The sequence below is a fragment of the Mytilus edulis genome, chromosome 6 (genome assembly GCF_963676685.1).
Source record: "Mytilus edulis chromosome 6, xbMytEdul2.2, whole genome shotgun sequence".
NCBI lineage: Eukaryota > Metazoa > Mollusca > Bivalvia > Mytilida > Mytilidae > Mytilus > Mytilus edulis.
In genome coordinates, this window is record NC_092349.1 from 50,175,044 (window position 1) to 50,247,132 (window position 72,089).

At 32.5% G+C, this 72,089-nt stretch overlaps 1 protein-coding gene across 5 annotated transcripts; it reads right to left on the reverse strand.

Moving 5' to 3' along the window:
• Positions 1-19,019: 19,019 nt before the first annotated feature.
• LOC139527845 (uncharacterized) lies at positions 19,020-42,699 on the reverse strand. 5 transcript variants are annotated; one of them, XR_011665465.1, is made up of 7 exons: positions 42,603-42,699; positions 33,066-33,717; positions 30,571-30,668; positions 28,549-28,827; positions 23,964-24,445; positions 21,513-21,644; positions 19,020-20,442 (listed from the first exon to the last, which is right to left on the reverse strand). XR_011665465.1 is itself a non-coding variant. In XM_071323522.1 (5 exons), exons 2-5 carry the CDS (start codon positions 33,071-33,073, stop codon positions 24,105-24,107), a joined length of 726 nt encoding a protein of 241 aa, XP_071179623.1. In that variant the 5' UTR covers positions 33,074-33,717; positions 42,603-42,689; the 3' UTR covers positions 23,648-24,104. The 5 variants fall into 5 exon arrangements, 1 of the variants encoding a protein (XP_071179623.1); XR_011665463.1 differs by having other exon boundaries at positions 30,571-30,754; positions 42,603-42,689; XR_011665464.1 differs by lacking the exon at positions 42,603-42,699 and adding an exon at positions 38,131-38,280 and having other exon boundaries at positions 30,571-30,754.
• Positions 42,700-72,089: the final 29,390 nt, after the last annotated feature.

Here is a 72,089-nt window from a genome sequence, read left to right on the forward strand (position 1 = left end):
AAAACAAAATAGTTCCTACGCATAGCTGTATCTTAGCCAATTGCGGGTATATTTGGTTATTTGTGGTATCAAATGAAAGCTTTGGGACTTGTGATCACTGTAGAACCCTTGTTGAAAGATTTATTAAAATTATAAAGAAGTATATGGAATTTGGATAGAAGGGCACATTTGACCTGTTGTTCAGATCAGAAGTTCCTGTTTTTGTACTGTCAAACTTCAGGAAACCAGTACGCTCTAATATGCAATTAAAGATATGTTGATTTTTGCAGCACAAGTCAGGATGAGGTACAGTTTTGACATGAAATAACTCATTTTTCTGCCACTTTATTTGAACTTAAGACAAAGAAGCCATTAATGCTTGAAATTTCAGAATTTAACATAGAAAGCAATGGGGCTATGAATTAGTGGTTTTATACCTATTAAGAGCCAGTCTGTGATAAAACCATGCAAAATGGTCCAAATCCAAAATATTCCAATCAGACTGATATTTTGTATTTTAGATACCTTATATGTAATAACTATTTGTGCAAAATATTTTGAAAAAATATTCAGCCATTATTTGTGTATGCCGAACATTCGATAATTGTCTATTTCTGTACTGACAAATGGCCATTTCAAGCCTATTTTAGGGTATTTTGACCTGATTTTTTTTTGTTTTATAGAAAAAATACAGCTTAATGATAACAATTATCTTAACTAACAACTTAAAATGAAAGGAAATTATGATAATTCAAAAAGTTGCGAGATTTCTCAATACCCCTACTAACAGGTTAAAATTGCATGGTTTTGAAAAAGTGCCGATTCAGCAAAATTTGTATATTTTTAAAGTCTTGAATCTTGTAAGATCATGTTTTATTTTCAATAAAATGTAAGCTTAAATATTTATCTACAAAATGCAAGAAAATGGTGCTCGGCAAATGATACCTTCTTACGAGAAAATAATAATTAAAGATAGGCGTGATGGCCATTTTGCCGATTTTTTGATTTTTAAATATGTAATAGTCAAAATATAAGAAAAATAATGACTGAACTAATGTTCACTGGTTATATTAATTGAATAAACCAAGTTTAACTTAGTTTAAATTATAAAATATACTAAAGGAGTAAACCCGGGAATAACGCTTTTTTGCATTTTTTGCCCCTAAACTGAGCATTTTTACCATATGTTTGAAATCTTAACTTATTCAAAAGTAAATTACTTTAGTAACTTAAAATGGGCTGTTTTATTTACAATATTATGCACACTCATCAGGTAATATCATCATGAGTTCTTTGCAATTTTAGCATTTTATAATAGTCTAGTTTTTAGACGCTTTTTTGTCTAAATTCAAAGTGGCCACAATTGAGTTCAGTCTTAAATTTTTAAAACATGCTGTATTTGATAATGATTCATAAAACTGTTTAACATATAAGAGATAGAGACTCAACATGAATGCAACCCCTTGCAATTTAGACAACAATACTATCATAAAAGTACTAAAAATTCTAAGCACGTCTCCTTCAGATGAAATCGGGGTATTTTCTTTTCTAAAATAGTATGAAAATGTAGACAAAATTGTACAAACTGCGCAGCCTTGTACATCCATGTTATCTATTTCCAGAAAAGAGGAAGATTTAATAGTTTTGTGAATTTCATAGAATTGTGCCTCTTATCTAGAAAAGTGCTATATTTTGTATATTGTGATAAAGCTTTATTTCAAATATAAAGAGACTACTCCTAGTAGTTCCTGATAAAACTGGAACTGAAATTTTGTGACGCTGACATGAACCAGTTAGTTATCCCTATGTCAATTCTGGGAGAACAGTGGACATAACAGTAATGTTAAGTTTCCTCCTAGAATGTAATCTCTAGCAATTTGAGGCTTGGGAATAAGACATGTAAAATACAGATGGCCTATTTCTACCAGCTGAGACAAACACAAATATTTCAAATTGCAATAAAATTTATTTCATAACCACATGTAATAACCAGATACTCCGCAGGGTGCACCTTTATACGACCGCAGAGGTCGAACCCTGAACAGTTGGGGCAAGTATGGACACAACATTTAAGCTTGATATAGCTCGAATTTGGATTGTGATTAAATAGTTGACACAACAGAATGAGTGTGGTCTAAGAACTTAAACATAAAAACTTTAAAAAATTTAATTTGACATTTACATATTATGAAAATCTAAATACATGGTTAGATTCAGCATATCATAGAACCCTAAGAATTCAATTTTTGCTGCAATCAAATAATGTTCAATTTTAGACCACATTAGACTTCAATGTGGACCAATTTGATAACCGGGCCCAAATATTAAAAATCAAAATACATGGTTAGATTCAGCATATTGAAGAACCCCATTTATTTAATTTTGTTGAAATCAAACAAAGTTTAATTTTGGACCCCGATTTGGACCAACTTGAAAACTGGGCCCCTAATCAAAAATCTTAGTACATTTTTAGATTCAGCATATCAAAGAACCCCAAGAATTAAATTTTTGTTAAAATCAAAATAAGTTTAATTTTTGACCCTTTTGACCTTAATGTAAACCAATTTGAAAACAGGACCAAAAATTAAGAATCTAAATTCACTGTTAGATTTGGCATATCAAAGAACCCCAATAATTCATTTTTTGATGAAATCAAACAGTTTAATTTTGGACTTTTTTTGGCCCCTAATTCCTAAACTGTTAGAACCCAAACTCCCAAAATCAATCCCAACCTTTCTTTTATGGTCATAAACCTTGTGTTTAAATTTCATAGATTTCTATTTACTTATACTAAAGTTATATGCAGAAACCAAATATCTTTGGATGACGACGACGATGACAACGACAACGTCATACTGATATACGACCAAAATTTTTCATTTTTTGCGGTTGTATAAAAACAAATATACACAGATAAATGGTTAAACTGTTGAACAGACATACAATTACCCGGCCACGTCCACTTGTATTTTTGTCCATCTGATGAGTTAAGCCTTTTTCAACTGAGTTTTATAATTCGTTCTTATGTTTTACTGTTATACCACTGTCCTAGGTTAGGGGGATGGTTGAGATCCCCCGATAACATGTTTAACCCCGCTACATTATTTACGTATGTGCCTGTCCCAAGTCAGGAGCCTGTAATTCAGTGGTAGTCGTTTGTTTATGTGTAACATATTTGTTTTTCATTCATTTTTAATATACATAAGGCCTTTAGTTTTCTCATTTGAATTGTTTTCCATTGTCTTATCGGGGCCTATTATAGCTGACTATGCGGTATGGGCTTTGCTCATTGTTTAAGGCCATACGGTGACCTTTAGTTATTAATGTCTGTGTCATTTTGGTATTTTGTGGACAGTTGTCTCATTGGCAATCATACCACATCTTCTTTTTTATATTGTCATTAAAATGGTAAGATTTTACTGTTTATATACATGTAATATTATGGTGGTCTACCGTAAAGAAAAACGTGCAAAATGGTCTAAATACAAGTTTTTTGTCATGAATGAACATGATGAAGGTATTAGCAAAAAAAAAGTAAAAGTTTGATAGATCTGAAAAAATTTAACATAATAAAGTCATCAATATCTATTTTAACTAAATATTAAACAATTTTGCAGCATCAGAATTTTTTTGGATAAAAACAAGCATTCTATCTGTGAGTAATACATGGCAATACATAGTCGCCAACCCGTTACAAATTCATTGTAATGGAACAAAATTTTAACTTGATCTATAATTTGTCATGGTGTAAACTACATAAAAATATCAAGAGACAAAATCTTCAAGCAAAACAAAAAAAATTTGTTGAATTCTGACTATCTAAGTGAATTTCCTATGTCCAAAGACCACAACTCTGCACACAAATATCAGACTGGAACAAAACTGAATCACTAAATACCAAAGAAAAGGAAAAACATTCAAAATGCCATTTTGTCTTAAAAAAATGAGTTATTTCTGTTAAAACAGAAATTTTCTAATGAATAAGTATTTCATCAAAAATTTAATTCTGGAGAAAGGGCTTCAACTGAACAAAGAGAAAAGCTTAAAGCGTGAATAATGAATTTGACCTGTAACTTGTCATGATAAATCAATAAACCAAATATCAAATCAAAATCTACAAGCACAAAAAGTCTTGATTTGCCAAAATGACAGATAGACAGACTGACAGACAGACAAACGCAGTGCAAACCTAAGTCCACTTAGACGTTAGCCGTTAGGGGACTTAAAAATCAAAATCTCAAAGTATCAACAAACAGGAAAGAGATGTTCTTTGGAGAGGGAACATTCAAGATAATTTTGGAAAAGCTTTTGATTTTTGAAGAAATAGGGTCACCTCAAATGTCTTTCTTTTATCTTGATTTAATCTGAGATATAAATCAAACTTTCATATGGCACATTATATATGCACATATAAACTTTTTTCGTAGATGAAAAAAAATGGCCACATTTTTTACATACGCTCTAATAGACAGATTTCGAATCTAGACACTCAATGCGTGATTGCCCCTATAATTGGTTGCATTCCAATCAAAAGTTTCAAAGAGGAAGATTTTTTGAAGTACACGTATGTTCACAACTCTGTTTCATATAACAAGCTTTTTAAAAGACTGTCATTAATTGAAAGTATGTAAAAATCAGGTGCTCCGCTTTATACAACCGCAGTGGTTGGACCCTGAACAGTTGGGGCAAATTAAAGTTGGTCACAATGTTCAAGCTTGATGCTGTCTGAATTTGAATTGTGATTGCATTTTTGACAAAATAAAGGTTTTTGTTACAAAATAAATGTGAAATGCAATTGAAGATTTCTTCTTGAAAATTTTCAAAATTTGAAATTTGAAAAATTTTGAAAAAAAAAAGAAATTCCTTAAAAAATTGTTTACAAATCCCCCCATTTATTGAAACCCCCTTTAAGGAATAACCCTTAAACACAATCCTATCCTTTCCTTTTAAGTATAGAACCTTGTAGTACAATTACAGAGAGATTCATATACTTAAACCCAAGTTATTGTTTTGAAACTAGAAACATGCTTCTTCTTGGCCCTTTTTTGGCCCCTTATTCCTACATATTTTGGACAATTAATCCAAAACTAAATCCCAGCCTCCCCTTTGTTATATGGAGCATTGTGGTACAATTTGAGAGAGATCCATACAATTACACACAAGTTATTGTCTTGAAACTAGAAAAATGCTTGTTTTTTGGCCCCTTTTTGGCCCTTAATTCCTAACTTTGAACCCATGACCCATTTAAATGAATCCAAACCTTCTACGTGTGGTTTTAAACATTGTGATACAATATCAGAGCAATTGAAATACTTATACACAAGTTATTTTCCTTAAACTATAAAATGCTTGTTTTGGGCCCCTTTTGGGCCCTTAATTCCTAAACGGTTGGGACCATCATCCCCAAAATCGATCCAAACCTTTCTTTTGTGGTATTGAACCTTCTGAAAAAAACATCATAAAGATCTATACACTTAAACTAAAGTTATTGTCCGGAATATAAGTCTACTTTGATCAGTTTTAGTTAAAATATTAAGGGGCAAAAACTATTACAATTAGTGCATTTTATAGATATTTGGGAGCAATTTTTTTACCAATTTCCCAATATTTGCCAGGCTAAATTTTTTTACTTGTCTCAGAACTGATATGCACCTTTAAAAAAATCCTAAAAGCTGAAAAAAATAAATATGATCTTGAGAGAAAACACCTACTGAGTACATGTACTACATGCAAGTTATCTAATACATCTGTTGCACAAACCTCTCTGGCAACCTGCCAAAAGGTAAAAAAAATGTCAAAATGCATTTTTTCTTTTTTTTTTATAATGTTCTTTGCAAAATATAACAAGATAATGCTATATTTAAGAGGTATATCAATTATCCAGACCTTTAAAAAGTACCTAAATATGGTGATTTTTTTGGCATTTTTTTTTTAATAATTCACAAATATGCAAATAAGGCTGTTAAATGAAAAATAGTGTGAATTTACAAAAATTTTTTTTTTATCTTAAGGTAAGGTTTGCATGAAACCTGGATTTTTTTCTTAGTGATATTATACCAATATGATACATCATTTTGTTTAGGGAAGAGTACCCAATAATTTAATGAAGAAAAATCGAACATCGCCCGTCCCGTTTTTTCAGGTGAAAAGCTCAAAATTCCGATTTTTGACGTTTTTTAGGGAAAATTGTATTTGAATTTATCTGAAATAATAATGTATGCGAGTGACTATAAAAAAATAAAACTAAATAAAACATGCATAAATAATTGTGGTCCATTCATTAATAATAAATTTTAATTAAAAATATCCTAAAAAAATCCTAAAAACAAGATTTTTTTTATTTTTGGGTTAAAAAAAACGCGTTGCCATGGCAACAAAAAGCCCAAAATATCCCTTTTCCGGGTCCACCGTTTTTGTAAAAAACTGTGAACTTAAGGAATTAACTATTTGCATTATAATGAGCTTATAAAATTGGTATGTCCCCGAACTCGTTTTTACGGAAATGGCCGTTATATGTGTTCATCTTGTCATTTCTGTAAAACACAAAAATATTTTTTTTGTTGATCTGCATCTGCAAATAAGAAAGTCATCTTTAATAGCATCTTTTTACAAAGAATCATTTTGTCTTGTAACACTTTGGGATTGACCATAATCAATGAGAGAAAACAGTGATTAACTTAGGGATGACATCAAAAGATCAATGTAGGATGAAAAACTTAATTCAAATAGTTTGGGGTTGGGGGGATAAAAGTTGCTGCAAGTTTTGTTAATTTGACATCGATTTTACAAATATCCATATCGGTTAATCAATTTTCCCAAATTAAGTTAAGAGGGGGACGGGAGGGTCAGTGAACAAACTGTGCATAAAGTTTTTTTTATTTTTTATCCCACATTAAACTGTTGATGTCGTCCCTTAACTTGTATGCCCACAACTATCAGTCGGAAGGGGAGGTGTTTAACTTTGGACATACTTGTGTATTAATACATGTACAAGACTCTTATTTAGAAGGAAACACTTATATTCTTTCAGTGCTTCAAACTGTAATATTTTAAATCTTAGAAAAGCATTCAAATTGCCATTAAAAATAATGAAAATTGCTTCATTGCCACATGTTTGGTAAATTGTTTGTATGCAGCAATTGGATGAAAAGACATCAGTTTTGACGTTAGTAAAGTCATTTTCAGCAGCCGTGTTTATTCCATTCATTTAAATCTAGACATCAACAAATATTTAAGACTAAGCAGGGGAAAGCCTCGCAGGAGAAAGATAGATTATTGGTATGATTTGTCCAATTGTTATACATGATGTTCAGATTTGGGGTCTTTGACCAAACAAACAAACTACATGCTCCTATACATGATGAAAGATGAAACAGACGATGGCCTCGGAATACAAATGACCAGCCGCATATGTATTGTTGATATTTAAAATAAGAAATGCAGTTATAGACCTGTAATATGAAAATCTTCCACATTTCAATAAATTAAAATCAGTTCAATGAAGGTCACAGGAGTAACGGCACTGTAGTTGAGGAATTCCCATCGTCAATTGGCGATTTGATGTTCGCAAATGCAGTTTTACTGTCCATGCGTTGGGGAGACAGTAAAACGGAAATTTGCGACCGTCAAATCAAAATTGATTGTGGTTACTCTTCAACCACAGTTATGTAATTCCGATTATAATGCATTGCAAAAAGAAATAATACGTTAGAGCTTGGAATAAATGGGTAATGTGTCCATGGGACACTGATGATTCCCCCTCTTACATAAACATGAAACATTATATTTAGCATTACGTTTAAATTTTATAACATTTGGTAAAAGCAAACTAAAGTTGGAGAACAGAAACGAAAAATTCAGAAAACGACCTCATAAAAATACTCCGAGCGTCGTCACTACTTTATTATGATCTCTTATATAGGGAGAAAGACTAAAAAACTAACAATTTCCCGGATTTAAAAGTGAGTCCGTGCATGTGTAGAGACACATATTACTATCCTTGTTTTTAGATAAACTGATTCAAAGTTGACTGATATGCATAGGTTGTAAAATGTCCAGTGGCAAATACTTCAGGCATGTTCAGGACGACATAATACAAAAGTTGTGTCTTAGTGCATACATAAAAAATACTATTAGAACACTCCGTCAGTTGTAAAAGTGATTGATAAAATAAAATATATTTCGAATGATGTAAACGTGTGGGTTGTGTGTGCGTATTTGCAGACAAACCTTACAAACTATACATTTGAAAAGTTCAAGTTCAACATTCTGTCATTCGTAAAAATTGTGCAATAAAAATATCTGAGAATATATATATGCATCCTCTATAAGTAAAGCACATGGCGCATTATGTAAATTTTTAAACTAAATTGACTAAAAGTGTCACAAAAATGTGCCGTTTTTCATTCAATCCTGCGTTTCTATAATATGTATTTATACTGTATAAAAAAATGCGGAGACAGCGTGCATCAGACTTACAAATTCAATAAAAGAGACAGCTTAACAGTCAGTGAAAAAGTTACCGGGGTTCTTGAAGCCGAATAAACAACACTTCTATCTTGTGAAAGAACATGACGGGGACAAGCCATAGAAACACAAGATATTAGACCGATTTCTATTGAAATGAGCTTCCCATACATATGTTTTTTTTAGGTTTTATGGCGGGAGACAAGAGAAAGGGGACGGAAGAATGGAGAAAGGTGTCCCCTGTCCAACCCCTTATAAATCTGTAAAAGTGAAGACATCAAAATTCAAATCTTTTCTGTGTTTTTGTGGCAAAAAGCATTGTGCATAAGTTTTATATCAGTTGGTTGAGGAAAACTATAGTTAGATTATCGAAACCAATTTTGTAAAAACGGACGTACACTATGATACGTACATTCGGATCGACGTACAAACAGACAAGGATATAACTCAGTGCCCCCTTAGCTGCGGCGGGGGCATAAAAATGTACAATTTATGCAATAAAATAAAACTCGGCGAAACTTCATGAATGGTTTTTGCACAATGACGTTATGGCTAAACGTGACGTCATATAAGTGAAAACTAACAAACTGAAGGTCATAACGTTACTTGTACGATTCAAATTTTGATAAGATTACATCCAAACGGCTATTTTGAGGTAGGTGTTGTTTTATTTTCGATAATATTGTAGTTATTGAACATTGGTTAATCAAAGCAATTCAAAATGGCGATTCCCTCCTTTTTTCAATTATTTGAATTCGAGTTATCTCCCTGTGTACGCAAACCTTACCTTAACTCCTGAATACCCAAAGATTTTGGAAATATATATAATGTTGCCCAGTTATAACTACCAATTTGGACGAAATTTGAGATTTTGCATGGTTTTATGGCAGACTGGCTCTTAATGATAATTTCTACCTATTTTTTTTTTAGGAACAATATTTGCAGTCGGTCAAAATCTAGTCGGTATAATTGTAATTCATGGGTTTTGAACTATAACTGAAATTGATTTCACAACTTTGGTACTTTTTTGTCGAAATTTTGGTTATATATTACCATGTTTCCAAATCTGACAAACTTAGTGTGTGCTAGCTTTCTGAGACAAACCAATGTTCTTGTTGAAAACTGTTTCTACAAAACACGTACCGACACATGATAGCAATCTGAATAAAATATCAATTACAGTTATCGTCCTTTTATATGGATGTTTGCAATTTTCTCAATAATTTACTGAATAAAACATGTTTCGACAATTATATTTGAAAAGTACATAGAATGATGAAAAATCATCATCCAAATGATAGGAAAATATCATAAACATCCTTCTGTAAGATAAAACTGCAAAAAGTCAATTGTAAAAATACCAAAGCATACCACATTTTGGTTGAGATTTAAAGTTTCATGTCAAAAAACATATAAACTTGCTCCTCACCTAAAGAAGTTTAACTGAAGGTGAGGGTGCCACCCTTTCCCTGATACTGGTAGACAATGGTGTTCTCCTGGATATACTGTCTTTTTTCACAGCGGAGTAGAACATAAGCATTGCTTCTGCAAGTCATCATCATTGGGTTGTAAATTGCCTACGAGGATATCTAAGGATAGCTAATATTCAATGGTAAGTAAGCACGAGAGAGTGAGAAAATGAGCTAGAGAGAGTGAGAGATAGAGTGAGTGAATGAGCTAGATAGAGTGAGCGAATGAGCTAGATAGTGAGTGTATGAGCTAGATAGTGAGTGAATGAGTGAATGAGAGAGAGAGAGAGGCAGTGAATGAGTGAGCAAGAGAGAGAGAGAGAGGGGGAGAGACAGTCGGAGAGAGGAAACCAGTACGCTCTTATATGCAATTAATGATATGTTGATTTTTGCAGCACAAGTCAGGATAAGGTACAGTTTTGACATGAATTAACTGACTCTTTATTTGAACTTAAGACAAAGAAGCCATTAATGCTTGAAATTGCAGAAATTAGCATAGAAAGCAATGGGGCTATGAACTAGTGGTTTTATACCTATTAATGATAATTTCTACCTAGTTTTTAATATTTCCTGCCATTGCACAATACTTTATTTAATAATTTACACATAATATCCAGTGTGTATCTCCTGATATATCAGTTTTTTCATACGACCGCAAAAATTGAAAAAAATTTGGTCGTATATTTGTATCACGTTGGCGTCGTCGTCGTCGTCGTCCGACGACATTTAGTTTTCGCACTCTAACTTTAGTAAAAGTAAAAAGAAATCTATGAAATTTAAACACAAGTTTTATGGGAATAAAAGGAAAGTTAGGATTGATTTTGTGTGTTTTGGTCCCAACAGTTTAGGAATTAGAGGCCAAAAAGGGCCCAAATAAGCATTTTTTTTGTCTTTTAGCACAATAACTTTAGTATACGTAAACAGAAATCTATGAAATTTCGACATAAGGTCTATGACCCCAAACGGAAGCTTGGGATTGATTTAGGAACTGTTACTCCCAACAGTTTAGGAATTAGAGGCCAAAAACAGGTCCCAAATAAGCATTTTTCTTGGGTTTTGCACAATAACTTCAGTATTAGTTAATAGAAATCTATGAAATTTTAGCACAAGGTTTATGACCAAAAAAGAAAGGTTTGGATTGATTTTGGGAGTTTCGATACCAATGAATTAGGGACCAAAAATGTCCAAAAATTAAACATTGTTTGATTTCATCAAAAATTGAATTATATATACATGTATATATTTATATATATTTATTATCCTCCTTAAGGAGAGTATGGATATACATGAACATAAATACAATTGTGGTATAATACAGATATTGATATGCCAAATCTAACCGTGAATTCAGATTCTTAATTTTTGGTCCTGTTTTCAAATTGGTCTACATTAAGGTCCAAAGGGTCCAAAATTAAACTTAGCTTGATTTTAACAAAAATTGAATTCTTGTGGTTCTTTGATATGCTGAATCTCAACATGTACTTAGATTTTTTATTATGGGTCAAGTTTTCAAGTTGGTCCAAATCGGGGTCCAAAATTATTATATTAAGTATTGCGTAATAGCAAGAAATTTTCAATTGCACAGTATTCCGCAATAGCAAGAAATCTTCAATTGCACAGTATTGTGCAATAGCAAGAAATTTTCAATTGCACAGTATTGCGCAATAGCGAGAAATCTTCAATTGCACAGTATTGTGCAATAACAAGAAATCTTCAATTGCGCAGTATTGCGCAATAACAAGAAATATCTAATTGCACAATATTGCGCAATAGCAAGAAATCTTCAATTGCACAGTTTTGTGCAATAGTAAGAAATATTCAATTGCACAGTATTGTTCCGTTTTGCAGTTTACAGGTACCCCTCTTTTCGCCCATTTTCTAATTTTGATATCTTCATCAAAAATTTTCAAACTTTCCAAGAGCGTAATAATCAAAAACTGGACGTTAAGAGTACTTTAAAAGTTGATCAAATATCTAAACTATCAAATCTAAAAACGATGTTTAGAATTTTAATAATTTGGTGAAAATTTCAAAATTTCAAAACTTTTTCAAATTTTGAAATGATAATATTACATGGACCGTACTGTAACAGTGTAAAAAGAAAGTAGAATAATGTATTTTGAATATATTCTCTTTTTATATCATATAACTACTACGCATATGCGGCACTATTTCCAACATCAGTGGACCGTTTTTCCACCTTCGTGTCGTTTCATGTCAAAATAATGTTTGATTAGCCTATCGTGACATTTTAATGATATAACATTGTGTAATCCTAGCTCAACAACACGTACTTTCAACTGTACGTCGTGTAATTTCTAGTGAGCATATTGTATGGTTAGCTTATCGTGACATAATATTGATTTAACATGGTGCAATCCTAGCTCAACAACACGTACTTTCAACTGTACGTCGTTTAATTTCTAGTGAGCATATTGTGTGGTAAGCTTATCGTGACATAATAATGATTTAACATTGTGCAATCCTAACTCAACAACACGTACTTTCAACTGTACGTCGTGTAATTTCTAGTGAGCATATTGTATGGTTAGCTTATCGTGATATAATACTGATTTAACATTGTGCAATCCTAGCTCAACAACACGTATTTTCAACTGTACGTCGTGTAATTTCTAGTGAGCATATTGCAGTGGTAGCTTATCATGACATAATACTGATTTAACATTGTGCAATCCTAGCTCAACAACACGTACTTTCAACTGTACGTCGTGTAATTTCTAGTGAGCATATTGCATTGGTAGCTTATCATGACATAATACTGATTTAACATTGTGCAATCCTAGCTCAACAACACGTACTTTCAACTGTACGTCGTGTAATTTCTAGTGAGCATATTGCATTGGTAGCTTATCATGACATAATACTGATTTAACATTCTGCAATCCTAGCTCAGCAACACGTACTTTCAACTGTACGTCGTGTAATTTCTAGTGAGCATATTATATGGTTAGCTTATCGTGACATTGAAGTAATATAACATAGTTTTATAAATTGACCATAAACCCACTTATTCATGGTATGGTATCAATATTTCTGACCTGACACTACGTACGTTTTATTGCTTAATTCATTAGAATTTAATATGCAATGTTTCGGGTTCTTTCGGGAATAATCCCAGGTAAACCCTCATCAGAGGTCCACCTTTATATATTTATTTCGTATCTAGTATTATAGATAGATGTGTGTCTGTTTCATAACAGTTTTTTATCAAATTTACTACACGTGCATATCGGTCTACGTTGTAGCTAGTCTTTTTACAGACTAATGAAACTGACCAAGTAGATCAGCACTTTGGTTAATTATTCATATATATAATGAAAAGACTTATTGCCTTTATTCACGTGATCTAATCTATCATAAAACTACACGAGATCTAATAGAGATAGTAGTTATCAGTGCTATACTGTGGAATTCAACAGCAGACTGTCGTGTATGTTTTAACACCTATTTGATAATATACAAATGTCTCCATGCATGGTTAACAATTGAAGAGGTTTGTGTAGATATCATGTCGGGTCTATACATGAATGTAACAGGAACCATTCGGTTTTCCTTGTATGTGATCGCTTGAAAGTAGACGGCATCACGTCTTTTTACATCTGTTTCACAGATTGTATACTAAAGCCTCCCGTGGTGGGGTATTGTTAATCAATGTCTTTGGCTTAATGATTAATTATCATGTTGCCAATATTCTTAATGTTTTTTAAACCACTATCTGGTTTGGATTTAGATAGTTTTTTTTATTTATTTTTTTGGCAATCGGATCTTTCCGAATTATATACCAACATTTTGTTAATTATACCGTGTAAGGATATTCAAAAATATTTCAGTCATGTGTTTACTATTCTTTGCAAGTTGCTCTATGCATCTATGCTAACTTAGTCTAACTGTTTCGTAAGGGTGAAATGTGCAAGACATGTATACTTTAGACCGTATATATACGCCTTTTCTTATTAGTACATGTTGCTATTGTTTCTTAGAATTCTTGTACCTTCCGAAGGAATGAAAACAGTGAACTATTTCAAATAGTTGTTCACTTTGTTCACTTTCTTCATTAAATTTATTAAATCCATCAATTCTCATTCTTAAGTGGAATTTAATATTATTTTCATAGCATATTTCTCTGTTTTATGTCTATAATTATGGTCAAATATAGCAATATCAGATATTTCCAGGGAGGCAACTCTGCCCATTGAAACACCAACGATCTGTTGCTAGTATAATAGTATAACTTTCGTTGTTCATTGACAATCATATTTATTTGTTATTAGTTTCTATGTAACCTTAAACGGCTTGACATACTAACTAGTATCGATGTTAGTCGCTTAACGTCCTGTTGCCAATATTTCATGTATGTTTAGGACTATGATATATTAATGACAAGGTTGTTTGCTGGTATAATAGTATAACTTCCATAGTTCATTGACAATCATATTTGTTTTAGACAGTTTCCATGCTACCTTCTATGGTTTGACATGATACAGCGATGAATAATTGTTGTTGACTGCTTAACATCCAGTGGCAAATATTGCATGTATGTTTAGGACTATATAATATATAGTATAATGACATAAGGTTGTTTGCTAGTATAACAGTATAACTTCCATAGTTCATTGACAATCATATTTGTTTTAAATATTTTTATAAATTGACCATAAACCCACTTATTCATGGTATGGTATCAATATTTCTGACCTGACACTACGTACTTTTTATTGCTTAATTCATTAGAATTTAATATGCAATGTTTCGGGTTCTTTCGGGAATAATCCCAGGTAAACCCTCAACAGAGGTCGACCTTTATATATTTATTTCGTATCTAGTATTATAGATAGATGTGTGTCTGTTTCATAACAGTTTTTTATCAAATTTACTACACGTGCATATAGGTCTACGTTGTAGCTAGTCTTTTTACAGACTAAAGAAACTGACCAAGTAGATCAGCACTTTGGTTAATTATTCATATATATAATGAAAAGACTTATTGTCTTTATTCACGTGATCTAATTTATCATAAAACTACACGAGATCTAATAGAGATAGTAGTTATCAGTGCTATACTGTGGAATTCAACAGCAGACTGTCGTGTATGTTTTAACACCTATTTGATAATATACAAATGTCTCCATGTTTAACAATTGAAGAGGTTTGTGTAGATATCATGTCGGGTCTATACATGAATATAACAGGAACCATTCGGTTTTCCTTGTATGTGATCGTTTGAAAGTAAACGGCATCACGTCTTTTTACATCTGTTTCACAGATTATATACTAAAGCCTCCCGTGGTGGGGTATTGTGAATCAATGTCTTTGGCTTAATGATTAATTATCATGTTGGCAATATTCTTATTGTTTTTTAAACCACTATATGGTTTGGATTTAGATAGTTTTTTTTTTTGTTTTTTTGTTTTTTATCTATCTTTTGGCAATCGGATCTTTCCGGATTATATACCAAATTTTTTGTTAATACCGTGTTAAGATATTCAAAAATATTTCAGTCATTTGTTTTCTTATCTTTAGTTTCTTTGAAAGTTGCTATATGCATCTATGCTTACTTAGTCTAACTGTTTCGTTAGGGTGAAATGTGCAAGACATGTATACTTTAGAACGTATATATACGTTTTTCTCATTAGTACATGTTGCTATTGTTTCTAAGAATTCTGGTAACTTCCGAAGGAATGAAAACAGTGTACTATTTCACTTTGTTCACTTTCTTCATTAAATTTATTAAATCCATCAATTCTCATTCTTAAATGGAATTTAATATTATTTTTATAGCATATTTTTCTGTTTTATGTCTATAATTATGGTCAAATATAGCAATATCAGATATTTCCAGGGAGGCAACTCTGCCCATTGAAACGCCAACGATCTGTTGCTAGTATAATAGTATAACTTTCGTTGTTCATTGACAATCATATTTATTTGTAATTAGTTTCTATGTAACCTTAAACGGCTTGACATACTAATTAGTATCGATATTAGTTGCTTAACGTCCTGTTGCCAATATTTCATGTATGTTTAGGACTATGATATAGTAATGCCAAGGTTGTTCGCTAGTATAATAGTATAACTTCCATAGTTCATTGACAATCATATTTGTTTTAGTCAGTTTCCATGCTACCTTCTATGGTTTGACATGATACAGCGATGAAATATTGGCTGCTTGTTGATTAACATCCAGTGGCAAGTATTTCATGTATGTTTTGGACTATGATATAGTAATGACATAGGCTAGTATAATAGTATAACTTCTATAGTTCATTTGCAATCATATATGGTTTAGTCAGTTTCCATGCTACCTTGTAAGGTTTGACATGATACAGCGATGAATTATTGATTGTTGGTTGCTTACATCCAGTGGCAAATATTTCATGTATGTTTAGAACTATGATATAGTAGTGCCATAAGTTTGTTTGCTAGTATAATATTATAACTTCCATAGTTCATTGACAATCATATTTGTTTTAGTCAGTTTCCATGCTACCTTGTAAGGTTTGACATAATACAGCGATGAACTATTGATTGTTGGTTGCTAAACATCCAGTGGCAAATATTTCATATATGTTTAGGACTATGATATAGTAATGACATGAAGTTGTTTGCTAATATACTATAGTATAACTTCCATAGTTCATTGACAATCATATTTGTTTTAGTCAGTTTCCATGCTACCTTCTATGGTTTGACATGATACAGCGATGCATTATTAATAGTTGGCTGTTTAACATCCAGTGGCAAATATTTCATGTATGTTTAGGACTATGATATAGTAATGACATAAGGTTGTTTGCTAGTATAATAGTATAACTTCCATAGTTCATTGACAATCATATTTGTTTTAGTCAGTTTTCATACAACCTTCTTTTGTTTGACATGATACAGCGATAAATTTTTAATTGTTGGCTGCTGAACATCCAGTGGCAAATATTTCATGTATGTTTAGGACTATATAAGAGATAGTATAATGACATAAGGTTGTTTGCTAGTATAATAGTATAACTTCCATAGTTCATTGACAATCATATTTGTCTTGTCGTTGTTATCTTTGTTTATCATGGCATTAATTTCCAAATTGTTTTGACTTATAATAAACCCTTTGGTACCGTCAGCCTTTCGTAAAAAATTCTATAATTGCCAATCTATTAGGTAGACTTGACACCACGAATTATTGCAACTTAAAACAATATCAATCACGTATGTTCTGTAACAACACTTTTGTTCAGAAACTCAGGTAAAAGTCTGAGTCAACATTTTCACGCAATTAAAAAAAACATATTTATCGAAAGGGAGCTGCATAAACAGTCAGGGGTACTACTCAAACAAATGATTTCATTATCACCTATTTCAGTGATTTTTTCAGTGATTTTGGTGTTTCCTTTCATCTTCAAATGCTTATTTCATTGATTTTTCATATTTGCACAAACTTTTTTTTATAATTTTCCTACATAAATCAACTATCCCTTTATTTTTGGATATCAATCAAACAGTGCGCATTAGTGCGCTAAAGCGTACCCTAAGGAATTGTTCTGTAATAAAATAGTCATTAACTACTCTAACTATCAGACAAAGGTCAACAATATTAGGTGATCTGATTATATTTATAGTTACAATGATAAACTCGAAGGTTATGTCCTGATCTACAAATTATTCCAGTTTTTGCTTAATCAAATAAACTGTAATAAAAAAAACTGACAGGCTTATCAAGCAAAAGACAATTTCTGCATGTACCACCTGTAGAATATGCAGTTTCACAATAACTTTGAGACCGACTATATTTGTTGATAAAAGATGTTTTATGTGAATGATGTGAATGATGTGACCTACTGAATTCGACTTATTCCTGGGATTAAAACGTGAGTAATACGTCGGGTGCCACATGTGAAGCAGAATTTGCTTACCTTCTGGAGCACCTGCAGGTTTTGTTTGTATTCGCGCTTCTCATTATTTAGTTGTCAATGTTGTGTACTGATTCGTGTACTGTTGTTTGTCTGTTTGACATTTCTTTTTTTTTAGCAATGGTGTTATCAGCTTGTTTTCTAATAATGCATTTGAATTTACCTTTGAAAGTATCTTTCTTTAGTGACGTCGATGTTTGAAATCTTTAATGAGGTTTGTCTAGCCACAAACCAGGTTCAAACAACATTTATTTAAAAAGTCTTGTACCAAGTCAGAAAAAGGCCATTTGTTGTCTTCGTTTTTGTGTGTGTTTCATTGTAGTTTGATTTGTTGATACACTTATATAATAAGTGTTTCTGTTGTTTCGTTGTTTTCCTCCTATAGTTGATATATTTCCCTCGGTTTTTGTTTGTTACCCGGATTTGTTTTCTTACAATCGATTCATGACTTTCGAACAGTGGTATACTACTGTTGCCTTTATTTATGAAGTACAAAAATAGAAATTAGTGTCCAGAACATCGTGATTCCTAACGACAGAGTACATTCTTTGCCCTTTGATTGAGTAACTTCTTGCATTGTTTAGTGTGATTCAAATATTGTTGAATATTTGTTTGATTTTGTGATCTTATCGACTCTTGTGTCAGGGTTTAACACTTTTTCAATACTTATTTTTAATCTATTTTCTTTTTTGTATGTTTTGTTATGAAAATTAGAATTTTAGATTTCGAAACAGTTTAAGTTCGTCGCATATTTTTGTGCCTGACCCACGCCAAAGGATTTGTTGTACTTTTTACCTAATTGTTGTTTTTATTTTGAAGAATTTAGCTTAAATAATAAAATTAACGGTACCAATTTTCTTGCACCAGATGCGCATTTCGACAATACATGTCTCTTCAGTGATGCTCGTGGCCAAAACATTTGAAATCCAAAGCTTATATAAAAGATGAAGAGCTATTATCCAAAAGGTCCAAAAAGTATAGCCAAATCCGTGAAAGGAATCAGAGCTTTGCATGAGGGAGATACATTCCTTAATTTATAATCATTTCTAATATTTTGTAACAGCAAATTTTAATAACACAAAAAATCCGTATTTTCATGCCAGTACCGAAGTACTGGCTACTGGGCTGGTGATACCCTCGGGGACTAATAGTCCACCAGCAGAGGCATCGACATGTAGATCACAGATTTATTGTATCTGATTACTTTATTCATAACTATTAGACACTCGGGACATTTAGAGCTTGAAATTTGTATAGACATTTATTTTTTGTTGAAAATTGTATATAAAGTTCCCTATATATTTCATATCGTTAAAATGCCTTTCACTTTTAAAATTCCATCTGATTAACATGTGATGTATGCAACCCGTTTAATAAAAAACGTTGTGCAAACTTATCATCTCTTAATTGTTGACAGATCTTAATATTTCGATAAGTTCTGCGGGTAATAACAGACTCAACAATTCGTTAATAGGATCTACAAATGTCTCTCTGTTCATGTACACATCATCTTCATCACTATGATATGACGATGAGACACCACAACCAGCATCTTCATTATTATCATCATTCGACGTAATGCCAGGTTCCTTGCCTATCAATTGGAAGATATTTGTATAATCGTCCCTTTTTCCATATGCAATATTAGGTAGTGAAATGTTAATCAAGCGTGTGTTATTTTGCATTTGCAATGTATTCAACCCGCTTGTCGCCATTTGTAGAATACCGTCGAGAATCGGTTGAGAACCATCTTTGATGTTACAAACAACAATTGCAATACATTCAGTTCTCACTAAGTATGATGCAAAATCTATCGCTGAATGTCCCTCCATGTTTCTTATTTGCAACATAGAAAACTTATTCTCACAAAAGTGCTGAATATACAACTTGTATTTTTCTTTTACGGAATAAATTGCAACTATATGATGAAATAATGTATTTTGGTATATGTCAACTTTGCAGTAAAAGATGTCGTATAGTCTTGGTAGCTTACGGAAAACTTCAAAGTCAGTACCTATTTTTGTCAGACCATCTAGCAAAAGATCAATATGGTCAAATGTAATATCTTCACATTGCTGTACCATATCTACAAAAATATCCATTGTTTCATCATCTATCTCTTTTCCTAACTTTTCAATGTATTCTCCGATGTGAAAGGCATCACGCCTATCAAATTTCATTCGTTCAATAAATGCCCTTGCCATTGTAAAAGCATTTTCCTCATGTCGTACTTGGTCAATGATGTCGAAACTACAGATTTTCAAAAAACACTCTTTACACTCTTTTGCAAATGAATTTATGATTGATTTTTTTACAACTTGGTTTTTCGGCTCGTACGTTAATTTTTCCGTTTTTTTTAAGAAGTGTGGAACTAGCTTCATCTCTAAAAAAATTCTTTCTAATATAACTGAACCATCTTTATCAGGATTAATAGCCTTAACTATTTCACGCAAAATATTTGAATCTTCTTGTTCTAAGGGAAACGAACCTCGAAGTGCAGTGTAAACAAGGAGGGAATATAACAGTTCTGTCTTCCTGCACTTTTTTTTCACCAAGTCGCATGCCATCTATAACTCTGTAAGTTTCATCATAATCACTACCACTCCCTCCTAAATATATAAGAAAACAGTTTACAAAGATATAAATATGTGATTGAATAATTTACGTTATATGTGGCAGCCCAGCCATTTGCTTAAAAGACAATGTCTCCCCTGCATAAGAAAAAAATGGATTAAAGGATGTTTGCTACTCTGTTTTAAAATAAGTTTTGTAAAGGACTATTATGACTTGATAAAATATAAATAAAGAAACAATAAAAGCAGAAAAAAATAGAGGGTCCGTGTGCTTGTTTTCGAGATAATAGCCATATAAAAATTGGCGGGAAATAATTCTCTGTAGAATTTTCATACATTTAACATTGACACATTTTGTCTCAATAACTATGAAAAAATAACAAGTATTTTATAAAATTTTGAAATATGGCTTTTTGAACATTATGTAATGAAATCATGAAAAAAAAGTAGTAGTTGGCAAATGTTTTAAATACCAATACATTGATAAAACAAGGATTCCGAAAATCTGGCCAAAAAATCAAGAAATGGAGAAGCAAACATCCTTAATCAGTACTTCATGTTCAATCAAATCACTTCCGTTTTCAAATAGTAGCCTAATCAACAGTGAATTCCATTCCAAAACTTAATAGGTTAGATGTATATTTTCGTAAAAAGGGGGTTTAACACTTCTACTTCAGATGAACTAAACTAAAAGTCACTTCAGGTTATTTGTTAGAGGTAAATTTTCTCTGATTAACAAATATAAAGTTTCTTTGAACTTTTGATTGAATTTAGTGATTAATTGTAACTTCAGGTTAAGAAAAAATCATTTCTGGTTAATGTGATAGATAACCTCACACTGATTTTGTAAATGTATGGGTCTGTATGTGCAAAAAACTATTCTTCACCAACGATCTTATTAAATGTCATTTGTCTGTTAACTTATTTAAAAGACCCTTTGCCTTTATCATGCACCTCAACATGATCTTGTTGATCAAAAAACAATTACCACAGAACCTTCTTTTAAGGGGAACTAACTCTTATATGAGTTCCAAGATAACTTGGTTAAACATTATTTTAAGCACCGACAGGCTAGAAAAAGGTAAATACAGTAGTTTTATACTGACCAAACTTGAGAACTGAAGGCCGATTACAAGAGGCTGTTCCAAAATCATTCGATGCACAACTGACATATGAGCCCGCATCTGACAGCTGGAAATTGGTTACAGTCAGAGAAGGGTTTTGTGTAGAAGACAAATCTAAAAGATAAAATGTACTAGGTAGAGTATGTGCAGGAGGCAAAAATTCATCACGTGCACACTATTCATATTTGTGCAATTTTATAGGTTTAGATTATTGATTTAAAATAAGGAGATGCAACATCGTTGCCAACGAAATAACTATCCACCAGATACCGAAAGTTAAGGATATCGGCAACTTTAGGCCACCGTACGACCTTGGCGAATGAACAAACTATATACCGTATACCGAATTGTTAGCTATAGCAGGACCCGGCAAGATAAAATGTGAAACAACGCAAACGATAAGATTGTCAGATTTATAAAAACCACAAAAATCAATAATGAAAGACAACAACCAACAATCTCTGCTGAATTACATGTTCTTAACTTCGAGAATGTGCAATTGTAGACATGGGGTCGAACTGTTCGAGAAATGTTCGTTTTGTAGCTTGTAAAGCCCGAACTGATTAACTGTTTTTGTTAGTTTAACTTCCTGTGGCAAACATTACATACATATAACGAAAAGGGAAAAGGAAAAAATGAGGGGAAAAAAAAGCTTTTATTACAATATTGCAATGGATACCAACAGTTTTAGTCTGGAATTCCACAAAGGGGGATTGGGTGTGTGTGTGTGTGGGGGGGGGGTGTATACTGGGTCAAAAGAATTTTTGCATTGAAAAAGTTGAGAAAGAGGGACAAAAGATACCAGAGGGGCAGTCAAACTCATAAATCGAAAACAAACTGACAACACCATGGCTGAAAATGTAAAAAGACAAACAGGCAAACAATAGTAGACATGACACAACATAGAACACCAATAAGAATATGCAACACGAACCCCACCAAAAACTAGGGGTAATCGCAGGTGCTCCGGAAGGGTAAGCAGACGTGTGGCACCCGTCGTGCTGCTCAATAGTTATTAATTCATCAATTGAAAATGGTTATTAAGAAACAGTCACATTGCGTTTTAGACGCGAGGACAAGATGACACTCTCGAAAAAAATGTGATCGATTTTATAGTGCGTTTTTACAGCATACAAACACATTTTAAAAGCACTCGTCTTACTGTCAGACGTAGTACCACTATAAGATCAAACTAAATTATCCCGTAAAAGAGTTTCTATTCAATACCGTATTAAGGTCTATGAATTCTCTTTTTATAGGTACAGGCTATGAATGAATTAACCTAATTTGATTTCTATAATTGTGAACATAAACGGTGCCCACTCTGTGGATACTCATATATTGGAATTTCACATATTTCATGCCACCGGTTTTGACATCTTATCACTAAATCCATTGGATGTTCGCTGCTTTGTAAAATTTGTTTACATGATTATTTTATCACTAAAATGGGATCTTCCCGAGCTTTTAATCAAATGCGAGTACTCGTAATCCGGTACTTTAGGGGTTTTAAGTCTCTTTGTTATTTTATTTTCTGTATGATGTGTGATGAGCCTTACACAGCTAATGTTTATAGTTTGTTTCAATCTTTTGATGTTACAACATTGTCTGGGTAATTGGAAGTTATAGGTATTCGCAAGCATATATTTTCAGCCTTATTCTGCATGTTCTCTTTGTGGCTGTCCCAAGTAAAGTGCTTGTCATTTAGTTCTTGTCGTGTATTCAGATTTGTTTTTCGTTTTGTGCATAAATCAGGCCGTTGAACTTTTCGTTTAAATCATTTTACATTTGAAATGTCCGGCTCTTTTGTAGCTTGATATACGATATGGGTTTGTTGATTGCTGAAGACCGTATCATGATTTATATTATGGCTTCCTTTTGCGTCATTTGGTCAGTGATGGAAAGTTTTCTCATTGGCAATCATTCCACGTCTTTTAACTTTTATGTTTTTCAGAATTTCCAAATCAATGAAAGGCACATCTACCTGATGTTGTTTTACTGTTTTCTTCTTTTGACAAACACATTCTTAATCTAAATAAAACAGTTTTAGTTGAAGAAAATCATTTAAATTATGCTAATGTTGAAAAAGGTATAACTGAATTGTACTAATTTATGATTTTTTTTTTAACCAAAACAATCAGTAAATTTGTTATCATTATCATAAAGATAATTATGATTAAATCAATGATACTAAAATAAAAAAGCTCGAGGGCATGCACCACCAGGGATATCAATGAGTTTACAGTCTGACGGCGAATAAAGTCGAATAGGTGTTCCCGAGTCATGTGAGTTATTGTAAGTGTTCATCCCATGATGAATTCATCCCGTTATGTTTTGAAAATAGATCTGAACTTGTCATAGTCGATATGTCCAAATTTTCTGCTACAATTTATACAGCAGAGGTCTGACGTGTTAGCTGTTTCTACGCGCAACATATAACCTGCATTAACAGAATTGTGTGGCAACGATTTACCTGTACAGATGTATAATGGCAAAAGAAATCGTCCATTCAGTGACATAAAGCATATCGAACGTTTGTTAAATTTGAAGGATCATATGTCTTTAAGATATGCATTAAAACATCGATTTGCTTAAAAACATATACCAACCTCCATTTAATATCAAAGTTGCAGATTTACTAGTGCCTTTGCCAGAAGCATTTGTCGCATGACAAATGTATATTCCAGCATCATTTTTTGTAACATGATCAATTGTCAACGAGGGTGATGTAGTTGTAAATGTTCTGCCATGATATCCATTTTCATCACTTGTTATTTTCTCACTGCTATTATTAGAAAATTTCTCCCAGTAAACATCAGTTACACAGAACACCGATTCAATTCTACACTGTATTACCACCTGGTCGCCACATGGTTTCGTATAGTAACTTTGTAGCATCTGCACTTTAGGTACACCTGGAAATAGGTGAAATCACAAAAATACTTAACTCCCAAAATATAACTGATATAAGAGGGAAATCACTCGTACATAAAGTAATGAAGACGATTCAGTATTGTGCTCATTCCTCATAAACCCTGCTAAAATGTAAATAACCACTGATAATATTGCCGATACCAGTGCATATCATATAAAAGAAGAAAGATAGAAAAACTCTTCTGTGGTTAGGCTTAGCGTATTTTTGTCTTAGAAATCTATTAAATATAGGTCCTTTAATAAGCTTCAATTTTATCAAATTTTAAATACTACATATGGTATATATATATGTATAGTGTCTAAAAATAGCAACAATCAACATTCAATCTATCTAGGTGTGGATCAGGTTGTAGATAAACTGATGCAGTTACTAAATTAAATTATATAAGTGTCTAAGAATGTAACTTTAACACACTAATGAGTGTTATAAAATTAGTTGTTATATTTTATATATTATTCACGCAATATTTTGCTAAGTTGTTTAGCGAATTATTGCGTGAATAATATATAAAATATAACAACTAATTAAATAACACTCATTAGTGTGTTAAAGTTACATTCTTAGACACTGATATCTATATATATATAAAACTCGTCTAAACATCAACCCAACAATGTTGGTTGTAAATTTGCTTTCGCAAATTTTTGTTCTTCCCTCGCCTGGATTCGAACCCATGCTACTAAGATATCGTGACACCAAATCGCCTGCACTGTAGTCGTCCCGCTAGACCACACGACTACTTGGGCTTCACAAAAATAAAGCTTACGGTGGCCGTGTGTTACCTTTCCTCGTCAGTTTTAATCTAGCGGCGTACTACAGTACATGATATTAAAGGCATGGAGATGTTATTGTAACAGATCAGCTCAATTATCTATAGTAAAGGATCCTACAAATTAATGCAAGATACAGTCACAGAAAATAATTATATTAAGAAGTACGTCTGAGTGAGTGACAACTCTACAACAGATTTATCAATCGGATCACCAGAAATGATGGTGATACATGGCTGTGTACATTATGTATATACCACTCGTCTTAACATCAACCCAACAATGTTGGCTACAGTGCAGGCTCTTTGGTGTCACGATATCTTAGTAGCATGGGTTCGAATCCCGGCGAGGGAAGAACAAAAAATTTGCGAAAGCAAATTTACAGATCTAACATTGTTGGGTTGATGTTTACACAGCCATGTATCACCATCATGGATAAATATGTTGTAGAGTTGTCACTGACTCAGACGTACTTATATATATATCTCGTCTAAACATCAACCCAACAATGTTAGATCTGTAAATTTGCTTTCGCAAATTTTTAATTTTTTTTTTTAATTTTTTTTAATTTTTTGTTCCCTCGCCGGGATTCGAACCCATGCTACTGATATATCGTGACACCAAATCGCCTGCACTGTAGCCGTCCCGCTAGACCACACGACCACCTGGGCATCACTATATATATATATATATATAATATATATATAACAGTAATCACTGGACAGGTTTGATTTAAAAAGAAATTCAAGGCGTGGAAAATATATTTTGTTAAATACTTATGTACGTGAGAACTGAAGAAGCCTTACCGGAAGATATTTCAACAGCGTTTGACGAACAACAAACATTTGAATCTACATCTGCTGTTTGAGGGCTCGTTACAGTCTGAGAAGCAGTTTGTGTAGAACCACCACTTTCCTTTTCATCGAATTATTCTTTAGCGAATTATTGCGTGAATAATATATAAAATATAACAACTAATTAAATAACACTCATTAGTGTGTTAAAGTTACATTCTTAGACACTGATATCTATATATATATAAAACTCGTCTAAACATCAACCCAACAATGTTGGTTGTAAATTTGCTTTCGCAAATTTTTGTTCTTCCCTCGCCTGGATTCGAACCCATGCTACTAAGATATCGTGACACCAAATCGCCTGCACTGTAGTCGTCTCGCTAGACCACACGACTACTTGGGCTTCACAAAAATAAAGCTTACGGTGGCCGTGTGTTACCTTTCCTCGTCAGTTTTAATCTAGCGGCGTACTACAGTACATGATATTTAAGGCATGGAGATGTTATTGTAACAGATCAGCTCAATTATCTATAGTAAAGGATCCTACAAATTAATGCAAGATACAGTCACAGAAAATAATTATATTAAGAAGTACGTCTGAGTGAGTGACAACTCTACAACAGATTTATCAATCGGATCACCAGAAATGATGGTGATACATGGCTGTGTACATTATGTATATACCACTCGTCTTAACATCAACCCAACAATGTTGGCTACAGTGCAGGCTCTTTGGTGTCACGATATCTTAGTAGCATGGGTTCGAATCCCGGCGAGGGAAGAACAAAAAATTTGCGAAAGCAAATTTACAGATCTAACATTGTTGGGTTGATGTTTACACAGCCATGTATCACCATCATGGATAAATATGTTGTAGAGTTGTCACTGACTCAGACGTACTTATATATATATCTCGTCTAAACATCAACCCAACAATGTTAGATCTGTAAATTTGCTTTCGCAAATTTTTAATTTTTTTTTTTAATTTTTTGTTAATTTTTTGTTCCCTCGCCGGGATTCGAACCCATGCTACTGATATATCGTGACACCAAATCGCCTGCACTGTAGCCGTCCCGCTAGACCACACGACCACCTGGGCATCACTATATATATATATATAATATATATATAACAGTAATCACTGGACAGGTTTGATTTAAAAAGAAATTCAAGGCGTGGAAAATATATTTTGTTAAATACTTATGTACGTGAGAACTGAAGAAGCCTTACCGGAAGATATTTCAACAGCGTTTGACGAACAACAAACATTTGAATCTACATCTGCTGTTTGAGGGCTCGTTACAGTCTGAGAAGCAGTTTGTGTAGAACCACCACTTTCCTTTTCATCGAATTATTCTTTAGCGAATTATTGCGTGAATAATATATAAAATATAACAACTAATTAAATAACACTCATTAGTGTGTTAAAGTTACATTCTTAGACACTGATATCTATATATATATAAAACTCGTCTAAACATCAACCCAACAATGTTGGTTGTAAATTTGCTTTCGCAAATTTTTGTTCTTCCCTCGCCTGGATTCGAACCCATGCTACTAAGATATCGTGACACCAAATCGCCTGCACTGTAGTCGTCTCGCTAGACCACACGACTACTTGGGCTTCACAAAAATAAAGCTTACGGTGGCCGTGTGTTACCTTTCCTCGTCAGTTTTAATCTAGCGGCGTACTACAGTACATGATATTTAAGGCATGGAGATGTTATTGTAACAGATCAGCTCAATTATCTATAGTAAAGGATCCTACAAATTAATGCAAGATACAGTCACAGAAAATAATTATATTAAGAAGTACGTCTGAGTGAGTGACAACTCTACAACAGATTTATCAATCGGATCACCAGAAATGATGGTGATACATGGCTGTGTACATTATGTATATACCACTCGTCTTAACATCAACCCAACAATGTTGGCTACAGTGCAGGCTCTTTGGTGTCACGATATCTTAGTAGCATGGGTTCGAATCCCGGCGAGGGAAGAACAAAAAATTTGCGAAAGCAAATTTACAGATCTAACATTGTTGGGTTGATGTTTACACAGCCATGTATCACCATCATGGATAAATATGTTGTAGAGTTGTCACTGACTCAGACGTACTTATATATATATCTCGTCTAAACATCAACCCAACAATGTTAGATCTGTAAATTTGCTTTCGCAAATTTTTAATTTTTTTTTTTAATTTTTTTTAATTTTTTGTTCCCTCGCCGGGATTCGAACCCATGCTACTGATATATCGTGACACCAAATCGCCTGCACTGTAGCCGTCCCGCTAGACCACACGACCACCTGGGCATCACTATATATATATATATATATATATATATATATATATATATATATATATATATATATATATATATATATATATATATATATATAATATATATATAACAGTAATCACTGGACAGGTTTGATTTAAAAAGAAATTCAAGGCGTGGAAAATATATTTTGTTAAATACTTATGTACGTGAGAACTGAAGAAGCCTTACCGGAAGATATTTCAACAGCGTTTGACGAACAACAAACATTTGAATCTACATCTGCTGTTTGAGGGCTCGTTACAGTCTGAGAAGCAGTTTGTGTAGAACCACCACTTTCCTTTTCATCACCACCGCCTATATTACTAGATCTTTGAGTTCCACGATTTGGAGAGAACCGCTTGTTAGTTGATGCAGCAGAGGGATTTCCAGTGACGGTATACTCCCGGGTCAAATTATTTCCGTGGATGACATTTTGTTCAGCAGGACTAATAGTCACATCTGGAGAACCTAGGAAAAGGTTGATTACAAAATATTTTTTACATAATTATAGTCACATAGTCACACTAGTTGTATCCCATCCCATAAAGTTAGACATAAACACCTAGGCTCATCATGTTCAGATGCTTTTATTAAATCTTGTATTTCGATACTAGCAGTTTCTCTGCACTATAATATGAATTTATTCAATGAATATAAGTCATGCAGCTTCCAAACATCTTTAATCCTTGATATCATCTATTAGCTAACCACATCATTGGTGTTCACGAAGTAAGTTCACCTTTAACAAGTAAGATGTTTTATGTAAACCCTGATCGGATCAAATTTAAAAAAATAAACTCAGATAAGAAAGTGACATTATTGTTAATTAGCAAAGACTAATAAGCTCAAGGTAAAAATAATGTGTTTGATTATATATATTTGATGAGATTTTACAAGTTTGTTCAAAATACTACTTTGATATCGTCAGCCGGAAAAGCAGACAATCGTTAGCGATTCATCTTCGAATTAATTTTACGCTCTCCGATTGGTCAAAATTGCATGAGGCTCGTAACTTTGCCTTTGGGACGTCTCATAAAATTTGTGATTAATGAATGATAAATACTCTTCCTTTACCAATATTCTTAGTGTTTAATCTACTAAAAAGTCCTCAATCAAATTTAATTGGTTCCTCTTACTGCGTTATGTTGACGTTGTACACAAAATGTACTAAATCAGAACAATCTTATATGAAGGCGCCTATCATATCACCAGTGATTAATTAATTGTAACAATGATTTGGCATAGTTGTATAAGTGGGTTTAATCACATATTTCTCTAAAAATGATGCCCCCCTTTGATAATTTTATAGAATGAAAAAAGATCTTTCATGAAATAATAATGAATCAACAGAATTCTGAATGTGGTCATTCTAATACTTTTTTCTACTAAAACAGTTATTGGCATGACACGGGTAATGTTCTTCTCATATATTTTATGATAGTATTATACTAAACCCCTAACAGGAGGGATTGTGCCTGATATTCATATGATGACGACATACTCTTTCAATCAGTTTATTTGAGGTCTGGAGCTGGCATTTCAGTTAACTGCTAGTAGTCTGTTGTTATTTATGCATTATTGTCATTTTATTTATTTTCTTTTGTTACATCTTTTGACATCGGACTCGGACTTCTCTTGAACTGAATTTTAATGTGCGTATTGTTATGCGTTTACTTTTCTACGTTGGCTAGAGGTATAGGGGGAGGGTTGAGATCTCATGAACATGTTTAACCCCGCCGCAATTTTGCGCCTGTCCCAAGTCAGGAGCCTCTGGCTTTTGTTAGTCTTATATGATTTTTAATTTTAGTTTCTTGTGTATAATTCGGAGTTTAGTATGACGTCCATTATAACTGTACTAGTATACATATTTTTAGGGGCCAGCTGAAGGACACCTACGGGTGCGGGAATTCTCGCTACATTGAAAACCGATTGGTGGCCTTCGGCTGTTGTCTGCTCTATGGTCGGGTTGTTGTTGCTTTGACACATTCCCCATTTCCTTTCTCAATTTTACACTAAAAATCAAACATAAGTGCAAGAACTTTTTTCTTCAATTGCGGATCATTCAGACAAATCTCTTAGTTTAGGAATATATTTATTTTTGCTGTTTGGTTAATTAGTTATGAGGTGTTGAGATATATTAGTCAGTGTGCCAGGAGTATATAAATAAGTTATATATTTGTTTTGCACGAAATAATTTTAATATTAAAATACCTGTTGTACATTTGTTTTTTCCCATCGTTATTCTGTCTACAGTATCACAATTTTGAGTTGACTGTTGCCTTTCTACAGCATTTAAACGTCTTTTGATACTACAAAGCATACTTTCAATCCTTTTATCACGGCTTCCAATTTTTGATTTCATTCTTTTAATTCCTTTCATTATCTTTGTGGTATTCTAAAAAAATACGACACTATTCATATACCAATATATTTGTATATAATTGCTAGGATTTCATCGTATATCCCTTAAATACAACTCTTCTGATATCTCAACGATAGCTTTGCTTAATTTTATCGACTTAAAAAAATACATCACCACCTTTATTCGACTAACAATAAGTTATCATTCATATTATTTCAAATAAATATAAATGAAATTTATGACTTCTAATAATGCATGAAAGGTCAGTTATGCATAACACGGTACAATTACAAACCTAAGCCTAGATAGTAGTTGTTCTTTGGTCTCTAATAAGGGCAATAGGTTTGCCGTCAAAAGGCATCGGATGTTTTATATCCTTATGTCTGGTTGCTGTCTCTTTAATACAATCTTCGTTTCAGTTCTCAAATTGATCAATAACTAATTTTGAGAAGCATGATATGTAAAAAATTCTTTTACGCAAAAAATCTATGCAATAGTTTTCAAAGGTACCAGGATTATAATTTAGTACGCCAGACGCGCGTTTTGTCTACATAAGACTCATCAGTGACGCTCATATCAAAATATTTATAAAGCCAAACAAGTTAAAAGTTGAAGAGTATTGAAGGTCCAAAATTTCCAAAAAGTTGTGCCAAATACGGCTAAGGTAAATTGATCTTTTATTGTTAACTACAAAAAAAGTTGTGCCAAATACGGCTAAGGTAAATTGATCTTTTATTGTTAACTACAAAAAAAGTTGTGCCAAATACGGCTAAGGTAAATTGATCTTTTATTGTTAACTACAAAAAAAGTTGTGCCAAATACGGCTAAGGTAAATTGATCTTTTATTGTTAACTACAAAAAAAGTTGTGCCAAATACGGCTAAGGTAAATTGATCTTTTATTGTTAACTACAAAAAAAGTTGTGCCAAATACGGCTAAGGTAAATTGATCTTTTATTGTTAACTACAAAAAACATTTTCCTCATCTAATGTCACCTTTTGTCTCAGAACAAAATACTTTGACATTTTTATAATAAAACATCGTTAATTTTAGTATATTTTTAATTTGACTCTATTTAAAATAATATTTACAGTTAAACGACTTTTCGTACGCTTCATAATGCAATAAAATTTGACAAAAAGAAGTTTCTTGTTTTCAAAATTCAAATAGGGAACATTCTTTATATAATTAAATCAACAAACCAACATAAAGAAGACTGTCAGGTGAAAAATGTGAGTGTTTTGTTTATTATAGATGAAATCACATATGGCCGTTCCAATGGACGAATCATACCTCGTCGTAACCTCTTAAAAGTCAACTTACGAATAGCCGATGGAAATGCCGTTATTTGGGATAATGATGCCTGATAAGTCAATCAAGATTTTCGTATCACTTATTCGTATCACACATACGATAAATATCTATTCATGCACGAATGTTTGTTGATGGGGTTCATCAGTTTTTTCTCGTTTATCTTTTTTATATAGATTATACCGTCGGTTGTCCTGCTTGAATGGCTTTATACTAGTCATTTTTGGGGACCTTTATACCTTGCTCTTTGGCGTGAGTCAAGATTCCGTGTTTGAGACCGTACCTTGACCTATAATTGTTTACTTTCACAAATTGTGACTTAGATGGAGAGATGTCTCATTGTCATCTTAAAATAAAAGATAACCGGTCACAACCATTAGGGAAAAAGTAAAATTACAAAAATACTGAACTCAGAGGAAAATCAAATCGGAAAGTCTCTAATCACATTGCAAAATCAAATGACAAAATAGAGTTATCATTTATACAGAGTTCGTTCGTTTCGATTCTGATATCAATGAGCTATTGCATGGGAAAGTTTACTATTTTTGGCTTTCGAATTTTTTTTCATCAGAGCGCCACTGCTTAGTCTTGTGTGGACGAAGCGCGTTTGGCGTTTTTAATTTTAAACCTGGCAGCTTTGGTAGCTATTATTCGTGTTTCTCTTTCCTATATGTTCTCCCATTTATTTGTATGGTAGTCCTATCATGTAATGTTGTCATGTTAATGTTATATTTAACATTGCCATAAGAAAGGGAGGTTTGGCATGCCACAAAAAATTACATTTTTTTTTATCAAAATGTCCTGTACCAAGTCAGGAAAATGACCATTGTTATATTATAGTTCGTTTCTGTGTGTGTTACATTTTAATGTTGTGTTTCTGTTGTGTCGTAGTTCTCCTCTTATATTTGATGGGTTTCCCTCAGTTTTAGTTTGTAGCGTGGATTTGTTTTTTTTTCTCAATCGATTTATGAATTTTGAACAGCAGTATAATACTGTTGCATTTATTTACTACCATGTTCATTTTAAGAACTCACCTCATCATTGTTACCTTTCCATCGTAAAATTTCTAGTACTGCGTTGGTGTACTCAACTGGTAATAGTATCCTTTTCTTCAACTGCCTAATTTTATCAAGTATTTCTTTTGAATATTCTTCACTGATGCATTTAGCCAAATATTCAGTTGCGGTCGAAATATCTCCCCACATAGTAGAAAAACGGCAATCATCAAAGTCATTTTCGTGTGTACAGTGGGATATTTCATTCCTTGATTTTCGTATGACCGTCAAATATCGATTTTTTTGCGGATCCAGCGTTAAACAGTTGTTTAAAAGCGAAATTATCAATGTTAGATCGATGTCTTTCAGCTCAATATTCGGATTAGCCTTAAATTGACAATGGCAGCATTTTTTAGCAATTTTTTTTACAATTTTGCCCATTACTTACAAATAGCATCTTGAACTGCAAATCTCGAATGATTTGCTGTCTAGGAAGATCGAAACACATGCAGCATCCATCTCTCCGATTATGGTGTAGATGGTAGATCAAGGTTTTATTCTTTTCAATGAATGTCTCAAGGTCTTCGGGCTGAAATTCCTTCTGAAGAAATGTTCTTACCACATTTACCGCAATTTCAGTAAGTAGAAGGAAAATCCGCATAAAGTTCGGAAACATATTTAACCTGTTAAACTAATAAACGAAAGTTGATTAAATAATTTAGCTATACCAGTATCATAAAGGAAGTAAACAAACACCAAAGGTGAGTTAATAATTTTGTATTAAAGACGCGCTTCTACTCATCAGTAGTGCTCAAATCAAATTAGTTGTAAAGCCACCTCAAAAAAAAAGTTAGCGAGAATTAGAAACAAAGTTTTCGAAAAGTCTATATGTTCCTTGGGCATAGAAATATATTTGTTTCCATTAAGTATATACTTTTTTGACCTCTTAAAAGTTTTTAGGTATAATAGATTAATAGAGAACATGTGTGAACCATATTTTTAACAGTAGATCACTGGACGTGTTTAATTTTAAATTACACGGTCAATAGGCATGGCGTATTTAAAAACAATTAAAATAGTGAAGACAGGTTCTAAATATTAAACAAAAAGTAACCTGTAGTAGCCCCCCAGACACCAAATATTGCTTCTATGACTCATATTTCACATTATAACAACTGAAAAATACTCGTTATTAACCGACATTCGGTAAGAAAAAATTGTTAAACAGTATGTAACTGACATAAAACAATATAGAAGAGGCCAGTAAATTCCATATAGTGCTCAAACTTAGCTCGCTGTAGGTCCATATGGAATTATCTGGTCCCATTTACATCGTAGAGAGCTACCAAAAAACAGATTATCATTGGTCATCTCAACTCGGTTGCTTTTCGCGTTGAGATGGTCAATGATAATCTATAAAAATAGATGATTTAGTAATATATCTTTATGAACCTGGTAGTGACCATTTTCTGCACTGATTTTATGTTAAAGCGCCTATAACCATATACTCTAAGAATCAATGTGAAAAATCATATCAGATTACACTCTACCGAAAATGAGATTTTGTTAACGGAAATAACAATTTACCTTTATTTACAATCTCTGGGTCAATGCCAATACTGCAGGTGAAGTTTTTATTTCCAAAGGGTATCCCTAGCCAAGAAATCACTACTTCTGTGTCGACAATAAGTATCATTGATAAGGACTTATTTATAAAAACTTTGATTTTTTTAAAATACTTTAGCTTTTCCTCCTCAGGAATATATTACCTTAGATGTATTTGATACATATTTGAAAAAAAGATATGGTTTTCAAGGCTCTTCAAGCTCGATCTTTATGCGGCGTTTGAAACTGTTCTTTAATACGAGCGTCACTGATGAGTCAAAACTATCAAAATTTTAATCCTGGTATCTATAATGACGTGACCTGCCTTTTTTGAAACAAAAGTAACGAGAAACCATAAACCAGATTTAAATATTTTTCAAACATAATTAGAATTTAGTTCAAAGTTAACAGAACAAAACAAGTATTTTATACCCAATTTATTTCAACTAATATATCACGTAACAAATTTACAAGACATCGCAAGATCACCATTAAAGTCAATGGAAATGTTACAATAAATACTTCATGTTTGACATTGTAGAACTTTCAATACTCTAGCATTTTTGATAAATGATATATTTACATTGAATGTTATCTTAGGAGGTCGGCTCAACTGGAGGTTTTACTTTAGCCTTAATTGTAGAAGATTTTAACACCATTTTTTTTTATATGTCAAAACGGAAGGCCCTCAAACAAAGGTAACCAAACCAGAACACATGAAAAAACCATAAAAAAAGAAATATCAGGCTGACCAATAATTAGAACAGTAGGGACCCTCAACTGTATAAACAAAGAAACAAATTCTGTGCTAATTTTTTTTCCAACAGATTTTTTTTCAGGTCATATTCGACCAAAAAGGAATATTCATGATAAACATGAATAAAACATCGGAACCAATGAACAAAAGCATCTTATTTTACTTGCACGAGATACATTTAGTTACAATTAATACATTTCATTTGCTGTTCAAGTTTATGTGACGCTTTAACTCTCTTGTCAAGATCAATTTCAATTTTAGAAGAGAATATTCTACATAATACCGATGTTTGAATCAGGATATATAATTTCCCACAAGTTACATAATCTGTTTTACAAATGTAGGACATATTAGTACGTTTTCATGTATTAAATGGAAAGTAACATAAGTTAAAGAAAAGTCTCATTCGTAGCTATGTCGGGAACCAGTATCTGTTTGATGTTTCAAAATAAATCATTGAAAACAGGTATTTTGCCAACTGAGAAAAATTATGAAAAAACATTCTATTGGAAGGAGCTCGTCCACATTCTGATCCTATGGATAAATATGTGAATATAGTATAAATTTAAGGTCAACAATTATTAAGTATATTCACGTAAACCCTTAAAACGTATTAAATGTTCAGCTCGTTGAGGAAGAATAGAATATCAAAATATTTTTGGCGTACAAAGTTAAAATTAGATGGGAACTATAATTAAATTGATATACCCGTTAATTATTAATTCAGTGTTGTTCCAATTTATGACACTTTCTAGTTAATAGTTTTACACTGACATTACCGTTAAATGACTGCAAATGTTTAAATATATTCTTTTTTAGAGGTAACTGACATCTTTATACTTGTCTGATCAGCTGTCAAAATTTAAATCTAATTAAAAATCTGTATTTTTCTCCATAATCACACATGCAGATTTGTTTTAAAAAAGCTTCCCTTTAAATTCCTTTTTATATATATTTTAGAAGAAAAAAGGACTGTATCATTTATTTTACTGTCATTGTTATTTGACCAACTTTCCAGATATATTGTTTACTTTTGTTCACGTATTAATGCTTATTTCCAAAATATATCAATGGTTTTTAATTGTTTTGAAGTGTAAACAAAACTTCATCAAGAATTCCAGGCTATAATCCTTTACCATAAGTCACATTAGAGACACAGTTTGGCTTTATAAATATTTTGATATGAGCGTCACTGATGAGTCTTATGTAGACGAAACGCGCGTCTGGCGTACTAAATTATAATCCTGGTACCTTTGATAACTATTGACTGACCAAATCAAACACGAATTTGAAGAGCATTTACATATTAGCTTTATTATCATAATATACTGTAGACGTTTGCTACCTAATCGATATACAATAAGGGATTTAAAAGTTAAATATCACATTCATATGGGGAAGATTTAACCTATGTAAAAGTCTAGGGTAATTATTGAATAAAAATGAAATGTAAAATAAAAAATAAAAACGTTTTATTTCAACACTTTAGAAACATTATTTTCCGTTTGAAAAGTTCTTATCACTTCAAGTCTAACTTATCTTTGGCGCTTATTTAGTATTTTTCAATTTGGTGCATAGCTTATATACATTTATAATTTGTAAATAAGATGATACATAGTGTACTGTATATGTAAACCAATGATAATGATATAATTAGGATTAACACTGAGGTTGTGAGATTGAACCCCGCTAGTGCGGATGAACTCGACTCCAATCTTATTTCACTAGGATTGTCAGTTTTCCTATCGACGGACGGTGAATTTCTCGGGGCAGGCCGGCTCCCTCCACCAGTAAAAACTGACCGCCACGAATAGCCTTACTGTGGTTCTCAAGTTGCGTTAAAACACCAAAAATCAAAACTTATGCAGTAAGACCGCAGTTAAGAGTCCACATCCATAAACCGTGTTTGTTCCTTGGCCATCAACACCTTAGATTGTCGTTTAAAATTTAAAATGTGTGTCTTAAAATCAAAAGAATTAAGGTATGCTATAGTTTATGATTACAACAAAATCCAGATTATTTGGCGTGTGAATAAAATGAAAAAATCTTAATAAAGACAACTACATGTATTTATAATTCTCTTATTCTTACACAATTTATCTCTTTCGTGACATGTTGATAATATCATGTTATACCATGTAATACGATATGTCTTTTCTCTCGACAGTTAAATTTTAATTATTTAACTGTCTCGAGTGTTGAATATCGTATTACACCCAATATAGTGGTAAAATCTATAATTATGCAAGATTGTTTTTATGTTTTAAGTGTATCTGAAAAAAAAAACCCCAGATTTAACCAATTCCAAAATGCCAATATGTGAAACCATTGAAAAATTAATTAATAATAAGCTGATCAGAAAATATTTTTATGGGCTCTGCACGAGAACAATTAACAAATTTTATGATCTGACAGTTTGCAATATGTTAGGATAAGTAAGATGACTAACTACATTGAGCAATTTGAAAAAAAGTAATAATCGTTTAAAGTTTATGAAGAACAAAAAGAAAAGGAAAATCGACGTATAAAAACGGTAAAATTTACAAATCTTCTGAACAGGAAGTTAAAACTTTCGTATTATATTATGTTTACTTAACCAATATACAGATTCAATGACATCAATATTTTATTATGTGAAGCATTCTGATATGCTTCTGATATACATACACGAGAACTTAACACACTACTTACAAAATTATCGCAATAAATTACCATAATATGAATTAAGGTTAATATACATACATTTAAAACGATGTATTCTCTGTTAAGCCATACAATATGTCGTCAGACAAAATTCAGAACAAATACACAATAAATTACATGTAGTTCTAATATTTGTTAAATCAGTTCATTATTGACTTAACAATTATATAAAGTACATTCGTTAAATATACATTTAACTTACTTAGGTAAAGTTGTAATCAATACGTTGTGATTGACATGCATATCAATTATTACAATGGTAACAGATCTCTTTTGTATGGCATATTTTCTATAGTTCAGTCTATTGTATATTTTGTTTTAGTCAGGCGCGGATCCAGAGGGGGGGGGGTTCCGGGGGTTGGAACCCCCTTTTTTTGGGCCGATCAATGCATTTGAATGGGAGCATATAGCTGGAACCCCCCCCTTTACTCTGGGTTGGGAACCCCCCCTTTTTAAAATGGCTGGATCCGCCCCTGTTAGTCAATACCGGACGTTATTCTAGACTTAGATAATATATACCATTTAACACGTGTCCGACAATTTATGATTTTGAACATAAGATATTGCAATTTTTTACGTTATGTTTAAAACCTTTCATAAAAAAGTACAAAGATAACACATGACAGCATAATATGTAGCCAGTTATAACATAAAAAATTAACTATTATTTTAGAATCTTCTAACCAGGGACTAGTAACTAACCTGGAACTACCTGTTATACAAAAAAAATCCCAAAAAATAAACAGAAAACCATAAAAAAAAGTAGCAAACTAACAACAAAACTAAAACAAATGGATATCTTAAATACACCGTGTAGAACACCACATGCAGGGTGTCGGTTATGCTTGACACGGGGTGTCAATTTGAAAGCAAAGAAAATCTATCAAAGTAAGGTCAAGTATCAAAATTTATCTATTTAGAATTCTTAGTATCATATAATGAAATGCTTGAAAGGAACTGAAACACAATGTATTTCTTGCAAGCAAAATCGGTTGTTTTCAGTGCCCTGTTTTCTCAAACACCTCTCCCTACTTTTGCGTGTTGCAAATTTTGAGGCTTAATATGCAAATTTCTGAATAAAAAACTACTTTAGACGACTTCCCTCTGCAACATTTATATAGAATTGAATTCCTATTACGGAATTTAACCAAATACCAGCTTCATACTTGAACTTGATTGGTTATAAAACTAGTTTTTCATCAAAATATAAAGTGTCGCTCGGGGTGTCAGATTTTGCATCTCAAGGGGTAGAGGCTTCCAATAAAAAAACAAATTATGAATCATGTAAATCGGTCTTTTCCTGATACTTTTTAATTCAAACACATCTACTATATAATGAAAACAAAGAAAAACTGAAAGTACTTCAATTTGCCTGTTTTTAAAGTCATATAAGACATGTGCTTTTGATTTCATAAATAATAAAAAATGACTCAAAATATTTTTTTTTAAATTGTGTGAAGCTGGAAAATAATTTCTTTTCCTTTTAAGTCACTATCATGGTCAGATAAAAAGTCACTGATGTGACTCAACGCACCGAAACATGGAGAAAAATCATAGAGCAGACCTGCATATAAGATTTTGCCGAAGCCACCAACAGTCAAACTCTATCATTGGCATCAAAGTTCTTCATCAGTTTCCTCACAAAAGCGCTTGTGCATGCTGCAAAAAAAAAAAACCCACTCACTCCGAAACGAAATCGATAACTCTCTAAAATGGAACACTCACCTGCATCCTTATCATCAAATGACAATACAGCTTCAAGGAGACACGAAGACGATGACACTACTATTCTCAACAATTTCAAAAAGCGATTAAAAATCTTAAAAAAACTTTCTAAGTCTGTTATATCAATGTATATTTTATCCGAATAGTAAAAGCAAATAAATATTCGTTCGACAACATTTCACTTCGTCTTTTCTTTGGGAGTGTCAGATTTATGTCAAAAAGAATAACATCGGAAATATGGTATCGGGAAACAACTAAGAGGTTTTGGAAAACTTGCCACAAACTTTTTTACATCCTACTAGAAGAAAAAATAAATACAAAGCAAACAATTATTGGGTATAGACAAGTTTTAGAAACTTTTTCTTTGTAAAAGAGCAAATGAGGCTCTTAAAGATTTAGGTCTACGAATGAAAGGCCGTAAAGAGCTTGCGATCCGCCAACATTTTGGTCTTTAAAAGTTTGAAGGAATGACGGGTGACAACTGGCATCAATCGATATTTGTGTTTGTGATCAGTGGATTACGGGCGTCATTGTTTCATATAACGGAACTTGGGGGAAATTGCCTTTCTTGTATCAAATCGGTTCTTTCTAGTGCCAATGACATATTTGGAACACAATCACATTATGTTAATGAAAGCACAATAGACATCTTGTATCAAAGAAACCATGTCAGGAACATGATGAAATGCTTCAATGTTAAAACCAAGATATCTTATACAGAGGTCAGACTTTTGGATACTAAGTATCAATGTCCATTGCGATGAAGTCCAATAGTATCTTTTGACTTGGAACTGAAAAAACTTATTTCTGCGTCTTGGGGTCGGCCATTCTGTGCTCACATAAGCTTTCTGTAATATGTGACCCGCCATGACATTTGCAGGCTTATGGAGGTAGAACGTCATTGTTAGAAAAATTATAAATATGATAAATATCGAGATTCAATGAAATACGTATTTGTGAAGAAGAGATAAACACTTTCCTTGGCTTCGTTTTTGATGACGTCGAACTATACATCATATATAAGTTTTGAAGAAGTTTCACTTTATCGTTTGAAGTGACAAATATTTGAATCTACATTTTAAATTGATACAAATTTTTTTTTAAAATTTCTGCTCTATAAATGAAATCTGAAATATATCCCTAACAAATGCACCGTATAAAATGCATATAAGAGAACACCTTCCTTATAAACTGTTACGCGTCACATACTAAGTATAGAGACATGCATAATAAATCTAAATTAAAAAAAGGAATTATTAAAGCTTACTTTGACAAATTTTAAACTAACTTCATTTCAACAAGTTTAAATCACATGTTCTAAAATAGAGTTACAAAAAAAATGCTCTGCTTTATAAATTTTCTTTCATAAATGGAGTCTGAAATACATTGTATATCCAAAAAAAATGCACCGTATCAAATGCATGTATGAGAACACCTACTTATAAACTGTTACGCGTCGCATACTATGTTTAGAGACATGCATGATAAATCTAAATTAAAAGACGAATTTAAAACAAAAATTCTTAAAGCTTACTTTGACAAATTTTGAAACCAACTTCATTTCAACAAGTTTAAATAACATGTTCTAAAATAGAGCTAAAAATATTTTTTTTTTAGTAAATTTAAATCTTTGAAATTTTATTCAAATACGTTATTGAACATTACTAAGAGCCAATAAATACAATAATTTTGTATTTAATAAATTAGTGCCTTCAATAACTAAAGGCCGTCATAGAACAGTCTCATTTTCATACCGATATTCGAAATGACTCGTTTCATTGCTATTACAACAAATATGTCATAATAACATGGCAGAGAGTTCTGTTTCGGAATATTCTAGATAAATATACAAAAGCAAATTTTAGACAATGTATCCTTCAAAGCCTGGAAGTGGTTAGTCACATATAGTTAACGGCGTTTTTCTCACAATGACGTTCTACCTCCATCAGCCTGGATATGTCGTGGCTGTTCACATATGTTCAATACTTTTTGGTCCAGCTATTAAATTTACCATTTGGATAAAAGTAAGGAAATCAGAAGCCAAATTATTTTTTTCAAGATTTTGAATCGCTGTTTTGAAATAGTTAAAAATAGTAGTGTCATCCTTTTCATGTCTCCTTGAAGCTGTATTGTCATTTGATGTGAAAGATTTCGGTGGGAGTTCATTGACAAGAGTGACCGAATTCGTTTTGTGTGAGTTATTTTTGCGGTGTGCACGAGCGCTTTCGGGATGAGCCTGATGATGAACTTTGATGGAGTGTGACTGTTAGTGGCTTCGGCAAAATCTTATATTATAGAGGTCTGCTCTGTGATTTTGCTCCATGTTTCGGTGCATCGAACCACAGCCGTGACTTTTTTCTGACAATGATAGTATCTTAAAAGGAAATGAAATCACTGTCCAGCGATACCAAAATATATTTTGAGTAATTTTTTACTATTTATGAAATCAAAAGCACATGTCTCAAATATGTAACATTACTATCAACATTAACATTACGAAAAAAACATGATAACAGTTTACTGTTTATAAAGGAGAGAAAATAGTAGGAATATCGTCGCCAAAAACGGGCAAATGCGAGTAACTTAAGACAGTATCTTCTGAACAGGAAGATAATTTTATATTTATATTTTGCTTATCAAACCACAGACAGATTTTATTAATCGAATATTGATCATGGGTAGCATTTTGAATTTTTTCTGATATACACACACTAAAAATTAACTAGATTATGTATAAAAAGATCTCTATAAATTACCATGATATGATTAAAGGTTAACATACATACACTTAAAACGAATTAATTCTCTTTTAAGCCATCAAAAATGTCGGCTGACAAAACACATGCGCATTAACTTAGTTCTCAAATTTCTTTAGAATATTTCTATGTACCTTCCAATCAATAAGTACATTGCATAATCAGCAAGGACCACCTTAATTTAATTTATCTTCAATACGTCCTTGTTGACGTAGTGGAAATAAATTTAAAAACGAAAGATCATTTCGAGGTCAACGATTTATCTTATTAACATCAATGAATGTCGATAAAGGTCAAGGTCGTTTTTTTCTATAGACTTAACCACTATATAAATATTAGAAAAGTCACAAAAACTAGGACTTTAAATGCCTATATACACGTTACTCTAAAAGTATTTACACAAATAATTACCGGCCCAATACGTCAGGTTTTATGATATTTAACCTTAATAACTCTAATACTATAAGATCTGGTCATGAAAAACAAGCTAACAAAGTCCTCACTTTAAATTTTATAATATAAATCACACTATGATTGAGTCAGAATTTCACGTGTGTCTAGAGAACGAAACATCCGAAGAAAAATCCCAAACCTATTACTCAATTTATTTCACTTGACTGGGCGGGGTTTACCCGGTTCGCTCATAATAAATCAGTCTCCAAATAGATTGTTCTAATGCAATATAAAACGTAGGCTCCGCCCGATCAGTTGAAATAACATTGGCAATACCTCTCTCTAAAAAGCAGAACCAGAAACAACTGACTAACAACAAAAATGTTCTCAATACAAATAAATAAGATCTGACAAATGTGATTTGACAATATAGTATCTATATGTCATTTTGTTTTATTTGTTGACGTAGCTGTTAGTTTTTTAGTAATAAATACTATAAAAAAATATTAACTGCTGTTTTCTAATTGTTGACATTTTAACGTTCTACGTCCTTTGTTTTAGTCACACATTGTTGATGGAATTCTATGCAACTGTCATACAATTAAGAGGTTAATCTAGCTACTTAACCAGATGTTATCCACCATTTTTTACAAAAGGTAATGACTATACGTTACTTAGTCAGGAATATGAAAGTTATTTCCAATTCGTTTGGTGTATTGAGCTTTTGATTTTGCCATTTGAGACATTATGGGGTTCCTCCTCGTAGACATTTTCATGCATGTATTTCAGAATTAAGAATAGACAGACATAAGAAGTTTGACAGCTGTCGTTAATATGTTGACAGTTTTCAAAATTGTTATTTTAGAAGCTAAATTTCTATTCCTTCGGTTCATATTTCAGTTTAGACATAACGTTTTTGCTTCGGAAAATTACACCGTAGTTAAATGACAATTCATTTAGCTTGATAATACACTTTTTCTTACCTCCAATACATTTCTACGAATATGATTGGTTAAGAGTAACCACGTGGTGACCGTGTATATTCCATATTAGGTTAATAAGGATCTATATTAGGTTATTAGTGGAGTTGGATCTCTTTATACAAACAACACGGTTGTGAGAAAAAAATCTTATAGGTTTCAACAGACGATTAAATGGATAATAATTCCTTACAACACATTTAAAGCTAACAAGTTTTTATTGTTGGTATTTGATTTTGAATACACCTATGGAAGTTGGTTCATAAGACGTGATCACTTTTATACATTTGTAGGCCACTAGTCTAAATATCAAATGTTAAGAAAGTCGGTAAGATAAATTCGTTACATAGTGTGCTAGTCACCCCATATGGAATTTACTGACCCCATATATATCGTATTAGGTCACTAGCGCACTATGTAACTAATAATATCTATCTTCATTAACTTTGTCATTGTCAATATTAAACTTAAATATAACGAGGGTCTGGATGACCGGGATTACAGAATACAAAATACTTGGCGAAATGGGCGAGAAAATATGAGCCAAAATAGAATAGAGAATATTGGTGTTAAATTTGATTTATATAGAATTATGGACACACTAGATAAAGAATAGAAAAAATGGTATTCGACATAAAGAATAGAGAAATGAACAACCCCTTCCGAGACCCTCTTTGATTCGTTTATGTAATTAATATCTGACTTAATTTCAGAAATTCATGAAACGATAAATTAAAAGTCTAAATAAAAAACTTCTATATGGAAAAGAAACCTTGTGTCTCATTGTTTTTTAATATAAAAAAAGGTTTAAACTAATCAACATTTTAAAAAATATTCTGTGAATAATTTATTGTTACATTTGTATATTCTGTGTTGTGAGTTTTAAAAAGATATTTATTTTTTTGTGTGCATACACAATATTGATGTTAATAATCTGCTTCTTTGGGATAAAGCAAAAGGAAATATTGTTAACAAAACTGATAAGTAATGCGTCCTGGTGTATTGTTTAGATCAAGGTAAAAGCTATTGAAATTTCATATATCTGATATGGGAAAACTATTATCTCATTTGAATAAGATTCTTCTGTTTTATATTTCTGATGATTTTTTTTTTATCGATAAACATTTTTATTCAATGATGAATTAAATATAATTTGATAGCTCTAATGATATACTTTCATCAAATAAAAAATAAAGTGCGTGATTACATGACAAGTTTTTGTCTTGCTACAGCAAAAATTGTACCACCTAGAAGCACTTTTGACAGTTTTGTGTCATTAAAATGTTCATCTATCTCTTTATATCTCAATCATACTAATATTTAAAAGGAACTAAATTTAAACCTTGGAAACACAACTCTTTAATCTTAAGCAATGTATTGAATCTTCATTTATTTAAAAAAAAATCAAGTTATTTTTCTTTGTTTCTTTTATTGCATTCTGATTTAGAACTAGTGTGCTTCGTAATTAAGATCACAACAAAGGAAAATTGGCAAATTACAATCAAGTGCTTTATCTACTGACTCACTAAATAATTCTCATATATTAAAATTTGAGTTTGGAGGCCGGTATAAAATACCAACTAAATTTTTTTCATAACTGCAATTCCTCACGTCAACCCAAAGTAATTCAAGATTGCTTATAGATATGTCATTCCGTATAATAAAATGTAGACTTTTTTTCACATAAAGGTCACACCTACGCCATGTCTATTTCTATCTAACCTAATAGGTTTATGTAACCCATTTAATTTAATATTTATGTAAATGATCTGATTCCTTGAAATAAAGCAAAAGCAAATATTGTAAACGAAACTGATAAGTAATGCGTTGTGGTGTACCATTCAGATCAAGGTACAGGCTATTAAACATTTATATTTCTGATAAGGGAAAACTATTATCATTTGAATAAGATTCCTCTGGTTTATATATTTGATGATTTCTTTTGATTTTTTTAATGAATTAAATATAACAAGAATTAATATTTGTAACGATCTTCTGTTTTAAGCCCTTTTCAAATGGTATGTTATAGGTTTTTCACTAATGTAACACCCCTGTGACCTGAAAGGCATGTAAGGGGAGTGTTTGGTGTCAGCAAACCTGCCATATTCTGTATGCCCCAAATCAGGATCCTGACGTTCAGATGTTGTCGTTTGATTTTCTTTTATTGCATTCTGATTTAGAACTAGTGTGCTGCGTATTGTAACATCCATTGGATATAGTCGAGATGATTGACAAAGTGGTTCATTTGAAAGAAAACGTAAAATTATAATTGTGTACTGTAGTCTTGGCATTTCATTTTGAAGTTTTGAAATATTTCAGCAAAGATGATTTTATTGGTGACATGTGTGGCTTTATTGACATCTGTTGGACTAGGTAATGTAAATTTAATGATTTCATAAACATTTGATCATGGAATACATTTTATATACATCGAAGTTATTGAAACATTTTCAATTTTAAGATGTTTGTAAAGTATTTGTTTTTATAACATTGCATACTGTAAACTGAAAATAGTGAATCACAAATAATATTGGAATATTTCTGTCAATAAGTTGTGATGTCAGTTTGCACTTTTAATCCTCGTTTGCCTGTCTAACTAAACTGATAATTTCATTACGAATTTTTCTAAATTTTATCAAGTGATCTGGATTACTTGAAGTTTTCGCTTTTTGGTGGATTCTATTACGATGTTTTATCTTGTTTATGATCAAGTTATTCATAAATGGTTTATCATTTGGTCTTACTGTAATAGTTTTAGTAGGTATATATCTATTGACAGTACTTTAAAATGTTTTAGCAAAGTTCATATAAACATCATCTATATTATTTGAATTAAAAACAACATCATCCCAGTCAGAACACATTGGTTTTAAAGACCTTCATAATCTGCACGAGAAAAATCACGAATTTTCACGCCATGTCTATTTTTATCTAACCTAATAGGTTTATGTAACCCATTTAATTTAATATTTATGTAAATGATCCGATTCCTTGAAATAAAGCAAAAGAAAATATTGTAAACGAAACTGATAAGTAATGCGTTGTGTTGTACCGTTCAGATCAAGTTACAGGCTATTAAACATTTATATTTCTGATAAGGGAAAACTACTATCATTTGAATAAGATTCCTCTGGTTTATATATTTTATGATTTCTTTTGATTTTTTTTTAATGATAACAAATATTTTTATTCAATGATGATTTAAATATAACAGCACGAATCAATATTTGTAACTATCTGCTATTTTAAGCCCCTTTTAAATGATATGTTATAGTTTTTTTTTATTCGTGTAACACTCCTGTACCATGTAAGGCATGTAAGTGAAGTGTTTGGTGCCAACAAACCCGCCATATTCTGTATATGCATGTCCAAAATCAGGATCCTGAAGTTCAGATGTTGTCGTTTGTTGCAGTATTTCAGATATTTTTACATTTGTCATGCATGGCCTTTTATACATGCAATATAATATTTGATAAATGTTGACGTTTTAATTGTGACATAAAATCGTTAAAGTTATATGAAACCTCAAATCAAAAAAAAATAATGCTTATGTTTTTTATAACTAAATGGAAAGTTTTCCTTTAAAACTTATGTACATAAACTTTTTTTCTGAAGAAAATTCTTTAATTTGTTCATATTTAGAAGAAGTTTACTTTATTTGAATTGATTGCTTCCAGGAAGCAATTCGCCGATATATTTTCCGTATTCAAAGTGACCTCAGCGTGACCCTTTCGAAAAATCCGGTGATCGCAATACGTATGGATCTGTCCTTAAAATAAACTAGTATCTGATAGTTCATGTTTAGCACGTTCTCAATATCCACGTTTAATTGTTGATTGTTTACTACAAGGTGTCAATCGGTAAACTTCGGTTTCTAAACACGACATTTAAGTAGCTGCCATATTTTCACTTCAAAGAGACAGAGAGAGAAACAAAGTGACGATTATACGATATGGTTAGTTTATGATATATACATGCATTGGTTCAAGAATTGGATAAACATTATTTTTCACCGGTCACTCGTTTCATATGACTTTAACTTCTACGTCATTTGGTCTCTTGGTAGAGTTGTCTCATTTGCAATCAGACCACATTTTTTAAATTTTAACATTAACTACAATGTTAGTACTAAAATTGAGCCAATTCTAACAGATATAGGAAGATATGGTATGAGTGCCAATGAGACAACTCTCCATCCAAATAATAATTTATAAAAGTTAACCATTATAGGTCAATGAACGGCCGTAATTCGTTTAAATAACGATATGTTGTCAACTAAGAAAAGTAGGATTTTATTTATAATGTTGATCATGATTTGACATTAAAAAAAGGAAGGAATGCGATAAAACAGCAAAATGTCTTTTGATTGAAATTTGAAAGTAAAGTCTTCATTATAGACTATAAAAGATCTTTCATCAACACCGAATCGTAAAAAAAGCAAAAGCAAGCGGTAACGGATGGCACGATGGTCCGCCCGTTGCTACTTTCACGGGAGCCATTTTAATATCCCAAAGTCAAAATGCAGACCAACATGGTAGTTAAGAATCAAACAAAGAGGCATTAAATTTAGACCATATTGAAAGTCTTGAACTTTTGGCTCTCTCCATGATTATGACGAATATTTTCAAAATTCCAAAGACAGATAGTACGTTGGCTTATGAAATGTAATATATTCATATAGTCATATAGTTTTATCAGTTTTGGTGTACAGTACCATGTCCCAAATGAAAAATACACTTTAAACATTTTCCTATTGGGTGCAATGTTATACTGTTCAAAAGTTTCCATGACAATGACGGCCATGTTGATTCTATATACTGTCTTGTAATCAAGGCTAAGCAGGCAACATGTCCAAAAAGTTTCATTGGATTGGGTCTTGAAATAAAAGATTTAGAAGATTTAAAAATTTCACATTTTTGCTGTTTCCATGGACACGGTGGTTATGACGCTAATTCACAAGTCAGGGGCACAATAACACATGATGGTTCACATTATTGTATATATCAACATTGGTCCATGCATTTCCGAAAATTAGCCTGAACAAACGGCGTGGAAAAACATAGAAGTACGAAAATAAGAAATGAACAATAAGAGGATATCATCCAAATTTCGAATTATCTATACCAATATCGTTTTCATTCTTTTCCTTAAAACGAACATATGGTCATATTTTATGAGATGTTAATTTGATTATTCCTTTGATAACTCATTAGATAAAACGCAGTTAATAGTTATTTTTTATCAATATAAGTAATACAAAAATGATATTCCTCATTCAGAGAATCAGGATTCAATAGGTTTTTTTTTCAAAACAGTATTACTTCAGAAAAGAAATGTATGTTAATACATACAGTTAAACAACATGCGAAAAGTAGATGACCATATGTCCATGGTTTATGTGGAACGTAAATGAGAATATAACAAATTAAAATATGGACCAACCACTTATAAGTGATGTGTCCTTCAGCTGACAAGGAAAGATATTTTATCAAAATAGTTATCAAAGGTACCAGGATTATAGTTTAATACGCCAGACGCGCGTTGCGTCTACATCAGACTCATCAGTGACGGTAGCGTTACCAGCAGCTTTTAATCTACATCGAAAAACCAAAGGTGCCAAGATATTTTAATTCGATAATTCAAAATCTAAGAAAAAATGACAAGGTGTTAAATGGACCTTCCTTATCTTTCATACTTTACAAAATATAACCTAGATCTAGCTAAATCATACAAACCATCTAGAAGAAGAACCGTTATTTATACACATTGTTATTTATGCATGTAAAATACAACAAAACCAGCCCACCAAAAACAAATATTAAGGAACTTAATTCAAACCTTGGATTAACAACTCCCCTCTTAAAATCGTTAGGAATGTAATCACCATTTTTCTCAATAATCAATCATTTATATTTTTTTCGTTTCTTTTATTGCATTTTAATTTTAATTTAAAGGAATGAGCTGCGAACTTTAACATCCATTGGATAGAATCCACATTATCGACAGGGTGATTTATTCAAATGAAAACATATTTTTCTCATTAAGATTTGTTTTTTCGAAGTGGTTAAATTCTTCAGCAAAGATGATTTTAATATGGACGTTCGTGGCTATATTGACTTCAGTTGGACTAGGTAAGGTTTATTAAATGATTGTATAATTCCCATAAGGAAATACATTCTATATGTTTAAATATCAATTTGCACATGTTAAAAATTTCCATAAAAGTTGTTAATTTGCTTAATACTTTGTCTCGCCTACTATTGGGACTCTCAGAGTAAAAATGAAATGCTAACTGTCAAACATAGTCCGGATATCAGTAAAAATGAGATGCTATTTTTTTTTTAATCTTAAAAAGAAATTCTGTTTCATTACAGAAGATAAAACAAAGTGAGTTTATGTATAAAACAAGAAAGGAAGTTCTACGTAATTGAAAACTGCAATAACTAATAAGTTCTTCAGTAAAATACTGAAAAGTAAATATATTTATTTTCAAACTTTTCCTCTATCATCAATCATTTTTTAAAATAATAAAATATACTCTAATAAGGTTTTCCCAATGTTTCACACAACTCTAAGAAGGTTTTTTTTTAATGAAGTTATTGATGTCTCAAATATTTTAAACACAGAATAGAATAGAATAGAATAGATAAATTTAATAACCATATAGTCGTAAAATATCAGATCAATTACAAATCTCCATACTTATAGTATACATATTTATTTTTCACTTCATTTCAATCGCATTTCGTACAAATTCGTTGATGAGCTTCTAATTTGAAATATCTTCCAGTTGAAGTTTGAGACAAAATCCTGAATTTTGTAATAGATTGAATCAGATCAAAGTTGCTTAAGCCCCAGTCCCACTAGACCACCAATGCACCATGATCACCGCGATCTAAAAAGTAATTCTGATCGTGGTGAGCTCGCAGTATGAGCGGCATGAAAATGAAATGTTTTCGTTTCAATCACGTTGCTACCACGTTCCCATTACGCTTCTACAGCAATCCCGCTACGATTATACCATGTTCTCATCACGCTTCAATATGATTATCACGATCTTTCTATGCTCATCACGCCCTCACTACGCCCATACCACAACTTATCCGATTGCAACACGATCTTACAATGCTTACAAGAATTCAAAATTACATACAGACAATCAAACTCTTGATAGCTTTTATGAATTGTATATTACAACGACATTGAGCATGATGATCGTAGTCGGGTCGTTAGCATTCGGCAATCCTCGGTAGAATCCGCTACTCTCCTTCTATCCATGAGGGTACGGAATCGGCCGAGTTGAGACGAATGGGGTCGTTAGAACAGCGTGATGAGGACGCAATGAGCGTGCTAAAATCGTACTAGGAATTGAACAGCGTGGTATGAGCGTTGTATAAACGAGGTATAGTCGTATTTGAAGCATGTTCGGGTTGCGGTAATAACGTGATGGTCGTAGTGTGGTCGTGGTAAAGTCTCTGTTAGATCGTAGTGAAGCCTTCTTAACTAAATTCACGCTTTCGCTACGCTGGCTTTACGATGGTACAGCGACCTTTGCGATCTTACCAAGACATTACTACGCTCTCACTACGATTCTACTACGACCTGATATTGCAACGACCGCAACATGATTGTTTTGAACATGTTCAAAGTTGTCCACGCTCATCACGATCATGAATCAGAATCAGAATATTTTTTTAAGAAATTATCGAAACATGAACATTTGATTATTTTTTAAACAAAAAAACTACTTTTTAAAGAAATTCTAATAGTATTTATAATTTCTTAATTTCTTTAAAATACATACTTCTTCTGGCGTGTACACGATATCGATTTGGTACATTTATGAAAAATTTTGTTTATCACAAAATCTGAATCTGGTAATACATGAATACACAGGATGTTAAGGTCACCTGGCTTTTGGTTTGCATGTCTACCTGACAATATATTGTTATTTAACATTATAACCCAATTAAGTCAGAGTTCACCTGTTCTTAAAGGGACAATAGATTTTAAAGGTATAGAATATTTATCTATAATAATTGTTTGACATTGATTTTTTTCTCTTGGGACATTTCTTTTCCCTACATGAATATATAAATAAAGCCTCGGTCACACCTAACCCGATAGCTCGAACGGACGCCTAACGGATAACTTTTTTTCAATTCGTTCATGTCCGTTAGACGTCCGTTGTTATCCGTTAGACATCCGTCCATATCCGTTGCATGTCTGTTAAGCGTACGTTTTATCCGTCGACGTCCGTTTTGTCCGGTTGAAAATTTGGAGCATGTTCAAAACTTTGAACGGACGACCACGGATAAAATGTCCGTTGAACGTCCGTTAGGCGTCCGTTTTGTACGGTACTCGTCCGTTTCGTTTCCGTTTTGTATCCGTTACGTGTCCATTATACATTTGTTTGAGGTCTGGAAATTAAATTCACCAACGGACTTCTACCGGACGTTTAACGGATAAAACGGATGTTGAACGAATGAGAAACGGACCTCTACCGGACGTATAACGGATAAAACAGATGATGAACGGGTCTGAAACGGATAAATGCTTATTATTCACAGAGTAAGGGCGATTCTTCACAATCAAGCAGCTCTTATTCAGGTCAGACACGGACCTTTTGCGGTATTTTGAAGAATAAACCAAAACCAGTTACACCTCAACATTTTGAATATTGATGCGATGTACATGTTTTATTATTGTCGCCTTTAATTTTTCCGTATATATTGTTCATCCGTTTTATCCAGTACGCTTCCGTTAGGTGTCCGTTTTATGCGGTACTCGTCCGTTGGATGTACGTTCGACATCCGTTCTGTCCGGTACGTTTCCTTTTCTCGTACGTTGCATATCCGGTGTGTGTCCGTTAGGCATCTGTTACACGTCCGTTGTATTCGGTCAGTACATCAACGGACTCCCAACGGATAACAGTTTTGTCAACGGACAACTTTTATCTTCATCCGTTAGGCGTCCGTTCGTACTATCCGGTAAGGTGTGACCGAGGCTTTAAGAAAGATAGAAATATACATAAAACAGGAGAAAACATCTTTAAAAAAAAAGAGAAGCGCAAAATGTTATGATAAACCGTAGTGTTAACTATTTTTTGCGAACAATATATACTGGATATCTGTCAAAATAAAAGCTCCGTGTAATTTTTCTCACTTCAAACTTGACATAATTTATTTTTCACCAAGAAATCTTGAAATCAATCATATCGATATATCACCAAAGAAAAGAACAGAAACAGCACAGATTCTGCATGAATATGCACGATGATTAAAATTTGATTTAATCAATGATTTATATAGTAAGTCTTACAAAATTAAACTGTTTTAAGGAGAATACTTCGTCAGAAATATGCTTTAATATTTTGAATCGATTTGCAAAGTCTTACTTTTATCTACTGAATTTGTGAGTTTGAAGTACAAGTAGACATGGGGTTGAAGTCATAAAACTTTGCTCAATGCACTGAGCACAAAAATTATGCTCGAAACATGAAATCAAGCATTTTCATTGGTTGATTTTGGAGTATGAGTACAAAAAACTGACTCGAAAGTTTTATGACTTCAAGGCCTGGAATCTCTAGATTTTAACAATTAGTCAACGGGGAAATAACGAGAAAAAGTACGATTTATACGAATCTTCAGGAAGGAAATGTAAACAAAAATTAAACTATCTGAACCAACTTTTTTACACAGAATAATGTTCGAATACCAATGATTGATTTGCAAAAGTTAAAAAACGGGTCAAGTGAATGAGAAAATATAACTTTATTGAAGCACCCATGCAGTTAAACGGGAAAAAATAATTCAATATGACCGCTCACCATACGTCACAGAAGTCACGTGATTTCTTACTTAGTTGGATATGATTGAGACTGATTTTGTGCCATCACAATTCGACTAAGAACATATATTAATGGTGAAAATCCTCCGTATATTTCGATTTGGAAGATTCAAAAGCTTTTTAACTGCTAACCAAACACACGAGATGTACGGAAACGGTCCTATTTCACGTCAACAAAACGTCATCTTTTTAAAATAAGCAAATACAATATGTAACAAGTATTCATTTCTTCAAAATTGAAGAGTAAGCATCGACTACTATCAAATTAAACAAAAACTCTCTTATTCTACTTTTGACAATGCGAATTTAAGCATGGGTGCAATTTGGGTACTCCTCGTTACAGAATCATTGATGATTTGGAGGTCAGTTGAGACCATTTTTTTAAAATTCCATATGGATTCAAAATTGAATGGGTAAAACCAAATCGTAAATAATGATACATCTATAAAAATAAACACATAATAAACACTTTTGTCTGAAGCATAAATAAAAATAGGTTAAAACACTATCAAAACAGGTGCAATTTGGATACCCGCACGTAATATAGGAAATCAACCCATTCAGATAGCACAGCGAAATTAACATCCAAACTGAAAATAAATTTTCTTATTATTATGTGTTATATATCTAGTATTATACATATTTGCATTTTTTAAACTTGTCTCGTACCTGTGATTGTGTAAGCTGCAAAAGCAAAATAAAAAAAAAACAAAAAAAAAAACATAAAACGTTCATTCGGTAAAATACAAATAAAAATGTAACTTTTGTTTCAAACATTATGTCTAAACCATAAAAAAAAATCGGTCAATTTTTTTAAAATTCCATGGTGTTATGACATTTGTTTTTAATTATAAAAAAAAACCTTTAATTATTGACATTTTAAATGTTAATCCGGTAACGAAAGAGTGAAGTGGTCTAACATTAATATATTTAAGCATACATCATTCTGGTAGTAAACTTTATTATCGGTAATTCGTATATTTTCCCTTTGATCTTAATGCCTAATATTTTCGAGTATCAACGTACTGGCTGTATCACTGAAAATATTAGGCAATACATTGTATGACGTCATAATTACCGAGGGGGGGCAAGGGGTTTAACTGTTATGCTGTTATGGGGCAATTTAATTCTTTGTTATCTGTTATTCTGAAAATATATTTGCTGTTAGCTGTTATTGTCCTATTCTTTGTTAGCTGTTATTGGGCTTTTAGTTTTTTTGTTATCTGTTATTGTGATAATGTATTTGCTGTTAACTGTTATTGAAAATTGGAATGTTAGCATTTTTTACAGCAAATTTTCGGTAGAAATTGGAGATCATTGGACATTGGGGTCTACCACTACTGATAAGTTGGTCCCGTATTCGGAGAAGGATTCCATTAACATATACCCATCACAGAAGTGAGGTCCAGGACAATTCCAGTATATCTTAAGATTATCCTTTGTAATAAATTCCATTTTTTGGAACATGTATTTAGAATTTTCTTATTTTTTTGTATGAGAATAATGTTCCTTGATTCCCGTTTTAACATATTAAATCAGAGCAATTCTTAATATGACAAAAAGAAAAACATATGGCCAGGAATATCTGACAAGAATCTCAATTAAGGACTAGGTCCTTACAAACAGTTAACCTTTTATTTAATATGGTACATTGACTCAGCTCTGTGATTCTTTTCAAGCAGAACCAAACACAAATACAATGAAAGTTCCAACCATGTACTGGGTTCCGAAGCTGCACATAGCTCATTACAAAAAAAAAGATTTATTTTGTCTTCAAGCCATTGTTCCTGTACTAAACTATGTATTCTACTTACTAGTACACTTGGTGCAATCAAAAGCCTGATAAAAAATTGTTCAAATTGAGCCTATGAAAATAATGGAATAAATTACTTTTGGAGTGACAAAAATTGGTTCGAGGTACTTGATAAATTGCATGCTTATAATTGGTGCTTTTGATTTTTCTACCCTATATACCACTTTGCCTCATAGTCTTAATAAGAAAAATTCACACACCTCATTAAATGGGCATTTAAAAAAAGTCAGATGCGAATATATATTTTCAAACTCTTTTAGGCCATTTTTCAGTAGCAACAAACACAAGAACTATATGTCAATTGGACCTGCTTTGATACCATAACTGCCCTTTTTTACTAGCCATCATTTTTTTCTCCTTGACTTATTCCCAATTTCCATTCTCAATTTTATTACACAGTATTTAAGTTAACTATATATAGAGTTTCTATACCTGTTTAAAAATAAATGCTGAAAAAAAGTATTCTATAACAAATAAACAGCTACGCCATGAGCGCATGATACGCCCGTCACCCTTTTTGAAATATTCGATAACTTCCTTATGTCATATCAGGTATTTATAAAAATTTAAAGAGAACTTCAGTCAATATATATAAACAATACACCAAAGTTTCATGAGAACTGCTGAAAACATTGTTGAGTTATTGTCTGAAAACTGGAAAATATCCCCATTTTTAATGAATAGAACCCTTCAACTCAATAACATAAAATCTAAAATTAATGAAAATAGAAAGGGCGCTTACAACAATAGCTATAACGTAAAATCTAAAATTTACAAAAATTGGAAGGGAGCTCATGTCAATAGATATAAATAATTCACCAAAATTCCGTGCAAATTTGTGAAAGGATTTTTGAGATATTATCAGAAAACTGAAAAAAAAACCAACATTTTTATTAAATAAAACCCCATTACTCAAAAACTTTAAATCTGAAATTTATCAAAAAACTAAGGGGAGCTCACGTCAATAGATATAAACATTTTTCCAAAGTTTTATGCAAATTGGTTAAAGAGTGTTGGAGTTAATGTTTGACATGTTGACGACAGACGGACAACAGTATTCCATAATACGTCCTGTAAACGAGCATATAAAAATATACTGAGTAGTGAACACATTCTAGATACATGATTTTAAGAACATGTTCATAGAAAATGGAATTCATTACAAAGGATTATACCCGTAATAAGAAATACTGGATCTGTCAATGACCCGACTTATTTTAATATTTCATTTAATTACTGTTATCTGTTTTTGTCCATTTTAATTCCTTGTTATCTGTTATAAGCCAAATCAATTTGCTGTTTTGCTGTTATTGGGACCCCCCTTGCCCCCCCTCATTACCGATAAACAGAATAATAGGTAGTTTCGTTTTTGATACTGACTATATCATGTGGAATATCTAGACGACCCCGTTAGATCAACAGAATAATAGGTAGTTTCGTTTTTGATACTGACTATATCATGTGGAATATCTAACGGGCTCGTCTAGATATTCCACATGATATAGTCAGTATCAAAAACGAAACTACCTATTATTCTATATATATCATACAAAACTATATTGCTTGCTTCATTCTATAACTGGTCACTCTTTTTTTTGTATCAAACACATATATATACATATACTAAGGGAGCTACCATTTGATTTTTATGGGGGGTTAGGATGAAATTTGAAAAAAATAGGCAGGACAGGAGTTTAGAGTAAAAAAAAAAAGGCAGGATGAGACACTTGCAAAAAACAAAGTCAGGACGACAATTTAGGTAAAAAAAGTCAGGATAAACTAAAAAAAAAAAGGCAGGACCGAACAGAGTGAAAAATAAAAAGGCAGGACAGAGGTTACAGCTAAAAAAAAATGCAGGACAAAATTTTTCATCCTAGCCCCCCCCCCCCCCCCCCCCCCATAAAAATCAAATGGTAGCTCCCTAAGACTACTAAGAATATCAAGAATACCAATGTTGTTCTTGTAGGCAATTTGTTGGATAACATATGGATTAAAACTAAAAACAGTGGATCCACTGATTCCTTTGTTCCAAATTTTGTTGATTCTTATACCAGTTTGGCAAATTACCAGATATTTCCTGCAGACGACCGATTTATCAAATTCCACATTAAAGCATGCTCGGACGCTTTTGTTCTACTTTCTTCTGATATAAATCTTCATTCTACTGACTTTTATGAAATATGTATTGGTGGACATTATAATACAAAAGTATTTCGACGTGTAAAGCGAAAGGAGTCTCAAGCTCCAAAAAATTATGCGTATCTTGCACCTAGTTTACTGAGCTGTTCGGAACACAGGACATTTATAATTAAATGGGAAGAATCAGGAAGGATAACTCTAACGGCAGGAACTAGCATTGTTATGGATTGGACGGACCCAACACCAATATCTATACAAGGTGTAGGTCTAATGACCGCATGGGGATCTGATGGAATGTGGATTGTGGAGCATTCTTGTAAGTGACCCAAAAGAATAGGTTTGAATAAGATAAATTTGAAATATAAGTACAAAACAGATAGAATAAAAATGCTCATTTTAAAGCCGCATCATTCTAATAAAGTTATGCATTCCCTTTACTTATTGATACACTATATCTTAATATTGATGGTGACACTATATTGGCAAGTGTTTGCATTGTAACTGTGAAACTTTAAAGCAAGTGTCTTAGACACAATAAATTAAATTCAAGTAGATATTTCTGGTTAACAAATATATATTATTATCGTTATGTTATTTGATTTCATTTTTAGTGATCAGGAATTAGGGCAAGGAAAAGTCCTAAAAAAAAGATTCATTATATTTCGGTTTCACAACTTATGTCAGTTTTTTTTCTAATATGTGTCCTTCTCATTTAAAAGTATTCGCTATTGTTTGTGTTTGACTTTTGTCACATATACAGAACCCTCGACGGGATCCGTATACGGTACAGGAAATGCTTTCCCTTCCGGAGCACCTGATTTCACTCCCTGTTTATAGTGGAGTTCGTGTTGTTTCTTAATTATTATTTATTACTGTTGATTTAAATGTCCTTTGGTTTTGTGAGTATTTGTTTACTCCTGGGTTTCGATTGTTATTGTCCTTATACATGTAATGCCAAAAATATTCAGTTTTTGATAGAAAAAAATAAATAAAAATAAAGCTAAATGCAATAACAAATCTGTGAAATTCATATCCCTTCAATTGTTCAATTTGCGAAATCCCCAAAACAGTAACACAGACCTTTACTTTTTTTTTTTATGTTTTTTAAATTCAATTATTTGTATACCATCAATTTATAAAAGTTATTTCAAAATCTTGTTATGTTGACATATTTCAATGACGCCTTATCTTTATTACAGCGTTATTCACTGGCTATTACTGTGGTGTAACAGGATCCATTGGTAATATGACCTTACTATCTACCAGCCATGACATCAGTCGCATTCACTGTTCATCGGAATGTGCATTAAGTGATGACTGCCTTGGATTAAACTTTCAACTCAAAACGAAAGAATGTCAGTTCGTTGCCGCTAGCCAACCAGTCGTAAAGTATTTTGCGCATGACTGGAAGTTTTATACAAAATGCTTGAAAGAAAAGACGATGTGTTTAGGGTGCATTGTGTGAGTGATGTTAATGCGACCTGACTTATTTTTCTATACTGAAATGAAGAGATGTGGTAAAGTTGCCAATGTGACAACTTTCCATCAAATTTTAAATAAAGTACATGATTTTGGTAGATATTCGTACTCTGCATATTATTCTATTTCATGTCATCTCTAACAAAACATCAAACACATTATCAAACCTGAGAGAGCTATTCCCGTATTTCCCTGGAAAAAGTTATTATAAAACCTCAATGATAATAACAAGGACAGCTTACATAATTTTCGGAATCACTCGTTTTTTTTGGTCCTTTTTTTAATCTTAAATAAATGAACGAGCTGTATATAGCTATAGTACCATCATTTGTAATTTGAAATAAGGAAAGGGTAGAGTTTTAATTTCAAATGCTTATTAACAAAATCACTATCAATATTTCCTGGAAAACGCAGATCAAATTTATTCGTTCATAGTGTGTTAATTTACGTACTTTGATTGAGTTAAGCCTTCCAACTGATATTTTATCGTATGGTTTTCTAATTTGTGATGTTATGCTATTGTTTCAGAAGAAGGTAGACGGTTTGGTACCACTAAAACGTTTAATCTCGCTGCAAATGTTTGCACCTGTCCTAAGTCAGGAATCAGATTACAGTAGTTGTCGTTTGTTTATGTAATTTATACGTGTTTCTCGTTTCTCGTTTCTCGTTTTGTAAATAGATTAGACAGTTGGTTTTCCCGTTTGAATGGTTTTACACAAGTAATTTTGGGGCCCTTTATAGCTTTTTGTTCGGTGTGAGCCAAGGCTCCGTGTTGAAGGCCGTACATTGACCTATTATGGTTTACTTTTATAAATTGTGACTTGGATGGAGAGTTGTCTCATCACATCTTCCTATATCTAATTAGTCTAGTTCTCATTAAATATCATTGTAATATTTACACACAATAAAGATTATGTAGTTGACTTAATAGACAATTGACTTACATTGTATCAGTTCTATTCTAGGGTCGGTGACGTGCGGTATAAGTTATCTTGTTTTGCAATAGACCTTTTTAATATACAAACACAGGTTTACAGATAAATTGAAGCGATACACGTATAATTTTCTGATATGTTTCTTCTTTTTCGGACAGACTGTTAAATAACTGTTTTCTCTATTGTTCTCTTTGCACAAAATATACAAAGACATTTCTTTCAGAAGACTCAGGCAGTATCATTTGTAATTGCAAGTTAGCTATGATTAGCCTTAACATGCTTAAGGTAATTCTTCTGTGAATGAAAATATAAAATTGTATTGAACTCGCCACAAAACTATGAAAACCTCGGCTAGCCTCGCTAATAAACACTAGATTTTCCCCACATTGTATGAAATTGAATATATTTATGGTGATGAATATCCAATTAACATTGAGATTGATAGTTCGAACCTCGCTCCTAAATTCAAGTCAAACTCAAATCCTAATTGACTTTAGAAAAATGGATCCTCCCTTATAAAATGTAGTATTCAAAAGTATGCATTCTTCTTCTTCCTTATTTGCTATTACCTCACCAAATGTCTTATAATATACTTATGTATGTCTTTGTGTTTCTATTAAATTCAAGTCAACTCCAATCCTAATTGACTTTAGAAAAATGGATCCTTTCTGATCAAATGTCAACTCAAATACTAATTGACTTTAGAAAAATGGATTCTCTCTGATAAAATGTAAGCATTCAAAAGTATGCATTCTTCTTCTTCCCTCTTTGCTGTTACCTCACCAAATGTCTTATGATATTATAATGTATGTCTATGTGTTTCTGTATACCATTGTATTAACATAGGTTTTTCAGAATAAAATATATATATATTTATATATATATTGATAGATATAGGAAGAGGTGGTATGAGTGCCAATGCGACAACTCTCAATCCAAGTCTCATTTTGTAAAAGAAAGACCATCATTATAGGTCAAAGAACGGTCTTCAACAGGGATTCACGGCTCCAACAGAACAGCAAGCTATGAAGGAATTGGATTGATAGTTTTTCTGTCTACTATCGGCTAATCGTTTTGGTGTTTGTGTGGTGTTTCTTATTGAGGGGAGGGGGAGTGTAAAGGTTTTTTTTTTATGTTACTTCAACAGTGTAAAACAAATTAAATTACAAATTTTTAATGCAAAAAAAAAAAAAAAAAAAAAAAAAAAAGAAATGACAAAAACTAATGAATGTTCCAAACATAAAGATGTACTTGTATCTTAGAAATTAATTTCACGTTTAACGTCATCAAGAAATTAGTTTCAAATATTTTTGAAAGAAAATATTCTGAAATAATGTAATTCACTGCTGTTCTCTTTTATACCTCTTTACTGTCAATTCAACATGCAGGAGTGTTCATTTGGTTTGTGTTTTTACTGTGATTTTATTGACGTCCGTCTTCTCTAATATTTGTTTTCTTAGTGCATTTTGTCTATACATTTTTATAAACATCACAAACAAGGCAGACGGAATTTTATACTTACTCATTTAGCAACATTAGGCTGAGTGTACATCCAATAGTATTAGGCATTTCCTAGAGGAAGAGATGAAGATATATTCACCATTTTTATACTTCGATTGGTTTTTATTAACAAAATAGTTCTTGGAAAACAGTTCGTTATCATGATATATGAACTACCCACACATAGTGATAATGACTGAGCCGAAGGCGAGTTCATTATCGCTGTCACAGTCAATGCCAATGTCCTACGGATATTCCATGTATCACGATAATGACCAGTTCTTCAATAACTATTATGTGTATTTCATTGAGGAACCATGTTTTTGAAAACTTTCATGAATTCAAAATGTCCAAAGCAAACTCGAGTAGTTGTATGATTTCTATGGCAAAGAGTGAAGACCAGTCGAAGTAATACTGCCATTCATTTTGGTGCCATTTTTTAGTTTATGAATACTAGATAAATAAACTCATCATAGATACCAGGACTAAATTTAGTATATACGCCAGACGCACGTTTCGTCTTCAAAAGACTCATCAGTGATGCTCGAATCCAAAAAAGCTAAAAAGGCCCAATAAAGTACGAAGTTAAAGAGCATTGAAAGTTCTCTATAATTTTATGATTTATGAAAACATATGGTTAACAACTTAAATATCTATACTATTAAACGAGAAGACCTCATTTTGGGTGTCGCTTCTCTTCTTTCCACAATAAATTAATCATCATGCCTCTGTGTCCTATGGGTACAGTGCATAATCGTATTTGTCATCCATTCATATGATTATTCAGATTGAGTTATTTTGGGTGAAAAACGAGAAAAAAGACGTCCGGATATGTTTCCGTCATTGGGCGAAATTTAAGTCAGATTAGACTTCCGGTTTGCGTTTTTTTCTGTATACTTTGAACATACATTAATACTACGAATACAGTGTATTTTCTGTCTTATATCCGTCATTGGACGAAATTTAAGTCAGATTAGACCTCCGGTTTGCGTTTTTCTTTTTACTTTGAAGCAAATACATATACTACGAATAAAGTGTATTTTCTGTCTGATATCATTTTCAAGTTTACTATCCACGGCAGTCACAGGGTTTATTTAATAGAGAGGGTCTGAATAATATATCAATGACCGCTGTGGATCAATTATTAAACTGAGAATTGACTGTAAAAGAAAATACACTTTCGGGACGTCTGGAACGGGTGTTTTTAAGATCGAAATTTCAGGATTGACCATTTCGGGATCCGGGATTTCTTTTTCGAATTTCGGGATGTCGAGATATTTGATTTGTATAATAAATTCATAACCTCGGGATTTCATGTTTTCAAGCCCGGGATATTGGGATCAGGACCCCTACGCAGTGGCGGATCCAGAAATTTTCATACGGAGAGGCCCGTTGACTGCCTAAGAGGGGCCCGCTCCGGTCATGCTTCAGTGATTCCCTATATAAGCAACCAATTATTTTCCAGAAAAGGGGGGGGGGGCGCCCCTAAATCCGCCTCTGCCCCGACCCCCCTTGAATGAATGTTCATAATATACAGATAAGCGCTAAAATTATTCAGGTGTCATTAAAATTAATAGAGAACAAAAAAAAAAAAAAGGAGGAGCCGGGCTAGAAAAACAATTATCCTGTCCCAAATTACCTATGACTTTTGATACCTTTTCTGAAATACTCAAGTCACTAAATGTTTTACAAAAAAAAGAAGATGTGGTATGAATGCCAATGAGACAGCTCTCCACAAGAGACCAAAATGACACCGAAATTAACATTTAAAGGTCACCTAACGGCCTTCAACAATAAGCAAAAGCCGATACTGCATAGTCTGATATAAAAGGCCCCGAAATGACAATGTAAAACAATTCAAATGAGAAAACTAACAGCCTTATTTATGTACAAAAAATGAACGAAAAACAAATATCACTGAACCACTGAATTACAGGCTCCTGACTGGAATGTTCATAATACATGTACACTAAATGTATGTTCATAATGAAATTAATAGAAAACAAAAAATGTGAATTTTGGAAATAAAGGAGGAGGGTTGAAAAAAACATTTTCCTGTCCCCAAGTACCTATGACTTTTGATACTTTTCCTGAAATTCTCAAGTTATTAAATCTTTTACAAAATTCTTCCTACAACACTTTACATCCTTTCAAATACGCTCTAAATGCCCGCGATTTCGCGGATGTGTTCTAGTAATATTGAAAACAGGAATAAAAGTTTTATTAAAGGGACATCTCTCTGAACATAGAAGCCACGTCCCACTGGTCATTAACAAAAAAACCGCGCCTTCACAGGCATTAACAGACAGAAACCACGCCCAACCGGTCATAATCATGTAAAAGTCCGTTAACGACTTGTTTTCTGGTCCGTTTTGTTCTGTTAATGACCGATTGAATTTATTACTAAAGAATAATGAATGTCATGTGGCCCCTTTTTATCCAACAAGAGAAGCTTATTCTTAACCGATATGAAATAATAAAGAATAACATGAATAATTACCTTAAAGCTAGCTTTAGTTAACTTGCAATATCAAGTGATTTTGCCTGATTCTTCTGAAAGAAAACACAATGTTTTGTCTTTATAACATAAGAATCTACCAAAATGTACAAATCTTAATATTCCCTATCTGATATCTGGTATATACAAGACTATTGTTAATAATTCAACGTCTTTATTTGGGCTTAAACGGAATAAGACTTCGGAGTTTAGTATGACGTCCATTATCACTGTACTAGTATACATATTTTTTAAGGGGCCAACTGAAGGACGCCTACGGGTGCGGGAGTTTCTCGCTGCATTGAAGACACATTGGTGGCCTTCGGCTGTTGCCTGCTCTATGGTCGGGTTGTTATCGCTTTGACATATTCCCCATTTCCTTTTTCAATTTTATTGTAAAATATTTAACGTTCAAACTCACATTGACATGAAAAAGTTTAAAACTATTACTGCAACTGTATCATTTCCGTTGCAGTAATCATGCGCGAGGTCGAGTGTTTATTCTTACTGAAAACCAACTGACATAATAATTAGTTTTCTAAATTTGCAGTCCATAACAGTGATATTGTGCTAAATCTAAATTTTAACCTCCTTAATTCAATTCATTTTATCCATATTACTGGTTTTGGTTGTGGGAAAAGTCACAATAAGTTATTTCTCTTCCAAAACACATGTTTTCTTGCTTCGTTAACCCAATCTGAAAGTTTGTTCAATCTTACAACAAAACCATGTATCGTTTTTTCAATGACAGTATTAAATCCATATCTGGTGATGTTGGCTGATCAATCAGCATTCTAAATGCTACAGTCAAACCTTCAAACGTCATTCATGTCACCAATCCAGCTACCTTTCCAGCAAACGTGTAATGTCTCAATGCCTAGTGCATTTGAAAGGTCATGGATAGATATATATATATATCTTAAGCTATCCCCACTTCCAAATGCAACCCAACGTTCGTCTGCCCCTATATCACGAAATAGCGTAACAGCAATGACAGCAACATCAGTATGAACTGTTCGAGTCATGACTCAGTTAAGTTTGTGTTTCTCTGCATAAGACACATGCATCTTGATTATAGTGTCGGCCTCTTCGTGTAAACATGGTGCTAAACTTCAAACATCATCATGTGGTGGATAACACAGAACATAATAAACATTTGTTGCTACAACTATTTTTTCTGAAAATTTTATTGAGCAAGCTGTTGTAAATGAAAACTAAAAAATTCTTTCTGATTGTCGTCATCTCTCAGAAAACTGTGACAATTTAGATGAATTTGTTTGGACCCTGGATTCATCTGTGTATACCTTTTCACTTAATGTAGCTCTTGCTTCTTGTAGCAGCCTTCAAACTACAGGTAAAGTCTATGTACGCATCCGAGACTACATCCACTGTTGTTACAGTTTCAATGTGTTTCCTAACGAGTATGCTGATTGGGTATTATGTCCTTTCCGTAAAAATATACCTTGAAACAGAAACAAGAGTCGATGAAGTCTTGGATGCGTATGATAGTTGTAGCATCAAATGCTCAGGATACTCTATCTTATCCACCACGTGATGTATATCTAGTTTAGCACCATGTTCACATTAACATGATTAAGGACTGACACTGTAACATGATGCATGTGTCTAATGCAGTGAAACACGAACTTAAAAAAGTCATGATTCGAACAGTCGTTACCGATGATGCTTTTATTATTGTATCGATATTCCGTGACATAGGGGTAGACGAACTATGGATTGTGTTTGGGAGGGTAATAGCTTTGGATAAAAAGACATCAATGACATTTCAAATGCACTATGAAATGAGTAATCACACAAACTTATTGTGGTCCATGTCTTTAACGGTTGTGATACGGTTCTCTGTTTGCTTGAAAAGGAAAAAACAACTGCGTGGGAGACATTGATGGCATTTGAAGAGATAAATATTTTGAAAAGATGAAGGGACAAAGAGGATCCATTTTAAAAATCTCTTTCTGAGGCCCCATCATAATGTCAGAAGCTTGTACAGTATGAATGTAAGAAAGGATGCGGCGGTCGTTGTTAATGAGGAAAATCGGGTCTCCCGTGCAATGCATTGTGTGCATTTGGTGGTGACTGTGTAGAAACACGTATTTTTGACCAAATAGTAGTAATTTTTAAAAATGTTTTAGTACTTAAGTGATTTTGTTTTGTTTTAATCAATCTATACAAAATTCTACATCAAAGATATGGATTGAGGACTCATCTTTAATATTTACTAGAACACACCCGCGAAATCGCGGGCACATACAGCTTGTGAACTGTTGTAGGATATTTTTTTGTAAAAGATATTATGTATGGAGAATTTCATAAAAGGTATCAAAAGCCCTCTCCTTTTTTCCAAAGTCCGATATTTGTTTCCTTTCTGTTAAATTCAATTATTTTCGTGTTTCTGGCGTCAGACCACAATTATTCTTCTCTTTTGCTACAATGCTTCTTTTGGTAAAAGTCAAATCAAATTAAAAATTTTCACCGTTTCAAACATCCATAAAATGTAACTGCTTATATATAAACCATTATAAGTCTAATAAAATATGCTTCAAGGACAATCCATCAGTGCTTTTTCTTTTGAGAGCCTTACTAACATGCCAATGGTAGGATATGAATCTTGTATAAATGACTAAGACCGACTAAGGCTAATTTGAGGGGTAGTCGAAGGGGTCCTCATTCCGAAATCCCGAGATGCAGAATTTAAAGAAATTCATATCCCGAAGTCCCGAAATCGAAAAATATATTCCCGGATCCCGTAAGGATCAATCCCCAAATCCCGAGCTTCCAAATACTCGATCCCGACGCCCCGAAAAAGGTCCTGCCTCCCTCTAATCTCTACCTTACTTTCATTTTTGCCAAATCACTATTTTCACTTTCAACAATAAATTGTTATGCCCCATCTAGTCTGTGCATCCCTGCGTTCGTTTGTTCGGTCGTCCGTCTGTCCGACTTGAGGTTAAAGTTTTTGGTCGAGGTAGTTTTAGATGAAGTTGAGCATGTTTTACTTATTTTAATATATATGCAAGTGGTATGACCCCTTATATAGTAAACATTTCAAAGAAAACAGTAGACAGAATCAGGGACTTTCTTTACTAACATAGAAATACAGAGAGTCTCTATATATTAAAGTAGTATTATCGTAGTTTATATGTAGATAAACGCGAAAAATAGTTATCCTCTCTAAGGAGGTATAATAGTTGTGGTTCTTGCGATCTTTACACCATGAAATGAAACGCGAAAAATAATTGTCCTCTCTAAGGAGGTATAATAGTTGTTATTTTGGCTATCTGAATACCATGATATGGAGAACGCTCTGAATGGCTTATTTATTTTTCATTTTTGTTATCTATCATACGATTGTTTTTTTTAAAAATGTGTCACATGTTTTACTTATTTAAATATATATGCAACTGGTATGACCCCTTAAATAGTAAACAATTGAAAGAAAACAGTAGACAGAATACAGAGAGTCTCTATATATTAAAGTAGTGTAATCGTAGTTTACATGTAGATAAACGCGAAAAAAAATTGTCCTCTATAAGGAGGTATAATAGTTGTGGTTCTTGCGATCTAAACACCATGATATGGAGAGCGATTTGATTGGCTTATTTATTTTTCATTTTTTGTTATCTACCATACGATTGGTTATGTTTGTGCATGTTTCAAACCGAAAGTCTTATCTATGACTAAACGTCAGTCTGATGATGGTATCATATCCGGACTCCTTTTTTGTCGTTTTTCTCCCAAAATAACTCAATCTGAATAATCATAAGAATGGATGACAAATGCTATTATGCATGTTACCTTTAGGACAAAGAGGCATGATGATTAATTTATTGTGGAAGGAAGAGAAGCGACAAACAAAATGAGGTATCGTTTAATAGTATAGATTCCATATTGTTTTTTTTTACCGAAAGTGTTAACTTTGTATTCAAACATTTACCAAAGAATAAAATTAGCGGTTTTGAGAATGACTTAAAGCCAAAAGTTTAATGACCAGCACAGAAAAAAACCCTTTCTTTACATTTTGAAAAAAGTTGAATATTTAAATAAAAAAATGAAACTTCTGTGTCCGCCATATTGAATATTACCGGAAGTAGGGGTTTATAAGATATATGTCTTATACATTGTATGCATGAGAAGCACAAAAAAAAAGGCTCCTGAACAATTCTAGGATAGAATCATTACGTTAAAACACATTCCAATTACCCTCACTGAATAATAAGCTTATTTTAGTACAATGTCGACCATGCTCGATTTTACGGAAAGTACGGTTTTTGAAGATATCTTATTTATATAATTTATACAAAAGTAGTACATAACAAATGTTTGTACCAACTATTATAATAGTAGCATGATAATAACACATTTTAAAATACTAGCCATCGATATTGGGCTGATTTAAGTATGATGTCCGCTATTTTGGATTTTACCGAAAGTGAGACAATTTTTTCAACGGCTCCCTATCTGAAATAAAAGAGATATAGTTGAGAAAGGTCTTTTCCAAGTTCCATGCTTGTAGCAGGATGTGCACAATTCGTCTGAAATATGCTTGTAGCCGCTACACTATTATTGCACTTTGTTTATATGCTCACAAAAGTTACAAGGTTTTTAGCTTTACATTTCCTTTGGCTCCAGCACATCTGATTAGGATTTTCATAGAAATGCATATCGTAAGCATAGAAATTGTCTTTTACATACCCGTATCGTTTCCATAGAAATCGTATCAAAAGAAAACATCGTGGGCGTAGACGACATATTCAAAAACCATAATGTGCATACAAATCCTATTAAAAAACACGTCATGGGCACAAAACAATATTCAAAGAAAACATGTCGTGTGGTCGGACATCGTTATTTAAATAACACATGTCGTGTGCACAGATATCGTTATCAAAGAACACGTGGCATGTGGATATGAATTGTAAAAACATATCGTTGGAATAGAAATTTGTTTGAATAAAACTTATCGTGTGCATAGAAAGCGTTTTTATAGAAACCCAAAATGTGGTTAGAAAGTGATTTTAAAGACCACAAAGTGAAAGCAAAATATGTCGTGAGCATTAAAATGGTCTTTGTGGAGTACCGTTCGTGTGCAAAGAAAGCATTATCAAAGAACACATGTCCTTTAAAAACAGTCACCTAACACCAAACAATACGAAAAAAAGATCGCCCAGTCTTCAATTTTCGACAGCTAAAACATCAAGTAAATGATTTAGCTAGCCTCAAGGACTACCACAAATAAAAGGGGAAAAGTAAAAATTGAAGATTAGATATATCTTTTTTTACATCCCATTTCGGAAATTATAAGGTGACTTAATAACCTATACAAGTATGAAATGGCTCCAGGTGTCTATCAATTGAATATTTAAAAATAAGCTTAAGTTTATTTCGTCTATTTTATATGGTTTCTACTCGTTCAGTGCAAATAGTTTGTCTGGAACAATTATACGTTAGTCAATTAACAATTCTCGAAGCTTCAGAATTGACAATGGATCCATGGTCATAACCTTTGTCACCATTGATATATAACTAAAATATTATTGGTTATTAAATAAATTATGTGATGTAGTTTCACAAACTCATGACACGAAAAATTAGGAGTTGATGGAGAAGATTTCTTGAAAAGATTTCGTCTGATTGTTTTGTCGTATTTGAAACAACGTTTCGGAAAATATTTCAATTACAATATTTATTGTTATATTCTTTGTTGTATGTTTTAGTAAAACTGATATTTGTTAAGTCATGTGCAAACATCAATTGATTAGTAATGCATCTTGTTGTATGTTTCAGATCAAACGTAAATCACCGGCACAGTATTGTAAAACTATTGTCAAGATTCTAGTGTTTGATAATTTAATGTTTTGAATGCTACACGAGTCAAATAAGATATCTTCACACATAGTAATAAACATGAAATCCGCTCCATTTGCTTTTTTAAAACTGCATAAATGTATAACTTTGTACATATAAACAAATACATACGACAAGTTTTTGCAAAAAAGCTCTCTGATATATATTTGGATCTTTAATTGCGTTTTCATTTTATTATAAATATGACATGGTTGCAATTTTGCTGCCTCATTTTCAATTTTTACTTTTCTGTAAATGCTTTTAGTCGAAAAACAATATATAAAGTATCTAAAAATAGAACTTTAAAAGTAATGGCTTCACCTTTATACCTTAAGGAGATCATTATATATATGATATAGTATATATAAAAAAGAAGATGTGGTGTGATTGCCAATGAGACAACTCTCCATCAAAGTAACAATTTTTAAAAGGAAACCATTATAGGTCAATGTTAGGCCTTCAACACGGAGCCTTGAATCACACCGAACAATAAGCTATAAAAGGCCCACAAATTATTAGTGTAAAATCAATCAAATGGAAAACCAACGGTCTAATCTATATAAAAAAACGAGAAACGAGAAATACGTAAAAATTACATAAACAAACGACAACTACTGTACATCAGAACTCTGACTTAGGACAGATGCAAATATTTGTAGCGGGATGAAACGTTTTAATGGTACCAAACCTTCTACATAGTATATATATATATAATGAAAATAAATATGAGCCATCTCCATCTTACATGTAAGAAAACGTAACTTGAAATAATGGTCAATATAATTTAATATATATCTGTTTTTACTTGAAAATAGCTGATCGACGTTAAGGAAGATTCACTGTATACCGCCATTTTGGATTGTACAATAGCAGTACACACTCTAAGACATAAGACGGAATTTCCAGCTACCTTGTATTTGTGGTCTTATCAGACATCATGCTGATGCCAATTACCCAAGACCAGTATCATGCTGGGTTTGTTGATCTGAATCCCCTAAGTAACTGGTCACATACATATTATATTACTTAATATATATCATTTTTAGTACAGTTACAAATGTGTATAAATGATTCCTAGTGAATATTGATATAGAAATTGAATAATAAAGTTTGATCATACCTTGGGTATGCAGGGTCGTTATGATAGAAAACATAAAATGTAGAGAGTCTTATAACAACAACACTTTAGGGACTGCTGCAAAAATTTATTGATCGACATGTTTCTAGGCATCTCTAGACTCTCTACATTCCATTGTTTTGAAGAAAAAAGGGAGATTGTCATCTGGAGGTCTAATTGATTTTTTTTTCGTTTTCTGGTAATCAAATTGATTTTGTTTTTAATAAAAATCAGTTCTTTTGACCACATTGATTTTGTGTCACAAACCTATGCTGTGTCAAATATTCAATCACAATCCAAATTAAGAACTGTTTTAAGCTTAAATGTTGTGTCCATACTTGCTCGGCTGTTCCGCTTTCGACCTCTGCAGGAAATCTGGTTTGCCGTCACTCTGACAAAAATAATGATAACGAGTCGTTAACTTTAACAACTTCTGGGAAGTCGATTAAATATTTAAGTTATTGTTAAATATGGCCGCCTTTAGACAAGTACCTGTTCCACCTCACAGAAAAGAAAGGCATTTTCGCCTGAAAGATGACCTTTCTTTGAATTTGTCAAATGAGGAGTTACGAGAATGGTATCGATTTGGTAGAGAGGGAATTAATTTCATTTCTAATCTTGTCAGTGATGATATTACAAGAAAAACAAAGAGAAACCATGCTCTCACTGTACCACAGATGGTCATGGTGACCCTGAGATTTCTAGCTACAGGCAGTTTTTTGCAAGTAGTTGGAGACACAATAGGTAAGATTTCATTTATATATTTATCATAAAGTATATGATTTAAAATTAAGTAAACATTAGTAAAATTGTGTTAATCAATTGCTATAATGATCTTTGACTGATGTTTGAATGATAATTTCAATTTGTTGATTTTTGAATAATATGTAAACAAACGCCAGTAAATACACATTTTATTTTTTGTTCTTAAACGATCTCCCTAATTGTATGTT

Excerpts from the sequence above, each read along its gene's own strand:
- LOC139527845 (XM_071323522.1), bottom strand. Across the intron at positions 28,828-30,570 it reads AAAAAACAAATGTACAACAG|GTTCTCCAGATGTGACTATT; the intron begins GTATTTTAATAT and ends ACCTTTTCCTAG. Across the intron at positions 24,446-28,548 it reads CGCTGTTGAAATATCTTCCG|GTGTACCTAAAGTGCAGATG; the intron begins GTAAGGCTTCTT and ends ACCTATTTCCAG.